General features: G+C 44.0%; 1 protein-coding gene across 1 annotated transcript; it reads left to right on the top strand.

Moving 5' to 3' along the window:
• Positions 1-32,634: 32,634 nt before the first annotated feature.
• CHRNA5 (cholinergic receptor nicotinic alpha 5 subunit) lies at positions 32,635-56,008 on the top strand. Its single transcript, XM_044283321.1, has 5 exons — positions 32,635-32,787; positions 35,851-35,895; positions 40,707-40,816; positions 42,685-43,516; positions 55,835-56,008. Exons 2-5 carry the CDS (start codon positions 35,869-35,871, stop codon positions 56,006-56,008), a joined length of 1,143 nt encoding a protein of 380 aa, XP_044139256.1. The 5' UTR covers positions 32,635-32,787; positions 35,851-35,868.
• Positions 56,009-72,089: the final 16,081 nt, after the last annotated feature.

Here is a 72,089-nt window from a genome sequence, read left to right on the forward strand (position 1 = left end):
GAATCCTGCACAGTGGTAACAAGGCATGATGGATACATGTTCTCATTCTGTTTACGCCAAATTCGGAATCTACCATTTGAATGTCTCAACAGAAATTAAGACTCATCAGACCAGGCAACATTTTTCTAGTCTTCAACAGTCCAATTTTGGTGAGCTTGTGCAAATTGTTGCCTCTTTTTCCTATTTGTAGTGGAGATGAGTGGTACCCGGTGGGGTCTTCTGCTGTTGTAGCCCACCTTTTTTTTTCCCATTCTGACATTCAGTTTGGAGTTCAGGAGATTGTCTTGACCAGGACCACAACCCTACATGCATTGAAGCAACTGCCATGTGATTGGTTGACTAGATAATCGCATTAATGAGAAATAGAACAGGTGTTCCTAATAATTCTTTAGGTGAGTGTATATCCTACCTAATAAAAGCCCTGTGTTCCTGCGCTGTGTCCATGCGTGTGTGCCGATTCATTAAGTGCACATGCGCGGCACACCGGCCAATCAGCACACATGCATGGACACCGCCTTCACCGCCCATACCTGTGCGCCCGGCATGTAGAGCTGTCCACCATCAGTCTGTGCCACTAGCCACCAGTCACAGTGCCAGGCGTCTCAGCCACCAGTCACAGTGCCAGGCGTCCCAGCCACCAGTCATAGTGCCAGGCGTCCCAGCCACCAGTCACAGTGCCAGCCGTCTCAGCCACCAGTCGCAGTGGCAGCAGTCTCAGCCACCAGTCGCAGTGGCAGCAGTCTCAGCCACCAGTCACAGAGGCAGCAGTCTCAGCCACCAGTCACAGTGGCAGCAGTCTCAGCCACCAGTCACAGTGGCAGCAGTCTCAGCCACCAGTCACAGTGGCAGCAGTCTCAGCCACCAGTCACAGTGGCAGCAGTCTCAGCCACCAGTCACAGTGGCAGCAGTCTCAGCCACCAGTCGCTGCCAACAGTCTCAGCACCACTAGTCAGTGCCAGCCACTTCAGCCATCAGTCAGTGCTACTAGTCACAGTGCCAGCAGTCTTATCCACAGCCAACAGTCTCGACCACCAGCCACAGCCACCAGTCAGTGCTAGTGCCATTTAATATAGACTGTTCCTACTAATGTTTATGCACTACTGTTCTAGCGCCTGTTATTGTAACGGGCTTAATGCCTAGTGTCTAATAATTGGCGCCGCTTCTTGGTCTGTCTGTAATGATATCACCTCTTTGTACAGATAAGACAGGATCCTGATCTAAGACAGGTGATTGTCAGAGCTTATCTATTCTTTCCTTGAACAAAGATCTCTGCACAGGTCACAGGGCATGCCTAGAAAATTATCCCATAGAAGTCAATGAGGGCCTCTCCTGACCATTGTATCTATGGCTCATGGGGCTGCCATAAAGCAATTTTCTTAATGCTTTCTAAATGCTGTTAAGAAGAGCTCAGGGAAGATGGCCGCCCCCATAATACCGTTCAGGAAATAAAAAGAAAAAATCTACAATCAGTTAATAAAAATAGATTTGAAAAAAAGAAGATCTGTTACCATCTGGCAGGTAAAATTTTAGTGGAACATTTCTTTTAGGCTTTTGGGGGGACAGGGTGTTTGTGCATGTAATAGCTGTAACTGCTAGAGGGGGAGTAGCGTAGTTTGATGGGTATGGCTTAATTTGAGGTGTGGTCTAAGATGTCATCCTTTTCGGGGCCCAGTGCTCCCTGGAAAAGACCTCTCAGATGGTGTGGTCACAATTGATGTTAATGTCTATAGTGTATTATGAAATGCACTACAGATAAAGTGTTTCTTTAATTTGCATTTTTTGCATTGCCTTTTTTTTCCATAACACAGTATGCTATATCTATACTGTTTTCTCTGGTGTTTCCTTCTGTAGGTATATTTATAGGTTCTTATGAGTGCGCTGCAGTCTGCCATTGTCACCCATGGTTACTTAGGTTTATGTATGTTACACATTTATACGCTGCTATAGTGAGTTATCTGTGTGGATTTTGCCATGGATTCCATGCTGAAAACCACATGGAAACTCCTCCCATTGTATTCAAAGGGAATGTGGGATATTTGCACACGGTTTCACAGACAGTGTCAAAGAGTACATATAATTTTTGGTGGTTTCTGCATGTAAATCGTGGTATGTATCTGCTCACTTTTAAAGGGGTTGTCCAAGTTATATTTATTGATGAACTATCCTCAGGATAGGTCACCAATATCAGATCGGCAGGGGTCCGACACCCGGCTCCCCCGCCGATCAGCTGTTTGAAGAGGAGGCGCGCGCCGTGCCAGCGCTGCCTTCTCTTTACTGTTTACCTTCTAGCCGTTGCATCTGCAGTAGTGAGTAGGTGTAATGACACCCAAGCCGTACCATTGAAATGAATGGGACGGCTTGGGTGTTATCACACCTGCTCACTACTGCAGATGCAATGGCTACAAGGTAAACAGTAAAGAGGAGGCAGTGCTGGCATGGCGCGCGCCTCCTCTTCAAACAGCTGATTGGCGGGGGAGTCGGGTGTTGGACCCCAGCCGATCTGATATTGATGACTTATCCTGAGGATAGGTCATCAATAAATATAACGTGGAAAACCCCTTTTAAGCTTTTTTTTTTTTTTTTTTTTAAATTTCAACATATACTGTATATTAAGCACTGTTCAAGTAACTTGGGGGAAATAGGAATAAATATTTTTAAAAACATTTTTACAAATATATTAACAAAATAATTATTTAACAAAAAATAAACATTTGGTATCATTTCGTCCAAAAATACTCAAAGTATTGCAATATAATAGCATTTATCCCATACACTGAACATTGTACAGTAAAAATTTTAATGCCCAAATCAATATTTTTTGGGTTGATTCTACTGCCCAAAAAATTAAATAGAAAGTCTTCAAATAGTCACATATAAAACAAAATCACAAAAATATAGTGGCAAATATGGGGGAACTGCTCAAACCCCAAATACTGTAGCGTGTTTTCCATTGGGGGAGCAGTCCCACCGCATGTGGACCGCAGCAAACGACCATCCCCAGCAAAAAATGCGTACAATGGCAGATGCCGGCGCGGTCCACATGCACCCACAAAGGCATCCTACACAAAGCGGAGCATTGTGCGGATAAATATAATTATATAAATCACAGAGAAAGTGCACCAAACGGATAAGCCACTGACTATAGTAGCTAGTCATACAAGCAGATATTAAAAGCTGAGACTTTTGACAATATATTCCTGTCAGGAACATATCAGAGCCCATCATGCACCATCATGGGTGCGGCTTACAGTCTTGCTTTGTTCACATTGCATTAGTTGTCCTGCTATGCGGTTGTGTGGAAGCCTGGCTGTGAGCTGGATTACATCACCCTCAGACTGTGTTCACACCATAGTTAGTGTAGTGGTAGGACCCTTGCCATGCTGAGAGACCGTGACGTGGTGCATGATGGTCTCTGATATGTTCCTGACAGGAATATATTGGCAAAAGTCTTAGCTTTTAATATCTGCTTGTATGGGTAGCTAGTATAGTCAGTGGCATATCCGTTTGGTGCATTTTCTCTGTGATTTATATTATATTTTCATCCGCACAATGCTCCGTTTTGTGTAGGATGCCTTTGTGGTGCATGTGGACCGCGCCTGCATCCTCCATTGTACGCATTTTTTGCTGGGGATGGTCGTTTGGTGCGGTCCATATTCGGTGGAATTGCTCCCCCAATGAGAAACACGCTACAGTGTTTGGGGTTTGAGCAGTTCCCCCATATTTGCCTCTATATTTCTGTGATGTTGTTTTATATGTATTGAATGTGCCTTTACCTGGCATTTAAGCATTCTTTTGCACCTGGTAACCTCCATCACATGGTCTGATATGGGTGTGGCTTACAGTCTTGCTTTATTCACATTGCATTAGTTGTCCTGCTATGCGGTTGTGTGGAAGCTTGGCTGTGAGCTGGATTTCATCACTTTCAGACTGTGTTCACACCATAGTTAGCGTAGTGGTAGGACCCCTTGCCATGCTGAGAGACCGCGACGTGGTGCATGATGGGCTCCGATATTTTCCTGACAGGAATATATTGGCAAAAGTCTCAGCTTTTAATATCTGCTTGTATGACTAGCCAGTATAGTCAGTGGCATATCCGTTTGGTGCATTTTCTCTGTGATTCAAATAATCACATACCCTAAAATGGTATCAATAAAAACAAAAGCTTTCCTCGAAAAAAAAAACACGGCTCTGGGTGTCAGAATATTTGTATTATTTTTTTTTAAACATAACAAAAACTATAAAAATTTGCTGAACCACAGAATAAAGGTAACCTGGCATTTTTACCACCAAGAGAACACAGTTAATATATAACCCATAATACAAGAGCAGAAGTAAGGTGTTTTTTTTTTCCAATTCCGCCCCATTAATAATTTTTCCAGCTTCCCTATACACTGTACGTTGTATAGAATATTATATCTTGCTGTTAGAAAGTACAACCAACTAAAAAACAGCCCTAATAAAGCTTTCTAAACAGAAACTTTTGAGGCTTTTGAAGGCAGGGAGCAAAACATGCCAATGAAAAAAAGAAAATTGTTTACCCTGCCAAAAGGTTATCAGTTATGTTACCCTGCTGAGCTTCAGGCTCTTAGACTTGCTTGATTTCCAGTGAAAACAGTGATATGCAATTTCCAGATATTGAAATTACACTTCAGAATTGGTCTATTACAATAATCCATTTGCAGTGCAATGTTTCATATCTTACTTCGGATTCTCATGCTGTGTGCTAAGCCATGGTATAAATGTAGATTAAAGGGAATCTGTCACCTGCTTTTGCCATTTTAAGCTGTCATAATCGCTATGTTCACTAAAGTACCTTATTTCCAGCAGTCTTCTTTTTACTTTATTTCGTTTTGTCCTTTTGATTTCAGTACCGTCTGCGGCCTGCGCGATCATCAACCTCCTCAGGGCAACAGCGCTCAGGTTACATCACTACCCAGTGAGACTTTTGAGGCTGTTGCCCTCAGGAGGTTGATGATCGCGCACGCCGCAGGCGGTACTGCGCCTGCGCAAGTTTTCAGGCCGACGACAGGAAGAAGGACGGGGCATTTCTAGAAGGTAGACTATGATGTGGGGAGGGGGGCATCTGCAGGGGGGCGTCACTGGGCACCGGAGAAGGAAAGAAACGCCCCTCTGGGCACCTTGGAACCTCATTAGCATATCATAAAAAGCGCTTTTATATCAAAAGGACAAAACGAAATAAAGTAAAAAGAAGACTGCTGGAAATAAGGTACTTTAGTGAACATAGCGATGGTGACAGCTTAAAATGGTAAAAGCAGGTGACAGATTCCCTTTAAATGAAAATAAGGTTACTGCCGGTCTACTACTTAAAAGGATTGTCTCATCTCAGCTTGTCATGACAGAGAGGGTGGACAGTTTTATGGAAACATCTGAGCGGCTGGCGCTCCACTGTTTCCTCAACACCCATAGCAGTTAATGTGAGTAGAGATGAGCAAATCGATTCTACCGATTCAGAATTCATCAGAAATTTCTTGTGTTGAGAGAAGGAAATTGAGAGATGCAAATTATCTTCCCTTCCAAAAAAAAAAAAGAATACTAAACATATATGATGCCAGTAGATGGAAGATATGCTAATGTAAATATATATTTTACCCAGAAACCCAAAGCAATGTTGCCTCACATACAATGCTCATCATGCGTACTAAGCCATATCCATAATGAGAAAGAGTCCCTGAGACCTTGGTAAAGGCCTCTAAAAAAAATTGCTTCAGCTGGTGTGAGATTTTCTTGTCCTTTTGGAAGGAGAACTGGTTTGCACACCTCTCCCAGACCAACATTTTCTGGGGACATTCAGTTTTCTTGTCCTTTTGGAAAGAGAATGGACTTGTATGTCTCTTTTCCAGAGGATCATTATGCATTTTGCTGTCTCTCTCTGGTCTTATAGAACCAAAGTGAGACATATTTATTCTCAGATTTATTTCAGTAAAAATATGAGTCCTAGGAGTCCAGAGACTGTTATATACCAATTTTCTAAGCAATGGAAGCATATTTGATTCAGTCCCGAATCAAATTTATTTGAAAAATTTGCCCAATTGGACATAAAACGAATTTCAAGAAATTAGCTTGTGTCTAAATGGGAGCTACGCAAACAACATAGTACAGTGAAGTACACTGTCTCTTTACTTCGGGTCAAGTTGTTTAACGGTCTGCTCTGGTCAGTACTATTTGTAGAACACAGAAAATTGACTTTCAAGCATAATTTTGGTTTGAAGGTACCAGTGGTGTACAGAGAGAAGTAAGGGCCCCATAGCATAGATCAAACCAAACCCCCCACACAGGACAGAAGGGTTTCTGTCTAAACCCTTTTCAATTACACTTGGGCCATTTTCCCACTGCCTCATTTGCTAAAAGTTGTTCCTTTAGAGGGTAGAGTCCTGCCAAGATTTCACCTCCAGTAGAAGAGGAGATAATCTCAACTGTGCCCCCTTATTGCCCTGGGCCCCATAGCAATCGCATGGTCTGCCACTATTGTAGTTACTAGTGATGAGCGGCAGGGGCAACATTCAAATTCGTGATTATTCTCTTGATTGCAAAAATTGGCAATGTAATATGCGCGTATTGCGCACGCAATACAGGCGTGGGTCACTTTTGCTACATTTTTCAAGCTGCTGAGACTGGAGAAAATGGTTGGCATGGCAAAAAATTACAAAAGCTTTATATGCAGATAGAGTGCTCCAATATATTTGCGATTGCGCATATTTTTTGCGCAATATGTGTAACTTTACATTTTAGTAGGTCTGACTACATATTATTGATTGGTGCACTAAGTATTGTTGTGACATCACAACACTACAGTACAGACCAAAAGTTTGGACACACCTTCTCATTCAAAGAGTTTTCTTTATTTTCATGACTATGAAAATTGTAGATTCACACTGAAGGCATCAAAACTATGAATTAACACATTATATACATTTAAAAAAGTGTGAAACAACTGAAAATATGTCATTCTAGGTTCTTCAAAGTAGCCACCTTTTGCTTTGATTACTGCTTTGCACACTCTTGGCATTCTCTTGATGAGCTTCAAGAGGTAGTCACCTGAAATGGTTTTCACTTCACAGGTGTGCCCTGTCAGGTTTAATAAGTGGGATTTCTTGCCTTATAAATGGGGTTGGGACCATCAGTTGCGTTGTGGAGAAGTCAGGTGGATACACAGCTGATAGTCCTACTGAATAGACTGTTAGCTGTTTTTTTCTTGCCATAATACAAATTCTAAGTAAAGAAAAATGAGTGGCCATCATTACTTTAAGAAATGAAGGTCAGTCAGTCCGAAAAATTGGGAAAACTTTGAAAGTGTCCCCAAGTGCAGTCACAAAAACCATTAAGCGCTACAAAGAAACTGTCTGACATGCGGACCACCCCAGGAAAGGAAGACCAAGAGTCACCTCTGCTGCGGAGGATAAGTTCATCCGAGTCACCAGCCTCAAAAATCGCAGGTTAACAGCAGCTCAGATTAGAGACCAGGTCAATGCCACACAGAGTTCTAGCAGCAGACACATCTCTAGAACAACTGTTAAGAGGAGACTGTGTGAATCAGGTCTTCATGGTAGAATATCTGCTAGGAAACCACTGCTAAGGACAGGCAACAAGCAGAAGAGACTTGTTTGGGCTAAAGAACACAAGGAATGGACATTAGACCAGTGGAAATCTGTGCTTTGGTCTGATGAGTCCAAATTTGAGATCTTTGGTTCCAACCACCGTGTCTTTGTGCGACGCAGAAAAGGTGAACGGATGGACTCTACATGCCTGGTTCCCACCGTGAAGCATGGAGGAGGAGGAGTGATGGTGTTGGGGTGCTTTGCTGGTGACACTGTTGGGGATTTATTCAAAATTGAAGGCATACTGAACCAGCATGGCTACCACAGCATCTTGCAGTGGCATGCTATTCCATCCGGTTTGCGTTTAGTTGGACCATCATTTATTTTTCAACCGGACAATGACCCCAAACACACCTCCAGGCTGTGTAAGGGCTATTTGAACATGAAGGAGAGTGATGGGGTGCTGCGCCAGATGACCTGGCCTCCACAGTCACCGGACCTGAACCCAATAAAGATGGTTTGGGGTGAGCTGGACCGCAGAGTGAAGGCAAAAGGGCCAACAAGTGCTAAGCATCTCTGGGAACTCCTTCAAGACTGTTGGAAGACCATTTCAGGTGACTACCTCTTGAAGCTCATCAAGAGAATGCCAAGAGTGTGCAAAGCAGTAATCAAAGCAAACGGTGGCTACTTTGAAGAACCTAGAATATGACATATTTTCAGTTGTTTCACACTTTTTTGTTATGTATATAATGTGTTAATTTATAGTTTTGATGCCTTCAGTGTGAATCTACAATTTTCATAGTCATGAAAATAAAGAAAACTCTTTGAATGAGAAGGTCTGTCCAAACTTTTGGTCTGTACTGTATGTCTGTAGCATGCATGTATGGACAGCAGAACCTATCTCCCACTAACTATCTGTATTTTATATATGAACTAACTAACTAACTATCTAATGTAATGACACAGAAAAGCACAGAGCACAGCAATGACAGTGCTTTCTGTTTCAGAACTCCATAAAACTACAGAAAATGGCTGCTGGTCAGACAAAGACAGCCTCCTCATTGGACCACAATCAAGAAGGGAGGTTACTGATGAAAAAAAACTCTAGAATATTGACGAATACGAATATATAGCACTATATTCTAAATCTTCGCGAATTCTCGACATGGTGATATTTGCGATTAAAGGTCGCAGTTCGAATATTCGCGCCCAACACTAGTAGTTACGTCACTGGAAGTTACCTAGGCTATTGACCCCTTCCCGACTGGCCACTGCTTATATACGTCCTATCTGCACATACCCCGTGCAGATAGCACGTATATAAATGGTCAGGCAGCTCTTTAATCGCTGATCACCGCTGGGATTAAAGCTCCTGCAATCTAGCAGGAGGAGGTTATGTCCCAGCTGTAAGATACAGCAGGGATCCTGAGGAGAAGACAGAAGCGGTTTATTACTGCTCTTGCCTTCTCCGGTGCCGGCAGAAGATTGTGGAGAAATGCAGGGAGAGCCGCTTCCTCTGTTAGTCCCGGTGGTCACATGATCACCGGTTGCTGGGGGCAGGAGCAGAGTTGCAGGGTCTAAGGGAGACCCTGATCAGATTTGCCTGTGTGTAATGCCCTGACAGGGGGCTGTTCTCCCTTTTAACTGGGGCTCCTGTGAATGCCCCAGTTACAGTAAAAACTGTGGGGAAAAAAGTCAGTTTGCTGCAGAGGTCTTTTAATGACCTCCTGGGGGACATATTATGTGCCAAAAAAGTTTAAAAAAAAAATAAAATAAAAATGTGTCAAGTAAAAAACATTGCAGAAATTATTTTATTAGTCAAACTAAAAAAATTAGGGTCATTTAACCACCATGAGCACAAAATCACAAAAAATTGCCTGGACATCCAGGTGTTTTTTAGGCCCGGTCATGAAAGGGTAAATATGAATAGGTAAACCTGGTCTTGTAGCAATCTGGGGTACTGCAAAACTAGAGCAGGGAGGCAACAGATTAAGGCCTCTTGCACACGCCAATTGTGCGAACGTACCGTGCATTTGGGACTGCAATTTGCAAGGGCACCATCCATGCGGCTGCCGCAACGGGTCCAGGCCCATTCAACTTGAGTGGGTCTGTGATCTGTCCACACTGCACCGCAGCTCCGGATTGCAGACCCATTCAAGTGAATGGGTCCGCATCTGTGATGTGGGGCGCACACGGCCAGTGCCCGCATATTGCAGACCCGCTGTTTGCAGGCCGCAATACGGACCATGGCCGGCAACGGCCGTGTGCATGAGGCCTAATGGTCCTCTGTAGCCCATACTCTAAAGGTCTATACTTTATGAGTGGACTTCAGTGACAGCAGGGAATTTGATTTCTTCACCACTTTCCTTGACTAGCATTTAACAGGAATGTGTCATCACAAAATGACATATTGTTTAAATGAAAATTTGACAGTGTTTTAAACACATTTTTAAAAATTTGGGGCGATTTTTATTTATTTATATATATTTTTATTTATTTAAATAGAATCTTGCAGTTTTCACATTAGTCACTAAGCCTAAAATATGTTAAGACTTTTTTTTTTTTAGCAGCTACATAGGCTATAGACACAATGGACAGGAGCTGACGCCATTGACTTCTATGGGAGAGTTTTCTAGGCATGCTCTGTGACCTGTGCAGAGGTCAGGACGAAGCAGATCAGCTGGTGGATCCAGTGTTATCTATACAAAGTGTGTTACTTGTCATGGTGATAATTAGTGTTGAGCGTGAATATTCGAAAATCAAATTTTTATCTCGAATATCGCAACTTCGAGAATTCGCGAATATTTTGAATATACTGCTATATATTCGTTTTTTGAATATATAGCACTATTACTAAATATTCGTTTTTTAGAATATTCAGCATTTTTTTCCATCTGAAGTGAACACTGAACACTGTTCACTTCAGATGGAAAAAGCCGAATATTTTAAAAATGAATATATAGCACTATGGCTACTGAAAAGTAATCTGTACAGAAAATCATGACCTGTTATTAGACCTAGTTACCAATGTGAAAATTGCAGAGTGGAGGGAAAAGTCAGTGCGTCTTATAAACGAAATGTGAGCTGCCATTAAACTGTGGGTGGGCGGGCGGACGGACGGGACTTAGTGCGGGCAAGCGGGAGTTACAGTAACGCAGGCTGGCAGCGCTTAGCCGTCAGTGAAGCCTCCAGCCCGTGCATACTGCAGTATATGGGTGGATTCCTATGGATGTGGGGGATCATAGTCATATTTAAAATAAACATTGTTCTCTAATTGGCATGTGTCTATATTAAATATGACTATAATCCCCCTCATCCATAGGAATGCACCCATGTACTGCAGTATATGGGTGGATTCCTATGGATGAGGGGGGGTTATAGTCATATTTAATATATACACATGTCAATTACAAAACAGTCCCTGGACAGTGTTTATTTTAAATATGACTATAACCCTCTCATCCATAGGAATCCACCCATATACTGCAGTATATGGGTGGATTCCTATGGATGAAGGGGGTTATACGGTAGTCATATCAGTTACCGTAAACTATGATAATATAGGTACAGTCCCTGTACCTATAGATTTTATTGTTTTGACTGGAGATTTTATTGCTTTGACTGGATTAAAGACATGAACAACTGTTCACTAGGAAATTACGCTGGCATAAAATCTTTGTAACATCCGACACAAAGAGATGCCAGGAACTAGGTGTAGAAATGGGGGATTTAGAGGGCATCAACACTCTTGTACATCTTTTAGAGGAAGGTGAATGACCCAGTGGGCAGGGCCCCTTTACCACCTTGAGAAACAAAAGTGTCAAAATGCCACCGAAAACTCTGAATGATGCAAATATAGACATCTTCTTAAAGTCAGTTACACGGGATCTGGAAAAAATAGTTTACACCACCTCCGATAAAAACTATACCCGGGCAGAAATGACGGCACTGCGAAACCTCAGCACGAATAGGGACATCATAATTAAGTCATCGGACAAGGGGGGGAACATTGTTGTTCTCTCATTACAACAATATAGAGATATGTGCCTCTCCTTAGTTTCAGACAAAAACAGTTATGTAGTCCTTAGGGGGGGATCCAACTGACAAATTTCAGGTTGAACTATCTCAGATTTTACAAGAGGGCTTAGAAAATAGATGTATAGACCGGAAAGAATATGAATATCTGTTATCTGCCACGCCAAAAATAGCGACATTCTATGAGCCACCGTGTACAGGCGTGTGCAGGAAATGGGCTACAGGTGCCGCATTCCCCAGGTCAAGCCATTTTTGAACCAGAAACAGCGGCAGAAGCGCCTGACCTGGGCTACAGAGAAGCAGCACTGGACTGTTGCTCAGTGGTCCAAAGTACTTTTTTCGGATGAAAGCAAATTTTGCATGTCATTCGGTAATCAAGGTGCCAGAGTCTGGAGGAAGACTGGGGAGAGGGAAATGCCAAAATGCCTGAAGTCCAGTGTCAAGTCCCCACAGTCAGTGATGGTCTGGGGTGCCATGTCAGCTGCTGGTGTTGGTCCACTGTGTTTTATCAAGGGCAGGGTCAATGCAGCCGCTATCAGGAGATTTTGGAGCACTTCATGCTTCCATCTGCTGAAAAGCTTTATGGAGATGAAGATTTCATTTTTCAGCACGACCTGGCACCTGCTCACAGTGCCAAAACCACTGGTAAATGGTTTACTGACCATGGTATTACTGTGCTTAATTGGCCTGCCAACTCTCCTGACCTGAACCCCATAGAGAATCTGTGCGATATTGGGAAGAGAAAGTTGAGAGACACAAGACCCAACACTCTGGATGAGCTTAAGGCCGCTATCGAAGCATCCTGGGCCTCCATAACACCTCAGCAGTGCCACAGGCTGATTGCCTCCATGCCACGCCGCATTGAAGCAGCCATTTCTGCAAAAGGATTCCCGACCAAGTATTGAGTGCATAACTGAACATAATTATTTGAAGGTTGACTTTTTTTGTATTAAAAACACTTTTCTTTTATTGGTCGGATGAAATATGCTAATTTTATGAGATAGGAAAATTGGGTTTTCATGAGCTGTATGCCAAAATCATCAATATTAAAACAATAAAAGGCTTGAACTACTTCGTTGTGTGTAATAAATCTAAAATATATGAAAGTCTAATGTTTATCAGTACATTACAGAAGATAATGAACTTTATCACAATATGATAATTTTTTTAGAAGGACCTGTAGTACAACATATGTTGACTGGGAGGTAAACCCCTCCATATTTGATCCTTAAATATATATTAGTCAGTCACCCTTAAAATAATCAATTCATCCACTGGTTACATTTATATCAACTTATCAGCCTGGAACACTAAATTAGCTACAGATGCACACATCTGCATCTGGCTTTTATAATCATACTATATTTATATGTATTTGTCTCCTATTAAATGATTATTCATTAAGGGAGATACACTCTTCTAAATGGTTATAATGACTGCGCTCCCGACCCCCCCCCAAAGGACTGGGATCAGCAGTCATGTGACCGGCATATTGGTCATGTGGGAGCGTCGGCTGTTAGACGTTACCTGGCCTGTCACGTGCCCAGCGTTTGACCTCACCCGGTCACGTGCCCGGCGACTGACCTCACCCAGTCACGTGTGACGTGTGACGTAAGACGTCATACGTCACCAACATCACATGGGTTCCCCACGTCATCCGACACCCGGAAGGAACCTTTAAAAGGTAAAAACGCCGGCAATACCATGCTGCTTTATCTGCCGGATGCCATTGCGCCTCAGTGTCATCATGATGCCCCAACCGGCATTGGCCTCTCAACCCTTGGACATCACTAATGGCCCATCAGTGTAACCTTAAAGGGAACGCAAGTACCGTTTATTATACCAGCATCATCTGCCTGATATTATTCCGCACTATATATTGACAACCTATTGTGTATCATATATGTGGATCGGTATCCATTTCAGAACTGGCCAATAATTACTATTATTTGTCATGCCACAGGCATCAGCTGTATGTATATTGTACCACTCCTGAGGCACTCTAGGCACAGTCATTCATGGACCGCTGTTAATGAACAGACATTGTCTTATTTAATCAAATTGTGGGGTATACATGTATATATAAATTGTTATACCGCAGTGTGGCCCAAGTTTGGAGCACGAGACATTGGGGTCATTTTAGGTCAGTTCTATTATCAAAGCTTAGACTTTATCGGTTTGACCAATGTCTCCTACTCAATAAACCGGCTTGATAATAATTTCTCTAAATTGACTATCCAGTTAATCAGCTGATAGTAAAAAAAAATTCATCTATGCCAGTGGTTTTCTTTTTATCATAAAAAGAGAGAAAAATAGAAAAATAAATGAATTAAATTGTATAGAATATTATTTGAAGTGCTCAGGTGATTACTTATGGTGATGGTTATTCCATGGTCAATTATGTCCCCCGATGAGCCTGACACCAACCAGGTGAAACGCGTAGGGTCGGCATTGAACATCTTTATTAACTAATTTTTCTATTAACTTGATACTACTTCTTCATCAATTGAGATATTCTTTGTCACTACTTCTGAGCACCTATATTGATTTGTTTATTATTATTATTATTTTTTTGTACTTTAAATAGCCTAGGTCTTTTGTCAGGGCAACCTACATTATAGGTTATCCTTCCCTTGTCAGGGTCCATCGAGGGACACTAGGAGGTACGAGAAACGGGATCGCCCGCTATCGGGGCAGCTATTCCGTATTTAAGCAGGGTCACTGTACCAGGGCCAGAAATAGGGATACTACCCCCAATAGGCCCCATTAACACATCCTAACCCTTATGCAAAAGCCTCAGAAGGATATAGCTATCTGACCTTAGATTTTGATTTTCTTTTCTTATTTATCAATTATTTATATTTATAAGGGTGTATTGACTTTTAATATATTAGCATTAAAGGTTATCTTTTAGAATGGTGGTATTTCTGTGAATTCTTTGTTATACAACCACATTCTACTATAGAATCCCCTGAACAGGACTATGTTCAATCTGTGAATAGACTATAATTCCTTTCATCCTTAAGAATACACCAATGTACAGTACCTACAGTACATCAGTGTATTATTTAGGATGATGAGGGTTATAATCATGACGCTCATCCACAGATTCCCCCATAACAGTGCGTCATCCAAACATACCCCCCATAACAGTGCGTCAGCCACAGATTCCCCCATAACAATGCGTCATCCACACATACCCCCCATAACAGTGCGTCAGCCACAGATCCCCCATAACAGTGTGTCATCCACAGGTCCCCCATAACGGTGTTTTATTTTCCTCCTCAAAAACCTAGGTGCATCTTATAACGCAAAAAATACAGTATATCCATTTTTTAAACATAGATAGTGACATGGAAAATTAATAAAAAAAACTCTAAATGAATAGAAAACATGTTTAATAGAAAAAAAAAGTGATTTAAAAAATAGGTCATTTTCTGATGACAAAGTGCTTTGAAGCTGAAAGCTGCAGGCATCGGTTAAAGACAGGGCCAAATGGGGAGGGCAAATGAGAAGCCTCAAAAACTTAAGTTCCTCAGACCCTTCTCAGATAATCCCATCTGCAAGAATACATACAACATATACATTTTCATATAAGGTGATTATTCAGCTTTTACTGATTTATATTCCAGATCAGACCCTATCTACTTGCATTGCTGTAACGGATCACCTGGCACCCCGACTGAGTACCTCCGTTTACGGATGCGCCTAGCGTTTTCCTGAGGCTTCCAAGCACTTTGGCAGACACCACAATCACCGAACTAGCATATAAATCCTCTCCCAGCAATGAATGCTGTAGGCAGTTGAATAGGAACCATACGAATAGGTTTTCACTCCTAGCAGTCAAACTGGGACAGCATGCAATAAATCCTCCCCCAAGAATGAGACGACACTTCACCTTGAGGGTACAAACAGGAACTCCCTTTATTTTAACACAAGCATTGATTTATACACATCTTCCAGCAAGGTACCACCCACAGCCAATCATATGTATCTACAGTGTTTAAACCTTCCCAGCAATTGTACACAAAATCCCCTTCCCTCTGTCTGTAACGCAATAAACAAAACACAATGAGCATTGTCTGAGACGTAATTACCAACACAATAGCATTGTCTCAGACGCAATCCACAAAATACAATTATCAAACGTAATGGACTAACTTGAACCCTGGAATACACATATACAATTCAACCGAACACATAATAACATGCATAGTATTTAAGACAGCCTGAATGCAATCTGCTACACAGTCTTAAAGGGGCATTGTTCCTAAAAGTCAGACATGTCCCCGGATGGCCATTAAAGGGCCAGTAGCAGCAATATAAAATAGCACATGCCCAAATATTGCATTCAAACGTACCAAATCACCAGGGGCCATAGTCAGCAGGTAGGAGGCGGCCAGCCAGGCCTCTCCAATGCCCAGTGGCGAGGCGGGTTCCGCCACATTTCTCCCCTTTCCCATTGAGACTATCCAGACTCCAGACCTCCAGGCGGTCTGGGGCTCTGATAGTCAGCCGGCCTTTCTCCAAGGGTGTAGTTGTCCCTGTGGCCCCCTGCCACTTGTGCCCAGTTGTAGATCCATGACTTGGGGGGAAGGTAACCAGGGTGCCCTCTCCCCTGGTTGAACAAAGCTGTTGCTGGGGGGAAGGGGTAACAGGCTCCTCTCTCTGCGACACCCTCCCTTGTTGTAGGGGAAAACAGACTGCCTCTCCTTCCAATACATTGTCCTGTTGTTGTGGACCAGGACAGACTGTCCATATCTCCAGTGGTGCAGGTACAGAGACTACGGTCCCATCTGCACTGTTGTGGGGCTTACTGTCTCCCCTTGGTGTGCTAGGCAAACTGCTGGGGCTACTTGGGGAACAGCGGCCAGCGGTGTTCTGCACTGATGCCAGCACTTCTGCTGGGGCGAGGGGGGTACAAGCCAGCCCTGTAACAAGGGGGTCGGTGGAGCAGAGGCTAGCGGCTCTCTGCCCTGATGCCAGCTCTTCTGCTGGAGGGACTGGAGTACAGTCCTGCTGGGTAGTAAGGGGACAAGTAGGGCAGAGGCCAGCGGCGCTCTGCCCAGATGCCAGCTCTTCTGCTGGGAGGGGGCCAGAGGGGGCTAACGACTCCTCTACTGACCCCAGTACCTGGTTTGGAGTTGGCTGTGGAGGGGAGGGGTTGCTTACCTCCTCCTCCTGGTACTGCTGCTGGAGTTGGAGATCTGGGCCGGCTGCCCAGTATCTCTGTAGGGCCGGTAGAGAGATCTCGGTCCCATCTCCACCTGCCATCTGTGGGTCTTCCCAGGACCAGTCGATAAGGTCCCTCATTTCTGGGGCTGGTTGGGGAGTAGGAGGTACCGAATGCAGGTCTCCTGATGACGGACTTAGTTGTTGGGGAGGGGGAATGAAACTCACCGCTCCCAATGGTGTACAGTCCATAAGCCCCATCAGGTTAGAGACAGGCGGTGTCACTTGATTATATAAGTCCGCATAATTCCGTTCGATCTTCCATTGCTCTGGTGGTACTTGCTGGGTATTGGGTGACTGACTGGAGCTGAACAGGTGCTGGTAATCCTGCTCCAGTTCCCATTCCTGGACAGCCAGTTCAATCAGGTCTGGCCTTAGGTCTTCGGCCATAGGGAGATCCAGCACGGCCTCTCTGTAGTCACAAATGTCCCAAAGCCGTGACTCTGCCGCACTCCCAAATTCCGGTTCTGCAAAGGCCCCCCATAATAAGCCAGGGCCATTATAATCCATGCCCTCGGGTTTGTCAAATTTGGCCATTCCGGGAACCCGCTGAACCGCGTACCAACGTAGCGCTTGGTATGCATCATCGAGACCCAGTTCCCTCCATGCCAGTGAATTAAGTTGCCTCACCAATTCCTCCTGGGCCTGTTCTCCCAGCATAGGTATCCGTAGGGCCACTCTGGCTTGTAACCGCTGCTCCTTGCTGGGAAGACGCTCACCTCGCCAATGCTGGACACCTTCTAGGGTTTCTTCCCACATCTCTTGTCGGGCGCTCTCTCTGCAGTCCAACCTGGTTGCCTCTCCTATTGGCTTGACCAGTGGTGCCAAGAGGTTCTGTAACCTCCGGTTACATTCCTTTTCTACCTCGAGCGTCGTCCAGGGACTCGCTGGTTCTATGCCGCTCCATAATAATTCCTGTGTCTCCAGGGTGTTGTTCCTCTCACACCAGGACGCCATCCCACTGCTTGCCACCAATGTAACGGATCACATGGCACCCCGACTGAGTACCTCCGTTTACGGATGCGCCTAGCGTTTTCCTGAGGCTTCCAAGCACTTTGGCAGACACCACAATCACCGAACCAGCATATAAATCCTCTCCCAGCAATGAATGCTGTAGGCAGTTGAATAGGAACCATACGAATAGGTTTTCACTCCTAGCAGTCAAACTGGGACAGCATGCAATAAATCCTCCCCCAAGAATGAGACGACACTTCACCTTGAGGGTACAAACAGGAACTCCCTTTATTTTAACACAAGCATTGATTTATACACATCTTCCAGCAAGGTACCACCCACAGCCAATCATATGTATCTACAGTGTTTAAACCTTCCCAGCAATTGTACACAAAATCCCCTCCCCTCTGTCTGTAACGCAATAAACAAAACACAATGAGCATTGTCTGAGACGTAATTACCAACACAATAGCATTGTCTCAGACGCAATCCACAAAATACAATTATCAAACGTAATGGACTAACTTGAACCCTGGAATACACATATACAATTCAACCGAACACATAATAACATGCATAGTATTTAAGACAGCCTGAATGCAATCTGCTACACAGTCTTAAAGGGGCATTGTTCCTAAAAGTCAGACATGTCCCCGGATGGCCATTAAAGGGCCAGTAGCAGCAATATAAAATAGCACATGCCCAAATATTGCATTCAAACGTACCAAATCACCAGGGGCCATAGTCAGCAGGTAGGAGGCGGCCAGCCAGGCCTCTCCAATGCCCAGTGGCGAGGCGGGTTCCGCCACAATTGCTAACTAGAAGAATTCTGGGGATCAAGAATGCATTTTTATTGGCACAAATGCTGACCTCTGACCTCACAAATGCTGTTCTGAATGAATGAGAAAGAATTCCAACAGAAACACTATACAATTTTTTTGTAGAAGAGTAATAGTGCAAATGGGGGAGGGGGTGGGGACAAATCCTTATTAGTAACTATGGATTTAGAATAGGTCAATTCTCTTGTCCTTGTAGTATTTGTTGGTTGCTGCCTACATATGAATACTGTATTACATCTAGAGAACTCATATGGATGCAATTTAAAGGAGTTATGACATATCACTAGGATTAAGACATACGCATCAGAAGGTTCTACTGCTAGGATCCCTTTTTTGTAGCAGTGTTTTTTGGTACTTTTTATGGTAAAAATGCCAGCTACAGATATTAGCTGAATCTATGGGAAATCTGAAGCATAGAACATAGATGTTTGTTTATTTTTATACTGCCATTTTTGTTGATAAGATGGCTTTTTTGGTAGTCTGGAGGTTTTTTATTTTTTAACCCCTTCACGACCTCAGCCGTACATGTGTCTTTAAACATGGCGTACATGTGTCTTTAAACAGGCTGGTGGAGCGGCGTGATGACGTGAACACGCCACGTCTCGTTCTCCCCTCTCGCTGGCCTCCTCCGTCCGAGCTCCCGGCTCCATCCGAACAGCTGCGCTGCGCTGACGCCGAACAGCTGATGCCTTGAGCCGCGGCGCTGCGCTGGCCTGCCTGCTGGGTCTCCTGCTCTGTCCCATGCTGCTGGATGCTGGACGGCTTTCGGCTGTTCTTGCGGCCGCGGTTGTTGGGTGCCGCGTCTCTGCCTCTGATCCTGCTTGGGGGTCCTCCTAACCTCTCTCTCCGCTGCCTGCTTTGCTCTCCTTCCCTCCCCTGGACTCGGTCGCCGCGTGGATCTCCCTGCAGCCCTCCCTTCATCGGTGTGCGACGGCCTGACGTCTGGACTGTTTGCTGCCCTGGGGATTAGGGAGGACGCTGTCTTCTTGTACAACTTTAATTTCTGACACGGCTGTAGTGCGCACCAGGATTGAGTTTCTTCTGGACACGTGAGATTAGCTTATTGACTGCCTCTTTCTTCTCCATATGTTTTGTTCTCTTTTTTTTTGTGCTGATTGCCGGCTTCCCTGCTGCTTTGTACTGCTGCACTGCTCACTGAGGAGATACACTTCTGTTTTCTTATGTAATTTTTTATTTTTTTTTTATTTTTTTTTGGCGTCTGGCGAAGGGGAAAGAGGAAGAAGGAAGGGAAGAGGGGGGAAAGAAAGAGAGAAGGAGAAAGAAAAAAAAAGAGAAAGGGAAAAAGAAAAAGGAAAAGGGGAAGGAAAGGAGAGAAAAAAAAAGGGAGAAGAAAACAAGAGAGGGTGGGGCTAAAAGGAGGAAGAACAGAAAGGGGGAAAAAAAAAAAGCAAACGGTGATATAAAGGGCAAAATAGAGGAACAGGAAGAAGGGAAAAGAATGTCCCCTAAGCGACGGTCTGTTGACTCCACTGTAACTAAACTGGGGGTTAAGACTCCAGAGAACAAAATCGATAAGTTCTTGAAATCACCTTTCTTAAACGAAAAGAATCCAGCTAAAATTAAACCCTCTGCTAATTTGAGGAAATTTGCTAAAACTCCCCAAATTGCTGACCCCTCTGAGGATGGATCAGGGGTGGTGGATCCGGAGGCAGGAGAGGAAGGTCTCTCTGCACAAATGCAAACTGAATGCGATCCATCTGTTCTGGATAGAATCCTTGGCGCTGTGGAAAATAACGGCATTCTAGTGCAAGGGATGTCCACTCAATTGGGGTCGGTACAGAGTGATATTTCTCTAATAAGAGAAGATTTGTTAAAAATCCGTGACCGAGTCCTCAATGTGGAAAAAAACAGTCGACCTTCTGCAAACCGACATGGACATGATAAAATCTAAACTTCTCCTTCTTACTACAGAAAATCTAGCTCTACAAAATAAGTTAGAGGACCTGGAAAATAGGTCTAGGCGAAACAATGTACGCATAATTGGTTTCCCAGAAGGAGTTGAAGGCCGACTCTTGGAGGCACAACTCAAAGAGGTGGTCATGCACAACCTTGGCAGCGATAATTTTTCCTCCATGTTTCAAATAGAAAGAGCCCATCGAATCCCAGGAGGGAAACCCACCCCAGGGCGGCCGCCGCGTGCAATTTTAATGAAGCTATTACTGTCCGCAGACAGAGATATGATACTGAGAAGAGCAAGAGAATGTACACCCATTGAACATCAGGGTACTAAATTGCTCTTCTTTCCTGATTTTGCGCGGCAGACTCAGGAAAAAAGAAGAAAGTTTATGGAGATAAAGAAACGCTTGGCGGCTAAGGAGATTAAATATTCTTTACAGTATCCAGCGAAACTAAGAGTGATCCATAGTGGGACTTCTTTTTTTTTTTGAGACACCACAACAAGCTTTAGATTGGATGGAGCAAAGGGATATTTAAATCTGTCTATTACTATAATTGAAGGGATGGATGGGAGACGGGGCCAGGATGGGGAGAACGGCTGGAAGTTAGAGGTTCGCCGACGAGATCGGGCGGACCAATAGAGAGGGGGGGTGGGAGGATAGGGGCGGGAGGGAACCCACCTTGCAGGAACGTTTTTTTTTTTTCTTTTTTATGATTGATGTCCACTAGAATTGTATCCTGGAATGTCAGAGGGCTCGGGGAAAGGGTAAAAAGGCAAGCTATTATGGATGCATTAAAAAGATATCTCCCAGCAATTATCTGCATAGTAGAAACTCACCTTACTAAGGAAACCTTGTCCCGCTTGACAACGGGATGGAACGCTCAATCCTATCATTCCACTTTTAGCGGCTCTTCTAGGGGTGTCTCAGTTCTGATTCATAACTCTGTAGATTTCATCCTTATAAAATCCCATATAGATGATCAGGGCAGATTTATTTTTTTGCATGGTAAGCTGTATGGCTACAGTTACATTCTCGCTTTTTTTTATATACCCCCGCCATTTTCAATGTACCCACTGATCCAGTTAACGCTTTTTTTTGAACAGAGACCAGAATGTCGGTTAATCCTGATGGGGGATTTTAATGCGGTTATGGACCCCAAAAAAGACAGATTTAGATCAGATGTAGCACGGGGAAGGAACCTTTGTAATTCGCCGCTGCCCCAGTTCTGCTTGGAGGTAGGAGTGGTGGATATATGGGAACATCTGGGCGGAGGAAAGAGAGTATACTCCTGTGTTAGTAGGAGTGGCAGAGCAATGTCCAGGATTGATCTAGCATTCACTAATGAGAGCAATCTGAGCAACATTCGGAAGATAAGATATGGAGTAAGAACAGTCTCGGACCATTCACCCGTACTAATTGAGGTTCGCACTGGGGAGAATAAGGATGGTGGGGGGTTGGGATTCAAGTTGAATCCATACTGGCTCACTATTCTGGACAATCCACAGTCCATCAGGATACTGATATCCTCCTTTTTGGAGGTGAATCTACCCTCTGCTAACATTAATATAGTGTGGGACTCCTTGAAAGCATACCTGAGGGGGTTTTTTATAAGTGAGATCTCGGCAGTAAAGAGAACATTTAGGAAAAAAGAGGAGGAACTGGTCAAGACTGTCGCACTTACAACTGAGCGATTTATCAGTCAACCCACTGAGTACAACAGGGAAGAGTTTCAGAAGGCCAGCGGTTCTCTGGAGAAATATGTAACTGAGAAAGCAAACCATAGAGTATTTTTTAAGGGGATTAAATATTTTTCAGAGTCTGGACGCCCTGGTAAGCTTTTAGCCAGAATCATTACACAACAAGATAAGAAAAAACAATCCATTACTTTGATTCGTAACACAGAGGGGGTAATTATAACAGATTTAGAAGGAGTGAGAGATACTTTTTTACAATACTTTACTCAGATATATAGATCCTCTCCTGGTTTGTCATCCGAACTGGCGATGCGGTTCTTGGAGAAAATTCCTCTCTCTACTTTAAATAAAGCTCAAATAGAATGTCTGGAAGAGGAGTTGTCTCTCTCGGAGCTGCAGGAGGCCCTGGGGTCTATCTCGGGGAACTCATCGCCAGGACTGGATGGCCTTCCATATGAGGTTTATCGTAAGTACAGTGAAGTGACTCTCCCTCAGATGCTAGAGGTTTTTACTCAAGCATTAAAGGGAGGGGGACTACCATGCTCTATGATGGAGGCTCTCATTGTTTTAATTCCAAAAAAGGATAAAGACCCGGCAGAATTGAGCTCCTACAGGCCAATCTCCTTATTAAATACTGATGTTAAGTTACTATCAAAAGTTTTGGCAAGGAGGCTTTCGCGGGTAATATCTACTATCATTCATCCAGATCAAAATGGCTTTATGCCAAAAAGAGGCACCCAGCATAATCTCCATAGGCTATTTATGAATATTCAGTCCCCGGAGTGTGGTACTCGCTCCATCCTGTCGTTGGACGCTACTAAAGCCTTCGACAGGGTGGAGTGGACTTTCCTCTGGGAGGTGATGAAAAAAATGGGCTTTGGCCCAAGATTTATGGCGATGGTTCAGCTATTATATAACTCTCCAGTGGCTAGGATTAGGATCAATGATATGACGACAGAGAGCTTCGCTCTAGAAAGAGGTACCCGTCAAGGCTGTCCCCTCTCCCCCCTTTTATTTAACATTTACATTGAACCCCTAGCGGCTAGTATAAGGCAGGATCCGAAGGTGGTCGGCTTTGGTATAATGGGGAAGCACGATCGTGTATCCCTTTATACAGACGATATCCTGGTCTTTATTCACCAAACAGATACCACTCTCCCTCGTATAATGGACCTGGTTGGTCTCTTTTCCGATCCATCTGGTCTGGAGATCAACTGGGACAAGACCGTTCTTCTCCCTATAGACGAGTTGCGGGGCGAATGGGATAACCAGTTAACGATCTCGGACTCAATAAAGTACCTGGGGATAACAGTTTCTGCTAAACCACAGGAATATTTACAACTCAATCTGATCCCCTTGCTGATAAAACCGAGGGCTAAAATTAAGATATGGCAAAAAATTCTGCTTGCAAGAGCGGACAGAATTTCCTTAATAAAAATGGTAGTGCTTCCCCAGGTTCTTTACGTCCTGCGTAACTCGCCTGTTTGGATTGCAGATAAATACTTTAGATTGATAGAGCGGATGCTTAATGACTTATTATGGGGGAGGAAGCGCGTGAGACTGAAGGCACTTTATTTTTCTATGCCCTATAATCGGGGAGGTCTTAACCTCCCCTATTTTAAGGGCTACTTTGTGGCCTCCCAACTCTGCCTTTTTAATGATTGGGAAAATAGCCATTTCTGCAGCAGAGTGGTGAAGGATTCAGGTTTTTCGGATTTTTTTACCGTATTGGAATCTGACTACTTATTAAATACACTGGGTGGTTATACACTTTTCTGCAGAATGGCTATAAAGACTTGGGCGGCCATAAGGAGTTGGTGCGGAGTCAAGGCATCACTCGTTTGCACCCCATTGTGGCATAATTCAAAGCTTATGAACCTGAGAGATTTGAGCTGTAGCCAGTACTGGAGGACCAAAAATGTCCAGTATTTACATCAAGTGGTTAGTGGTGGACAAATCCTGCCCCTTAAGGAACTAAAGCAAAGGGCAAATTTAGGTGAGATGGCTTGGTATGCATACTTTCAATTGAGGTTAGCACTTTCTAGCACTACGAATAGCCACGTTTTTATTATAGATACTCCTGAATTTTTACACGATTTAATTTGCAAGAAAACTGTCACGAGAATTAAAATATCACATTGTTATAGTCACTTAATGAAGAAATTTTTTTTAGATGTTCTCTCTCCAGGACAGAAATCCTGGTCTTCTTTACTTTCAGAGGTGGGCCCTCCAAATTGGGAGAATATAGGGGAAAGTTTAAAGTTGGTTTCGCATAATTTTAATCACACGGTTGTACAATTTAATATTATGCATACAATTTATGTGACACCTGTATGGTTATATAGGAGGGGACTCAGAGCCTCCTCTGACTGCCCACGCTGTGGTGACTCCGAGGCAGATCACTTACATCTGTTTTGGGACTGCCCAATGGTGAGCAGCTATTGGAGACTGGTCCAATCCAATCTGGCTCGTAAACTCGGTATTGTGGTTCCTTTGTCTCCCAGGATATGGGTCCTGGGAGACCTATCGGAGGTTGATTACCAGCCTATAAAACGCTGTTTGTTGATCAAGGTGATGTTTTTGGCTAGGCTTCTCATTTCCAGATCATGGTTTTGCTCTTCTACTCCAGACTGCAGTAATTGGCTGGGTTTGGTTGAGAAAGTGAGAAACTATGAGAGGATTCTGTACAAACAAAGAGGATCCTGCGCAAAGTGGAGTCAGCTGTGGGAAGATTGGGACACGGATAATTAATTAGGAATTATTATTTTTTTCCCCTTTTTTTTTTTTTCCCTGCAAGGTGGGGGGTTTGGGGGGTGGGATGGGGAAGATCTCATTAGTCCGGTCTTTTCTACTTGTCTGTATCGGCAAAGAATGTGCAGTTGTTCTGGAGTATTGTAGAATCTGCAGAGATGCTGGGGGATGGCAGGTCCCTCAGGCATTAAATGACGGATGCTGGGGGATTCTGGCCTTCTCCCCCAGAGGGCGGGATCTCCATTCGATTTTCAATACTCATATGGTTATGGGCATTTGTGTTTATGTAATTATTGCCGAGTATGCTCAGGGTTGGAATCGACGGACTTGTGGATTTTATAGTATTATAAATGTTGTATTGACCTGTATTTTTTGTATTATAATTAATAAAATATTTAAATATAAAAAAAAAAACATGGCGTCCGCTCGTGCTGGGAGCCGCCGGGTGGCTGCTAGAAAACTGGCTGCTAGATCAAAAATATTGAATTTAAAATGGCCTATTTTCCCAGGTTGAGGGCAGAATTTCAGGGCATAGACTGGGATAAGATACTGTCACATAATAATACTGAGGATAAATGTAACAAGTATAAACAGCTAATATTAAACCTCATGGCTTACACCTACTGTAAAAAACACAATAAATGATATAAAAGTGCAATTAAAAATACAAATCTGAGGAGTCAGCTGTAGCCTTTGAAGTTTACAAAGGGTTTAATAATATCTGTAAAAAGAAGGTAAAATCTACAAAAATACAAAACAAACAGCAGGTGGCAAAACAAATTCCAAATAACCAAGGTCAAAGCAGGTAGGTCCCCTAAACAATGGTAAAGGAGGGATAATCATTGAAAATAAAGAAAAGGCAGAGTTACTTAATTGATTTTTTTTTTAGCTCTGTATATACAAAAGAAGAGAAAGGAGCTGATATCAGTGGTGCCAAGGCTTTTAATACATCCATTAATATACTCAACTGGCTAACTGTAGACCTGGTCCAAGCTATGTTAAATAAGGTAAATGTGAACATGGCTCTTGGTCCAGATGGATTACACTCAAGAGTTCTTAAAGAGCTCAGTTCAGTCATTGCTGTGCCCTTTTTTGAAATTTTTTATCATTCTTTAGGTAGTGGTACAGTGCCAAGTAACTGGCGCAAGGTAAATGTGGTGCCCATATTAAAAAGGGGATCTAGGTCTTCTACATGTAATTATAGACCAGTTAGTTTAACTTCTGTTGTGGGAAAAATGTTTGAAGGACACTTAAAGGACTATATACAGGAGTATGTGACTGTAAATAATAATATAAGTGATAATCAACATGGGTTTACCAAGGACAGAAGTTGTCAGACTAACTTGATTTGTTTTTATGAGTAGGAGAAGCCCTCACAGAGGGGCGGTTGTGGATGTAGTGTTTCTGGATTTTGCAAAGGCTTTTGATACTGTCCCTCATAGATGTTTAATAGGTAAAATAAGGTCTATAGGCTTGGAAAGTATAGTTTGTAATTGGATTGAAAACTGGCTGAAGGACCATGTCCAGAGAATTGTGGTCAATAAGTTCTATTTAGAATCGTCCCGGGTTATAAGTGGTGCACCCCAAGGTTCAGTGCTGGGTCCTCCATTATTTATTAATGATATAGTGGATGGGATTAATAGCAAAGTGCTGCAACTCCTTCAATAATTTCCCCAGCACAGTGATACTTCTGCCCAGCGAAACTATATTAGAGCTCCACACACTTACTCTACCTATGAATAAGCTACATCCAAGGCATCCCACTCGGCCAGTCATAATCGTACTCCATACTGATGAGGGGCAAGCATTCTGAAACAGCTTGTTAAAAAGTCGGATTTTGACTCATAGGGAGCTATTTCCACAAGTTGGCGCTAGCAAGATTGTTTTCTTTCCTTGAGAGATTCATCACAAAGACACATGTAAAGATGTAAGGGAGATTAGAAGGTCCAACCCCTATGTATCAAAATGTTATGACATAATTTGGCGATACACCATAACAATATAGGATGGGAGTACTTGCTTAAATAAACTAACACTAGAAGAGCAATATCAATACCACACTTTTTTGGCTGCACAGCCCACTAATACTACATATACGGGTACCCTAACATGCTTTGTTAACTAAACCTCACTTCAACTTTCCTTTTAAAAGGGAACCTGTCACTGCAAAAATGCAAGCAGCATATTATAAAGCAGGAGGAGCTGAGTAGATTCATATATACTTTTTATGGGAAAAGATTCAGTAAAACTTTTTATTTCATTTCAAATTCCTGTTCATTATGGGCTTTGAAGTCAAGGAGATGGTCCTATCAGTGATTGACAGCTTTGACAGATCCGTTTTCTTTAGCCTTTTCAGCCCCCGAGGGTTTTTTATTTTGGAGTTTTTGTTTTTCACTCCCTGCCCTTCCGGGGCCATAGCTTTTTTTAATTTTTTCATTCAAAGGTGTATGAGGGCTTATTTTTTGCAGGACAAGTTGCACTTTGTAATTCCACTATTTAATATTGCATATGATGTAGTGGGAGATGGAAAATGTTTTTGAAATGGGGTGAAATTGGAAAAAAAACTTTAAACAAAATTTATTTGTGGGAGGTGAAGCTACCAAAAAACGATGAATCGGCCATTTTGATTTTTTTTTTCTGTTTTATCATTTACTATATGGGAACAATAGTTTTATAGTTTAATAGTATGGGTGTTTTCCACGAGGGGGTGCCTATGATGTGCACTTTTTTATTGTTTGCATATTTGTATTTGCATAAATTAATTTTTATATATATTTTTATTTTTAAAGACTTTTTTTTATCGTTCCCATAGGGAATTATAACACCCAATCATTAGATTGCTTCTATCATACACTCCAATGCATTATCATTGGATTGTATGAATAATATACACTGTAATGTGTGGCAGCTTTACTTCATTCTGAAGGAGCTGGAGCACATAGGAGCCGATTCATTTATCATGGGGAGCCAGAGTGCTTCCAGGTTTTTGCACATCCAGATGCCATAGCCACGTTTGACCATGGCATCTGAAGGGTTAAAAAACATTAGCCACGGGCAGGGTTGCTAACTAGAATTTTTCTTTTTTCTACCCAACCTATCCCAAAATCATAGACAACATTTTTTATGGACAAATTGGAAAATCACAATGAATGATAAAGATTATAAGTAATAAATGTCTATAGCTCCATATATTGATAAGACCTCATTACTAGCATTTACTGTGAGCTGTAAAATGATGAGAATTACAGCCAAAATAATGTAAAGTACCACTAGCCTTTAAAAAAACTTTTTTTTTTCACGGACACAGGAAAAAAGTCACCAATTTTACGGACTGTCCAGAAACTTCTGGGCGTCATCTTTAAAGTCCTGGCCAATGCCAATATGGCACTGGTTAGGAAAGGGTTAAATAAACTGGATGCCCACTTATACCTAATAGTCAACCCATTTGTTGAAAGCTCCAGACAATAAAGAGTCTAATATTTTTGACTCATTTGTATGATTTGGTTATCTTTATCTACTTTTAGGATCTTTTAACTAAATAGATACCTTTTATGTGCAAGATAAAATGTTCCAATGATTCTCATTTGCTCATCTTCAGTGTCTCTCTTCTTGGGGTACAGTAAACTCTCCCTATTGCAACCAGCTACATGCTGGTATGCCCTCTTGAGGGGGTACAGAGGATAGCCTCTTTGCGTAAACCTTCTTTGGAGATCACTTACCGCCATCCTAAAGTCTGTTCATTCAGGGCAACTTCGTTGGGCCCTTAAATATTGGCCCTTGGAAATGCCGCATTTGATTCGGATTGGATGTCCACTATCCCATTGTAGAAGGGAGTTGGTAGCTGTGGATTTTCAGAAAATCTTGGTGACTAATTTTCTGGATCGCTTAATACTTATGGAGAGGTCCAGAAATGTAAGATGGGTTTCACTGATTTCATATGTGAAATATAACCCCAAGTCATTAACGTTTAGTGAGAAAACAAATCCCCTAGCACACCCCTGAGCTGGTGGTAGATGTCACGGTCGAAGGAGAATAATTGTAGTAGCTCAGCCACAAAATCATTGTGAATCGATAGATAATCATTTTGCAGGGCATCCAGAGCCTTATATTCCATCTGGGTGAGATTTGATGTCTTTGAACAACCCAAAAACAAACGTTCTGAGTTTCTCTGTAATAACTGTGAAGAGGGGATTTTTGCTTCTTGGAAATTGGAGATTTATGTATATCTCTGTTTTCCATCCCTTCTATTCTATTCCTAGCATGTTCCCTTGTTTCCCATACAACCCGATTATTCTGTGTATAATTACACCTCTTCTGTGCGCTACGATTGGCCAGCGCTGCAGCAAGGGACAACCCTAATACAAAAACTCCCGGCCAGTACAACAGAGGGAGCTGCAGACACCGGAGCCTATACCGGGCGAACGGAGCGGCGCCCAGACATACTAGTAAGTGCAGGGGGACCCCTGGGCGCCGCTCTGCCCACAGATATAGTTAGTTTTTAGTTTTTAAACTAGTGAAAGGTTCTCTTTAAGTGAGCATATAGCAAGCTCAGGTGATCAGAAGTGGGCAAGCATGCATGTGGCTACATATTGGTCAGGTGTGCCGAATATCCCTTGGCCTTCATATAACTGGGAACTATATAAATCTAAACCACCAACCTACACCGAAAGGAATAAGGTATTTCAAAGTGTGTGGTGAATGTGTGGTTCTCCTACTGTTTGATATGAAAGAGGCAGATAGCCATTTGAAACTGACATTTTAATCAGTGATTTCAATAAAGTTTTTTTGTTTATTTTTTATTACTTTTGAGCTCTATCCCTAATATAGTTAAGTACCTTTAGGACCTATATGAAAATCTCACATAACTTTAGGTTACATTTATGCAGAAATGTAGCAAATTCTGAAGGGGTCACAGACTTTCAAGTACCACTGTAGATAACACAGGATCCACATTTCACAATATGTGATATCACAGATTATTTGCTTCTTCCTGACCTCTCTACAGAGCATGCCTAGAAAATTCTCCCATTGAAGTCAATAAGGTAACATATTGTATATAATGGCCAATGTGAAAACTGTAGTATTTTCATTTTTTTTGTTTTTCAATATAGATAGTATCAGGGCAAAGACCCCTACTCTGATTTCTGCTGAGTTCCCAATTAGTAGGGCAAATAGGTAACGAGTACTCGGGAGAATTGAATGACACAGGCATCATGGTTGTATCTAAGCAAGTATTAGTTTATTACTTATGGAAAGCAAATACTTATGCCACATTAGGGCCAGTTCCGGTTATACACCCACGTACTTTACATGAAAGTCATGAAGCATCTGGACATATGGAAATGCTTATGAAGCAGAAGGTGTAAATGTCAGTTAACCGCAGACTTAATATACAAAAATGAGGCATACATTTATCAGAATAGAGGAAGCACACCAAGCAGTTTCCATTTCTCAAGAATAGAAAAGGTGGGGGCTAAGTTACCTCTTCCCTTATCTGCAGATACTGACATACACACACAAAAGTCACTGATCTCTAGTGATGAGCGGCAGGGGCAATATTCGAATTCGCGATATTTCGCGAATATTTGGGCGAATATTCGCCATATATTCGAGAATTCGCGAATTCATGATCTCCAGGCATTATTTTCTTGATTGCGAAAATTCGCATAAAATTCGCATACAAAATTTCGCATAAAAATTCGCATGCACTGGTATTTCACAAAAATCGAATATTCGCATTTACGAATATATTTTGCGAAATTCGAAATATTCGCGAATTCTCGAAGTGCCGATATTCGCGATTAAAATTCGCAATTCGAATATTCGTGATCAACACTACTGATCTCTCGACTTCAAGAAAAAGGTCATACAATGTAAAATGGCCGCTGTAGACACAAAGATGGAGTCTCATCCCTCACAATAGTGACATGCAAATAAAAAAAATACCAAAAATTCTTTAAAAATGTGTTAAATATAAAAACATGATTTATAAAATAGGTAATTTTGTGTTGACACATTCCCTTTAAATTAAGTTTATACAGGATTTACTAAATCTTTCATCACAAAGCTTTACATTTATTTTTCTTCTGTTCTACATCATGCTGCTCGAAGATTACACTGCATTTTCAAAGGTCCCTTTAAATGCTTCTTCTAACCTTTTGCCACAGAGTCTTATGTCAGACATTTTAATAAGTGTGTCTATATTCAATTAATGTTGATATTAATATTTAAATTGAATGGAGACCTATAAAGAACAACAACCATCAACTTGAAGACAGAATCACTTGTGACAGCTTAGCAGCTAAGTCTCCTTGTTGCCAAGTAGCGGGCAGATAAATGAGAAAACAGTAACTGTAAATGTAGCTTGCTGTACTTCCCCATGCCTTCCTTCTTAATTAAAATCTTTGAGCCTATAAATGCACTTCAGAGAGCTAATGATTATGATTAAAATACTTTCAGACTTTAGTACTTAGAATTATATATCCATATGAGTCAGCCATATCCTGCTCAACAACAGTGATTTGCAGTCAAACTCTGTGGACGTTGTACCAACAGAAATAATGGGTAAATGTCTTCAGAGTCTTGCCCAGTCACCAATTTGCCAACATTTTCAGACTTTCAGCTACTTTTTCAATAAGAGAACTGGCATAAAACCATACCAGATTCACCAGCAGAGCATACGCTCTGCCTATGAATCTGGTACATGCTGCACTGGGAGGGAGATTTGGACACCATGGTGCACCCTTATTACTAAATATCTCCTTGTACTTTCCGTTAAGCTAAATACAATTGCTCTCAATTCGTTTTTATCCATGTGATAATGACCTTGATGAATAATGCAACATATGAATTACAAGAGTCAAAAATGAAAAAATAACACCTGGAAAACTTAATGTGATTGTGCTTAGATTTGCAGAGTATAAACTGCTAGTGGCGCTCAGTCAATTATCACACAACCAGGGTGGTGCATCCATTATTTTGGGTTCTGCAGTAGGAAATATGTTGAGTCACATTAATACTGGGTGGCATCTCCCTTTGCTGCAATATGCACTGCCACTCTGTGGTATGTCATTCAAAGCTCTTTCAACTTGGAGCCTTAATTCAGCCATGGTGGTTGTTGGCTGCTGTGAATGGGAGATCCATCAACCCATCCAGTCCCAGCGATTCTTGATCGGGCTGGCCAGGTTAGATGCTGGATACCCTGAAGAGCACAAAGTGTAGCATGGGCAGTGTGTGGGCATACATTATCTTGTTGGAACAACATATCTCTTGAGTCAAAAAGGCAGTAGGACTAGTTCCTGTACATACCAAAAGCTGGTCAATATTTCCTCCATGAACACCAGATGGGAAAGGCCATGGTAGCTAATAGTGTTGCATTACCTGGTGTTGGTCAATTTCCAAACTCCCTTAGTACCACCAATACAGACATAGTATCTTGAAGATAACCCACGGACTGTAGCTTCTGGCAGTTTTTAGGGTTACTTTGGGCCCCCTTATCTCCAGGGCCCTTGTGCAGCTGCACAGGTTATACGAATGGTATGTCCATCGTTGCCTACAAAAATATTATGCCAGCCAACAAATAACCAATGCAAATGTGCTAGCCAGAATAAATATGACATCCACAGTATGACTTTTTTTTTTCCATATAGGAATATCCGAACCATCGTTTATAGCAAAAAGTGAAGACAGATTATTCAAATACTTATTTCAGCAACAAGATTACCAGAAGTGGGTTCGTCCAGTTGAACACTTAAATGACACTGTGAAAGTGAAGTTTGGCCTTGCTATTACACAGCTTGTGGATGTGGTATGTATAGGACTTTTATTTGTACTATTTTCAGGATTTCATATTAGATATCTGCATGCTTCAACACATATTTACCTGTAATATATGATGTTCTGGATTTTGACAGATAAGGTATCTGTTTTTCTAAATAGGAACACTGACTTGTTATAGATTTTGTAGCTCATACATATATGTCAGTTGAAATATTGAAATGTTTTATCATGCAATTATTTTACACTTCAAAGCCATATTAATGTCCATAATATAATATTTATATTGTTCGCATACTGAGAAAATTTAAAAAAGCACTTTTTTTTTCTTTTCTATGCCTATATAGTGTAGGATAGACCATTATTAAAGAATAAGCCAGAATCTCATGTGCGCCTTGTGTATGCTTGTTTTATTTGATTTGCAATTTGTGGGTTGTCTGCCATTTTGATTCTTTCTTCTCCTTGGATATGGTTTTCCTAATAAATCCTACATTTTCCATCATGGCGGGCTTTGCAGAAATAGAGGGGGCATAGTCTTACCACACTGCCCTGTGTAAGGGCAGCCAAACTGCTGTCCCCCAATCCTCACACTGCAGGGTCTCCATGTATTCCTGTGTTTTAACCTGTCTGTTCTTTCTGCCCTTTCATCTCTCTGTCCCCTGTCTGCTCTTACATGCAAGAGGCAGAAAGACATCTCATAGAAATATACTGGAGAGTCAGCACACACAGATGGCATAGACCGGCAGTGTGAGTCAGGAGGTTTATACAGTATATCGGCAGCTTATCACTGTATACACTTAACTACCATATATCTGCACTTATGGTCCTCTAGATAGGGTAGATATTATACTGTATCTTTAACAGAATATAGGGATATACAGAGGAACATAGAGGGAGGGGCCCTGGTACTTGCCAGAAGGTATTTGGTGATTATGTCATCCTGTAATTCACAGGGAGTCACAGGTAGAGAATGAGTTCATGTTTACACACTAGATCAGGCTCTGGACAGCTGGTCGTTAGAGAGAGCAAATGTAATATTTTGAAATTCGTTCACACTTCGTTTGGTGGTAAAAGGTAAATTGCATTATGGATTCTGTTACCACGGACCATAACGCAATTCTATGGGCTGTAAAACGGATCCGTCCCGTTTCCGTTATGCAGGGGAGTCCTACCTCTAAAGGCATTCTGTTATGCATTTCGTCATAGAATTGCGTTATGGTCCGTGGTAACGGAATCCATAATGGATTTCACTTTTTACCACCAAACAAAGTGTGAAAGAAGTGGAAATGTGCTCATCTCTACTGATCATATTTGATATCACATAACCAGGACCATAAAGAAAAAATTCCAACTGTATGGAGGCAACTGAGTTAGGCTGGGTTCACACGGGCGTCATGTTTTGGCTCAGGATTCATTCCGGGTGCATTGCGGCAAACCCGCGCGAGTAGGTACGCAATTTCAGTCAGTTTTGACTGCGATTGCGTTCCGTTGTTCAGTTTTTATTGCGCGGATGCAATGCGTTTTGCATGCGCGTGATAAAAAACTGAATGTGGTACCCAGACCCTAACTTCACTGAAGTTCAGGTTTGGGTTCAAGGTTGTGTAGATGTAATTATTTTCCCTTATAACATGGTTATAAGAGAAAATAATAGCATTCTTAATACAGAATGCTTAGTAAAATGGGGCTGGAGGGGTTAAACATTTTTTAACCCTCCTTAATCCACTTGTTCGCACAGCCCGGCTTCTCTTCTTTCTTCTTTCTTCAGGACCTGGGTAAAGGACCTTTGATGACATAACTGCGCTCATTACATGGTCCATCACATGATCCATCACCATGGTAATGGATCATGTGACGGACCATGTGATGAGCGCAGTGACTTCACCACAGGTCCTTTTTTTCCTGCACAGCAAATAAGAAGAAAGAAGAGAAGCCGGGCTGCGCGAACAAGTGGATTAAGGTGAGTTAAATTATTATTGTTTTTTTTTAACCCCTCCAGCCCTATCTTACTAAGCATTCTGTATTAAGAATGATATTATTTTCCCTTATAAGGCTACTTTCACATTAACGTTCGGGGCTCCGCTTGTGAGTTCCGTTTGAAGGCTCTTACAAGCGGCCCCGAACGGATCCGTACTGCATTAGTCTGGCAGCGTTTGGCCTCCGCTCCACTCAGCAGGCGGACACCTGAACGCTGCTTGCAGTGTTCGCGTGTCCGCCTGGCCGTGCGGAGGCAAACGGATCCATCCAGACTTACAATATAAGTCAATAGGGACGGATCCGTTTGAAGTTGACACAATATGGCTCAATTTTCAAACAGATCTGTCCCCCATTGACTTTCAATGTAAAGTCTGGACGGATCCGTCTGAGCTACTTTCACACTTAGATTTTTTTCTAAAATATAATGTAGACGGATCCGTTCTGAACGGATCCCATCATCTGCATTATATGAGCGGATCCGTCTGTGCAGACCCCAGACGGATCCGCTCTGAACGCAAGTGTGAAAGTAACCTAACCGTGTTATAAGGGAAGATAATAATGATCGGGTCCCCATCCCGATCATCTCCTAGCAACCATGCGTGAAAATCGTACCGCATCCGCACTTGCTTGCGGATGCTTGCGATTTTCACGCAGCCCCTTTCACTTCTATGGGGCCTGCGTTGCCCCATAGAAATTCAGCGATTTTCATGCAACGCACAAGTGATGCGTGAAAATCACTGCTCATGTGCACAGCCCCATAGAAGTGAATGGGTCTGGATTGAGTGCGGGTGCAATGCGTTCACCTCACGCATTGCACCCGCGCGGAAATCTCGCCCGTGTGAACCCAGCCTTAGGGTATAACAAATTGCACTGTTAGCATACTGGCGGTGAGTCAGTAATATATGTAAAATAAAAAAATGAAATGGGAGTACTTCTTTAAATCTAAATTTGTTAGAGTCTACAAAGAGGTTACAACCTATACTGTATACTGTACCTAAAATATCTTAAAAGTAATTCTTACAGTTCAAATACATTTCCTATAATAATATGACAGTATTCACACAAAAATTCAAAGTTGTTAATTCCAGATAATGACTAAAAGTTTTTTATTCTCTTACAGGATGAGAAAAATCAACTGATGACCACAAACGTTTGGCTTAAACAAGTATGTATTAGTCTTTGCACTGGAATGATGTTATTGGTGACATTTTATTCTGATAATAAAGGGCCAGGAATTGGCTTATTCTCACAGGTCCATCAGACACATCTGCAGGATAAATGTGTCACTACATGGTGCCCCTTCAAATGAATATGTAATGCATAGTCTTGCTGAGTCCTTCAGAAGGGGACCTGATGTTTGCAGTACCTCTCTGCTCTCTATAACCAACAGCAACAACTATGCAGTGAACAGAGCTTTGTACTTTCAGTGCCTCTTCCCAGATTCGCATCTATCCTGAACAGATAATCGGATATCGGTAACCTACTCTAAGGATCGGTCATCAGCACTGCTGTCCCAGAGAACCCCTGTATCTCCAACGGGGTTTGATTTGTGTGTCATGCCTTTAGCAGCTTATGGGATATGTCAAAACATATAAAAATATCTCTGTTCTTAAAATTCATTTACAATTACTTTTACCATTTGAATGAAACCAACACTAGACAGAGTAAATAGACTATATACAACCAAACTAAATATGGCGGCAAGTTTCCATTTCACAATGATTAATGGAGTTGAACAACGCCCTCTAAAAATTACTGACCACCAGGAATGTGTTTAAAAAAACTAAACACCATCATTTGTAAGACACCTCTATTTCAGCACCTGCGGCTTCTGGTCCTCAACAGACTGGAAGTGATGATGACCGTACAAATTACATGTCCCCTCATAGCGAATGACCTCTGAGGCTCATTGGTCATGTGTCGTGGTCATGTGTCGCTAAGGGTTACTTCACCACTGTGGCTAGTGAATCGCTGCAGCTGTTAATATGACAATGGATGGGGCATCATCTCTTGCAGTCTGCAGGGACCAGAAATAGGAGGGTCAAGAGCTTCAGCGTTGAAAAGTGAGTGTTTTATTTTTATTTTTATTTTTTTAACAGGTTCCTTGTGGTTAGTAATTCTTTTTGTGATGTTGGATTACAGTTTTAGAATGTTATTCCACAGAATTCATTTTCTCCATGTTTTCCTCATTATAATAAATGATTTATGTTATGATTTGAAATGGTCTGCTAAATGCGTGGTAAGATATGTATATGCAGTGTATATTGCATCAATTTGCCATTGACTTCCATACTGCATGACATGTCTTCCTTTTGTATAGAGTTGTACTAAAAAGCATAGTTGACTATGTTTTCAGTACAGTTTGGGGCAACTGGATGCCATTGTATTTCTAAAAAACATATATAACTATGTAATTTTAATATTGTGTAGAGATGGAGGTGATAATAAATTTTGTAATGTACATCATTAGGGAAAGGTGTTTCTTTGTACTAGAAAACAGGGTATAAAGAGACAAACTTTTCTTAGAAAAGTTCTAACTGAATATTACTAGGGAGAGTCAGTCTTCAGTCTTCAGTGTTCTAAAAAGCACTGAAGACACCTATGTGTAGTATACAGAGACTTCCAGTCTGCCTCTTGTCACTACCCTAGTCCCTGACTATGTACACGTGCCCTATCACAGCCCATCACCCTGCCTATCTGATTTATTCCACACAGGTTTCAGCAGACTCTCTTTAGCAATGCTCAGTTAGAAAGTTTGATAAAAAAAAAACTCTTTACGCTCTGTTTAGTCTGTCTTTTTCTCTTCTAATGTACAGTACATTACAAAATGTTTAACATTCCTGTCTCTACACTATATTAAAAGTAATGCAAAGAAAAAAGGGGTTAGTTAACACATTCCAATGTGCAGGTGCATGTCACCATAGCTGAAAGAACAAAAGTAAAAACAAACACAAAGTAACAGCACTCTTCGAACACAAACAACAAAGTAAATACTGTACAATAGTGCCACACTGACTATAGAAAATCTACCAGTGCCACTGCTATGTTCATTACATAAATGTTAGATTCTTGATAAATACCTTTTGTACAAAATTATTTGTGTCTGTCCACCGCGGAAAGGCGATCTCTTCAAGATAGGAACCTCCTTTGGTGCCATACTAGCCTCCATTAAATTCAGGGGATGCAAGTTCCACATGCATGCTGAACCCACTTTGTACTTCACCTCTTCCGGTGCCAAATAGCCTCCAATGAATACAGGGAGAGCAGGCCTCATTGCCTGTGGGACAGACAGGTCAGTCAGGAGTGCACGACCAATGGAGACACCTACACCTCCAATGCAGACTGCAAAGAAAAAAAGGGGTTAGGCCTCTTGCACAAGACCGTATGCCGTCCGAGACATATGGTCCGTGAGCGGGCCATATGTCCCGGAGTGGCATTGATCATGTGCACGGGAATACACAGCATCATAGATGACAATGATGATGTGCATGTCGGGCCACCCATGGGGCTATTGTCCCACACTCATATGATCTTATGAGTGCAGGACAATAGCACCGTGGGTGGCCCGACGTGCACAGTATTATTGTTATCTTTGATGCTGTGTACTCCTGTGCGCATGATCAATGCCACTCCGGAACATATGGCCCGTTCACGGACCGTATGTCTCAGACGGAACACGGTCGTGGGCAAGAGGCCTTAGTTAGCACATCCCAATCCTGCATTCCTTGAATTTAATGGAGGCTAATGTGGCACCAAAGTACATGGTATTTGGTGTAGGTTCCTGTCTTGAAGAGATCACTTGCCGGTAGCAAAGGTTTAAAAAATTTGATTCGCCAAACTTTGACAAGAAATTTGATTTGTTGTGAATTAATTCATCAGGAATCCCTATAAATAAGGTATACTCAGGCCTCTCAGTGTGAAGACTTGGAAGTTAACCCTTTCCCAACTACCAGCAGTATAATTACCTAGGATGCTGGGCATTTAAAAATGGTGCCCATTTGGCGCGGGCACCATGGCCACCGGGTGTCTGCTGTTTTCATCCATATCTATAGATCAATATAGTGATGACACATCATTACTATATCATTGACTGTGAGCAGTAAAAAGATATTTAAAACCAAAATAATCTAGTCAAGTACCCCCATCCTCCCAAAAAAAAAAGAACAGACGCGTCTATTTTGTTTTCACAGACACAGGAAAAAAATTGTCTGTTTTTATGGACTGTCCAGGAATTTCGGGACAGTTGGCAACCCTGCCGTGCACATAACTGTGCATTGCACCAAGATTCATAGCTAATGCCTTCTGTTAGCTATAGATTCACAGCCCCTATCTCTCGGCTCCTCCTCAATGCTCTTGACTGGTGATCCCAGATGCCCGAAGTGTTTACTTTGAAATAATTGTAGTGTTTAAAGCAGGCTGGGTCGCCTGAATACTTAAGTTAGAAATAATGGAATAGGACTCTGGTTCTATTTTGTTGGTTTTCGGAACTGGGGCAATGATTAAGAGGGACTGCTGGCGGCATCTGTTTTGCGCCGCTAGAGGTGAAATTCTTGGACCGGCACAAGACAAACCATAGAGAAAGCATTTGCCAAGAATGTTTTCAATAATCAAGAAGGAAATTCACAAAATATTTTTTTTCACTAACAGAACGTGTTAGCTAGGAATGATGAATTTGGGTCTAGTTGGAGTGATTTGTCTGGTAATGCTATCGTAATTCTGAGCATAAACGATTGCAATAGTGACACTAGTAATTTGTGACTCTCCACTACTTGCCTCCTGTGCCCCTTCACATTTTATATAAATTATAACAGAAACTAGTTCAAATCTACTCTAGCTGTTAGCTGGCTAATAATTGCCTAACCGGCTCATAGACTTCTGCCTAATGCACCAAATATATGTGCGTGTGCCTCTTAATAAGTTTGGCGTATTTTGGACTGACAAACTTTATACTGCTGTTTGTAATGCCAGTCTTAATATATATACCCCAAAGTGTCTAAAACACTATATAAATAAATATAAATGCAGTGTGAAGAATGTATACTAGTTTTGTAAAAAACTGGCACATATTCGCTGCCCCTATATGTGAAGGAAATAATAAAAGCTTTCCACTGATTTCCACAATGGTCTTTTATTTAATACTTGTATTTCCCAAATGGTAGTTTTTAGATGAGTTAGTTGTTATTGTGCAGATGTTCAACATGCCAGCCATAAATTCACTTTATTCAGATTGTAATATTAGGTTAAAAGAAGTAGAGGAATGTGTGACATTGGAAAACATGGTGTATGTTAGAGGAGAGCTTTTGACAGGTTTTTCAATAATTAGCATAAAGATCAATAGGGTCTCATGGGGCACTAGTGGTCTATAATAAAAGCTATTGAACATGTGGCAAAAGCAGAACCTAATCTTCTCCTTTGTCATTTAATGTCATCCATTCATTATGTAAAATGAAACAGTCTTAAAGGGGTTGTCTCATCATGGTCAATGGGGACATATCGCTAGGATATGCCCCCATTGTCTTATAGGTGCAGATATATCGAGAACGGAGCCCCGCAAGTGAAGGAGGGCGCACTGCACATGCGCAGACACCCTCCATTTATTTTATTTTTGTCCGGGGAAAATAGCCAAGCGCTGGCTTGGCTATTTCTGTCGGCCCGATAGAAAGGAATGAGAGTGGGGCAGCGCATGCGCAGTACGCTCCTATTCACTTCTATGGGGAGCCGGCTTGTTGGTGGCCAGACTGGAGTCCTCCAGCCACCACCTTTCAGGGCGCCGTTTTTGATATAGGTGCGGGTCCCAGAGGTGAGACCCACACCTATAAGACAATGGGGGCATATCCTAGCAATATGCCCCCATTGTCTATGATGAGACAACCCCTTTAAACATGTGAAGCAGGAGTAGTAGACATGAAACTATAAAGTATAAAATATCTCAACTCATAAGAACTTCATAGAAATATTACTTATTTTTTCTGTCAGGAATGGGTAGATGTCAAACTAAGATGGGCTCCAAGTGAGTTTGCTGGGATAACTTCAATACGGGTTCCATCCGATTCTATCTGGATTCCTGATATTGTTCTTTATGACAAGTAAGTACATTAAATGTATTAGACAAAGAAAATGACAGACAGTTCTTAAGTTACGTTGATGACATTATAATATCACATGCAGGCTATAAGCTGCTGTAAATAATAAAGCAAATAAATACTTATAAATGGTGTACCCCAAGGTTCAGTGCTGGGTCCTCTATTATTTATCGAGAACGGGATTGATAGCACTGTTTCTATTTTTGCAGATGACACTAAGCTATGTAGTACTGTGCAGTTTATGGAAGATGCCCATAAATTACAAGCTGACTTGGACACTCTGAGTGATTGGGCATCAACTTGGCAAATGAGGTTCAATGTGGATAAATGTAAAGTTATGCATCTAGGTAGTAATAATCTCTGTGCATCATATCTCCTAGGGCCGTGATGGCTAAACTCCGGAAATCCAGCTGTGGTAAAACTACGACTTTCAAGATGCCCCCTTGCTTGGCTGTTCTCAGAACTCCATAGAAATGAATAGAGCATGCTGGGAGTCATAGTTTCACCAAAGCTGAAGTGCTAGGGGTTAGCCATCACTGTCCTAGGGTAAGTAATATTGGGAGAGTAACTTCTAGAAAAGGATTTGGTTGTCCTTGTACTGTAGATCAGAGATTAAATAACAGCCTACAATGTCAGTCAGCTGCTTCTAAGGCTAAGGATATTGTCATGCATTAAACGAGGCACGGACTCGAGGGACAGGGATGTAATATTACCACTTTATAAGGCATTGGTTCAGCCTCATCTGGAGTATGCAGTTCAGTTCTGGCCACCAGTCCGTAGAAATGATGCTCTGGAACTGGAAAAAGTACAGAGGAGCGTGACTAAACTGATAAGGGGCATGGAGGGTCTTAGTTATGAAGAAAGATTAAAAGAATTACATGTATTTTGTCTTGAGAAGAGATGTCTAAGGGGGGACATGATTAACCTATACAAACATATAAATGGGCCATACAAAAAATACTGTGAAAAACTGTTCCATGTAAAATGCCCTCAAAAGACAAGGGGGCACCGCCTCCGAATGGAGAAGAAAAGTTCAGTCTCCAGAAGCATCAAGGCTTCTTTACTGTAAGAACTGTGAATCTGTGGAATAGACTACCTCCGGACGTGGTCACAGCAGGAACAGTAGACAGTTTTAAAAAGGGTTTAGATGAATTCTTAAAAGTAAATTAAAAATGAGTCCCACTTCCTTCTGGGATTTAAGTCCCCACCTATCCTTTGGTTGAACTTAATGGACTTACGTCTTTTTTCAACCGTATTAACTATGTAACTATATATTTAACTTTAAAGGGGTTTTCTGGCTTAGGAGCCAACAACCCTTATGGTCCTAACATGCGCCCCATAAAAATAAACCTCACTTGTCCATGGTCCTACCATGCTAGCTCCACTGTCCCAATTCCTGTTGCTTTTTGTCCCCATAGGACCAGGAGGTGGCTTGGCCCCTTAAATAGATGTGAGCATTAAGGCCTGTGATTGGCCACAGCAGTCGCAGGACCAAGCCAATTCCTAGTTATACTGGGACCAGAAGGGGCTTGGGACAGTGAGAGGTGAGATTGTGGACAGTTGAGTGTGTTGCTCTAGGTTGCTGGTAGCTCCAGTGATCAGCAGTAGTGTTCCATTTCCCTGTAGTGACACCACATTACATAGTTCTTGTTGAAATGAATGGACTTTTCCATGTAATGCACAGATGTGAGAGAAAGACATTCTTTGTAGCTACTCACTGCTCCAGCCTATTGAAGGAGATCCCATTAGAGGACACTCCATTACCACAGAATGCAGAAATAGAAATGAAAAAATAAATAAAACCAAAAAAGCAAATAGGAAGCTGAAAAAGTGCATAAAAATAACATTTTAATCATTGTCCTATCTTCTAGTGCTGATGGTCGTTTTGAAGGCTCTGTGACAAAAGCTGTAGTGAGATATGATGGCACGATAAACTGGACCCCACCTGCAAATTATAAAAGTTCTTGTACAATTGATGTAACATTTTTCCCCTTTGATCTGCAAAACTGTTCCATGAAATTTGGTTCTTGGACTTATGATGGATCACACGTTGATATCATCCTTGAAGACTATGATGTAGACAAGAGAGACTTCTTTGATAACGGAGAATGGGAAATAGTAACTGCTACAGGAAACAGGGGGAACCGGACAGATGGCTGCTGTTGGTACCCCTTCATCACCTATTCTTTTATCATCAAACGTTTGCCCCTGTTTTATACTCTTTTCCTCATTATTCCTTGTATCGGACTATCCTTTTTAACAATTCTTGTTTTTTATCTTCCTTCCAATGGGGGGGAGAAGATTTCTCTTTGCACCTCTGTGCTAGTATCTCTGACTGTTTTCCTCCTGGTGATTGAAGAAATCATTCCATCATCTTCCAAAGTCATCCCTCTTATTGGAGAATACCTAGTGTTTACCATGATATTTGTGACTTTATCAATTGTTATAACAGTTTTTGCCATAAATATTCACAATCGATCTTCTTCAACACATAATGCAATGGCACCATGGGTTCGAAAAATCTTTCTGCACAAACTTCCTAAACTGTTATGTATGAGGAGCCATGTAGACAGGTACTTTACAAGAAATGAAGACACTGGTATAGTGAATGAACCTGAGAAATCTAGAAACACATTAGAAGCAGCTTTGGATTCTATTCGATATATAACGAGGCATGTGGTAAAGGAACATGAAGTTCGTGAGGTATGTATGGCTTTCTATAAATTTGTATAGCTTACCATACATCAAACTTTATTTATTTTTTACTGTTTATAAGTCCGTTTAAGATTATAGGATAAGATCTGCCATTCAAGTGTATGCTGGGTCTGTCAGAGAGAGTGCGGCTGTCAAAGAACAGCTTTGAGTTCCATAGCAGGGAACATATGGATATGGGTTGTTGTGTTGAGACAACTACTATAAAATAATATGTTCAGGCAACTTTGCTATGGGGTACCTACTACAAGGAGAAGCATATGTGCATTTTACCAGGACTCCCATACTGAACACACCAAGCATTCAATAAGAGCAAGAGGTGGTGTATAGGGATGAGCGAACTCGAACTGTATAGTTCGGGTTCGTACCGAATTTTGGGGTGTCCGTAACACGGACCCGAACCCGGACATTTTCGTAAAAGTCCGGGTTCGGGTTCGGTGTTCGTCGCTTTCTTGGCGCTTTTGTGACGCTTTCTTGGCGCTTTTTGAAAGGCTGAAAAGCAGCCAATCAACAAGCGTCATACTACTTGCCCCAAGAGGCCGTCACAGCCATGCCTACTATTGGCATGGCTGTGATTGGCCAGAGCACCATGTGACTCAGCCTCTATTTAAGCTGAAGTCACATAGCGCCGCCCGTCACTCTGCTCTGATTAGCGTAGGGAGAGGTTGCGGCTGCGACAGTAGGGCGAGATTAGGCTGATTAACTCCTCCAAAGCACTTGATTAATTGATCGATCTGCAGCTGCGGATCATTGAGCTGCTGATATTCAATTGCTCACTGTTTTTAGGCTGCCCAGACCGTTTGTCAGTCACTTTTTTCTGGGGTGATCGGCGGCCATTTTGTGTCTTGTGCGGTGCTGCGACCAAGTGCATCCAAGCTGCGACCAAGTGCATTTAACCCTCAATGGTGTGGTTGTTTTTTGGCTAAAGCCTACATCAGGGTGAAGCTGTCACACCAAGTGCATTTAACCAGCAATAGTCTGTTTATTTTTTGGCCATATACTACATCAGGGGCAAGCTGCGCCTGTCACCAAGTGCATTTAACCCTCAATGGTGTGGTTGTTTTTTGGCTAAAGCCTACACCAGGGTGAAGCTGTCACACCAAGTGCATTTAACCAGCAATAGTCTGTTTATTTTTTGGCCATATACTACATCAGGGGCAAGCTGCGCCCGTCACCAAGTGCATTTAACCCTCAGTAGTGTGGTTGGTCAAGCTATCACACCAAGTGCATTTAACCAGCAATAGTCTGTTCATTTTTTGGCCATATACTAAATCAGGGGCAAGCTGCGCCCGTCACCAAGTGCATTTAACCAGCAATAGTCTGTTCATTTTTTGGCCATATACTACATCAGGGGCAAGCTGCGCCCGTCACCAAGTGCATTTAACCCTCAGTAGTGTGGTTGGTCAAGCTGTCACACCAAGTGCATTTAACCAGCAATAGTCTGTTCATTTTTTGGCCATATACTAAATCAGGGGCAAGCTGCGCCCGTCACCAAGTGCATTTAACCAGCAATAGTCTGTTCATTTTTTGGCCATATACTACATCAGGGGCAAGCTGCGCCCGTCACCAAGTGCATTTAACCCTCAGTAGTGTGGTTGGTCAAGCTGTCACACCAAGTGCATTTAACCAGCAATAGTCTGTTCATTTTTTGGCCATATACTACATCAGGGGCAAGCTGCGCCTGTCACCAAGTGCATTTAACCCTCAATGGTGTGGTTGTTTTTTGGCTAAAGCCTACATCAGGGTGAAGCTGTCACACCAAGTGCATTTAACCAGCAATAGTCTGTTCATTTTTTGGCCATATACTAAATCAGGGGCAAGCTGCGCCCGTCACCAAGTGCATTTAACCAGCAATAGTCTGTTCATTTTTTGGCCATATACTACATCAGGGGCAAGCTGCGCCTGTCACCAAGTGCATTTAACCCTCAATGGTGTGGTTGTTTTTGGGCTAAAGCCTACATCAGGGTGAAGCTGTCACACCAAGTGCATTTAACCAGCAATTGTCTGTTCATTTTTTGGCCATATATATACTACATCAGAGGCAAGCTGCGCCCGTCACCAAGTGCATTTAACCCTCAGTAGTGTGGTTGGTCAAGCTGTCACACCAAGTGCATTTAACCAGCAATAGTGTGGTTATTTTTTGGCCATATCCCAGTCTAATTCTGTCACTAAATCCATACCGGTCACCCAGCGCCTAAATACTAGGCCTCAAATTTATATCCCGCTAAATCTGTCGTTACCGCTGTACTGTTGTGGCTGGGCAAGTTATTTAGTGTCCGTCAAAGCACATTTTTTGTTCAGGGTTGAAATACAATTCCCAATTTAGCAATTTCATAATTTAGTGGTTTCTGCTATATCAGAGCTATTTGAAATCTATCCCTAAAAGGGTATATAATATTCAAGGTGCACATAGGGTCATTCAGAATAACTTCACACACACGCTACTGTGCATTTCCAAGTCTAATTCTGTTAGTAAATCCATACCGGTCACCCAGCGCCTAAATACTAGGCCTCAAATTTATATCCCGCTAAATCTCTCGTTACCGCTGTCCTGTTGTGGCTGGGAAAGTTATTTAGTGTCCGTCAAAGCACATTTTTTGTTCTGGGTTGAAATACAATTCCCAATTTAGCAATTTCATAATTTAGTGGTTTCTGCTATATCAGAGCTATTTGAAATCTATCCCTAAAAGGGTATATACTATTCAAGGTGCACATAGGGTCATTCAGAATAACTTCACACACACGCTACTGTGCATTTCCAAGTCTAATTCTGTTAGTAAATCCATACCGGTCACCCAGCGCCTAAATACTAGGCCTCAAATTTATATCCCGCTAAATCTCTCGTTACCGCTGTCCTGTTGTGGATGGGAAAGTTATTTAGTGTCCGTCGAAGCACATTTTTTGTTCTGGGTTGAAATACAATTCCCAATTTAGCAATTTCATAATTTAGTGGTTTCTGCTATATCAGAGCTATTTGAAATCTATCCCTAAAAGGGTATATAATATTCAAGGTGCACATAGGGTCATTCAGAATAACTTCACACACACGCTACTGTGCATTTCCAAGTCTAATTCTGTCACTAAATCCATACCGGTCACCCAGCGCCTAAATACTAGGCCTCAAATTTATATCCCGCTGAATTTGAATACAATACATTGGGCCAAATAATATTTTTGTTGTTGTGGTGAACCATAACAATGAGGAAAACATCTAGTAAGGGACGCGGACGTGGACATGGTCGTGGTGGTGTTAGTGGACCCTCTGGTGCTGGGAGAGGACGTGGCCGTTCTGCCACATCCACACGTCCTAGTGTACCAACTACCTCAGGTCCCAGTAGCCGCCAGAATTTACAGCGATATATGGTGGGGCCCAATGCCGTTCTAAGGATGGTAAGGCCTGAGCAGGTACAGGCATTAGTCAATTGGGTGGCCGACAGTGGATCCAGCACGTTCACATTATCTCCCACCCAGTCTTCTGCAGAAAGTGCACAGATGGCGCCTGAAAACCAACCCCATCAGTCTGTCACATCACCCCCATGCATACCAGGGAAACTGTCTCAGCCTCAAGTTATGCAGCAGTCTCTTATGCTGTTTGAAGACTCCGCTGGCAGGGTTTCCCAAGGGCATCCACCTAGCCCTTCCCCAGCGGTGAAAGACATAGAATGCACTGACGCACAACCACTTATGTTTCCTGATGATGAGGACATGGGAATACCACCTCAGCATGTCTCTGATGATGACGAAACACAGGTGCCAACTGCTGCGTCTTTCTGCAGTGTGCAGACTGAACAGGAGGTCAGGGATCAAGACTGGGTGGAAGACGATCCAGGGGACGATGAGGTCCTAGACCCCACATGGAATGAAGGTCGTGCCACTGACTTTCACAGTTCGGAGGAAGAGGCAGTGGTGAGACCGAGCCAACAGCGTAGCAAAAGAGGGAGCAGTGGGCAAAAGCAGAACACCCGCCGCCAAGAGACTCCGCCAGCTACTGACCGCCGCCATCTGGGACCAAGCACCCCAAAGGCAGCTTCAAGGAGTTCCCTGGCATGGCACTTCTTCAAACAATGTGCTGACGACAAGACCCGAGTGGTTTGCACGCTGTGCCATCAGAGCCTGAAGCGAGGCATTAACGTTCTGAACCTGAGCACAACCTGCATGACCAGGCACCTGCATGCAAAGCATAAACTGCAGTGGAGTAAACACCTTAAAACCAAGGAAGTCACTCAGGCTCCCCCTGCTACCTCTTCTGCTGGTGCCGCCTCGGCCTCTTCTGCTGCTGCCGCCTCGGCCTCTTCCTCCGCCTCTGGAGGAACGTTGGCACCTGCCGCCCAGCAAACAGGGGATGTACCACCAACACCACCACCACCTCCGTCACCAAGCGTCTCAACCATGTCACATGGCAGCGTTCAGCTCTCCATCTCACAAACATTTGAGAGAAAGCGTAAATTCCCACCTAGCCACCCTCGATCCCTGGCCCTGAATGCCAGCATTTCTAAACTACTGGCCTATGAAATGCTGTCATTTAGGCTGGTGGACACAGACAGCTTCAAACAGCTCATGTCGCTTGCTGTCCCACATTATGTTGTTCCCAGCCGCCACTACTTCTCCAAGAGAGCCGTGCCTTCCCTGCACAACCAAGTATCCGATAAAATCAAGTGTGCACTGCGCAACGCCATCTGTAGCAAGGTCCACCTAACCACAGATACGTGGACCAGTAAGCACGGCCAGGGACGCTATATCTCCCTAACTGCACACTGGGTAAATGTAGTGGCAGCTGGGCCCCAGGCGGAGAGCTGTTTGGCGCACGTCCTTCCGCCGCCAAGGATCACAGGGCAACATTCTTTGCCTCCTGTTGCCACCTCCTCCTTCTCGGCTTCCTCCTCCTCTTCTTCCACCTGCTCATCCAGTCAGCCACACACCTTCACCACCAACTTCAGCACAGCCCGGGGTAAACGTCAGCAGGCCATTCTGAAACTCATATGTTTGGGGGACAGGCCCCACACCGCACAGGAGTTGTGGCGGGGTATAGAACAACAGACCGACGAGTGGTTGCTGCCGGTGAGCCTCAAGCCCGGCCTGGTGGTGTGTGATAATGGGCGAAATCTCGTTGCAGCTCTGGGACTAGCCAATTTGACGCACATCCCTTGCTTGGCGCATGTGCTGAATTTGGTGGTGCAGAAGTTCATTCACAACTACCCCGACATGTCAGAGCTGCTGCATAAAGTGCGGGCCGTCTGTTCGCGCTTCCGGCGTTCACATCCTGCTGCTGCTCGCCTGTCTGCGCTACAGCGTAACTTCGGCCTTCCCGCTCACCGCCTCATATGCGACGTGCCCACCAGGTGGAACTCCACCTTGCACATGCTGGACAGACTGTGCGAGCAGCAGCAGGCCATAGTGGAGTTTCAGCTGCAGCACGCACGGGTCAGTCGCACTACAGAACAGCACCACTTCACCACCAATGACTGGGCCTCCATGCGAGACCTGTGTGCCCTGTTGCGCTGTTTCGAGTACTCCACCAACATGGCTAGTGGCGATGACGCCGTTATCAGCGTTACAATACCACTTCTATGTCTCCTTGAGAAAACACTTAGGGCGATGATGGAAGAGGAGGTGGCCCAGGAGGAGGAGGAGGAGGAAGAGGGGTAATTTTTAGCACTTTCAGGCCAGTCTCTTCGAAGTGACTCAGAGGGAGGTTTTTGGCAACAGCAGAGGCCAGGTACAAATGTGGCCAGCCAGGGCCCACTACTGGAGGACGAGGAGGACGAGGAGGAGGTGGAGGAGGATGAGGATGAAGCATGGTCACAGCAGGGTGGCACCCAACGCAGCTCGGGTCCATCACTGGTGCGTGGCTGGGGGGAAAGGCAGGACGATGACGATACGCCTCCCACAGAGGACAGCTTGTCCTTACCCCTGGGCAGCCTGGCACACATGAGCGACTACATGCTGCAGTGCCTGCGCATTGACAGCAGAGTTGCCCACATTTTAACCTGTGCGGACTACTGGGTTGCCACCCTGCTGGATCCACGCTACAAAGACAATGTGCCCACCTTACTTCCTGCACTGGAGCGTGATAGGAAGATGCGCGAGTACAAGCGCACGTTGGTAGACGCGCTACTGAGAGCATTCCCAAATGTCACAGGGGAACAAGTGGAAGCCCAAGGCCAAGGCAGAGGAGGAGCAAGAGGTCGCCAAGGCAGCTGTGCCACGGCCAGCTCCTCTGAGGGCAGGGTTAGCATGGCAGAGATGTGGAAAGCTTTTGTCAACACGCCACAGCTAACTGCACCACCACCTGATACGCAACGTGTTAGCAGGAGGCAACATTTCACTAACATGGTGGAACAGTACGTGTGCACACCCCTCCACGTACTGACTGATGGTTCGGCCCCATTCAACTTCTGGGTCTCTAAATTGCCCACGTGGCCAGAGCTAGCCTTTTATGCCTTGGAGGTGCTGGCCTGCCCGGCGGCCAGCGTTTTGTCTGAACGTGTATTCAGCACGGCAGGGGGCGTCATTACAGACAAATGCAGCCGCCTGTCTACAGCCAATGTGGACAAGCTGACGTTCATAAAAATGAACCAGGCATGGATCCCACAGGATCTGTCCGTCCCTTGTCCAGATTAGACATTAACTACCTCCCCTTAACCATATATTATTGGACTCCAGGGCACTTCCTCATTCAATCCTATTTTTATTTTCATTTTACCATTATATTGCGAGGCTACCCAAAGTTGAATGAACCTCTCCTCTGTCTGGGTGTCGGGGCCTAAATATATGCCAATGGACTGTTCCAATGTTGGGTGACGTGAAGCCTGATTCTCTGCTATGACATGCAGACTGATTCTCTGCTGACATGAAGCCAGATCCTCTGTTACGGGACCTCTCTCCTCTGCCTGGGTGCTGGGCCTAAATATATGCCAATGGACTGTTGCAGTGGTGGCTGACGTGAAGCCTCATTCTCTGCTATGACATGCAGACTAATTCTCTGCTGACATGAAGCCAGATTGTCTGTTACGGGACCTCTCTCCTCTGCCTGGGTGCTGGGCCTAAATATATGCCAATGGACTGTTGCAGTGGTGGCTGACGTGAAGCCTCATTCTCTGCTATGACATGCAGACTAATTCTCTGCTGACATGAAGACAGATTCTCTGTTACGGGACCTCTCTCCTCTGCCTGGGTGCCGGGGCCTAAATATCTGAGAATGGACTGTTCCAGTGGTGGGTGACGGGAAGCCAGATTCTCTGCTATGGAACCTCTCTCCAATTGATTTTGGTTAATTTTTATTTATTTAATTTTTATTTTAATTCATTTCCCTCTCCACATTTGTTTGCAGGGGATTTACCTACATGTTGCTGCCTTTTGCAGCCCTCTAGCCCTTTCCTGGGCTGTTTTACAGCCGTTTTAGTGCCGAAAAGTTCGGGTCCCCATTGACTTCAATGGGGTTCGGGTTCGGGACGAAGTTCGGATCGGGTTCGGATCCCGAACCCGAACATTTCCGGGAAGTTTGGCCGAACTTCTCGAACCCGAACATCCAGGTGTTCGCTCATCTCTAGTGGTGTACTTTATGCATAGTGCGTAGAATGGCCCTTGTGTGGGCTGGCTGTATTAGTTTTCAACAGGAGAGAACTCAACTGAATAAAGGGGTTGTTCCATCCCAACATTTTTGGTATACTGAGTATACAAAGTAAATGAGAGCACACCACATATGCTCAGCATTCTCTCCATTCACTGCTATGGGACTACAGAAGGCTGTTCACTCCACATAAGACTATCTTATAGTATTCTCAAGTGCATCATAATTTAGGAGGGATAACCAATTTACATTTCAGGAGCTTGCAGACACAGAATGTCATGTCAACCCTATTGAACCAGGGTTATTCCCTGCTACGGTTTATCAAGCTGAGCTAAATGATCCCTTAGTGGTGGCCACATTTTAGAGAGACATGGCTTTACTCAATATGCTAATTTGGTGTTCAAAGTACCTCTTTACCACCATCTTTCCTGATTAGCCACTTCCCCTACCCTTGAGTGACAGGGCCAGGCATCCTCATTATTTTCCTGCCTGGAATTCACCAGCGCATGGACAGATCAGATCTCAGCATCGGGAAAAGTGCACTTTCTCTGCTAAAATTTGAACTATGCATAAACCGATTCAGCACCACTAGTGCATGCACAGTTTGGATCTCCACATCAGGGAAAGTACACTTTGCCTGATGCTGTAAACCAAATTGCACAAGCACTGATTCAACATCCACAGGCGCATGCGTCACAACAAGCAGCACCCTCTGCAGACTTTGCCTTATCTCAACCTGGACGCCCTCTTCTTAATACCACAACAATGTGATTACTAAGTAACACATACAGTGAATACATACAGTACACACATAAAATCAATACACACTGTTCAGTGTATTCACATGTTCCCTTTTACCAGGTGTTCTTTCCCCAGGATCACCTACTGATACAACATACCTTGTGAGGTAGGCAGTAAATATATAACATTAGGAAGAATTGTAGACTGAAAAAAATCTGCTATGAGAAAAGGTTGGTCCCGCACTATTTGCACTTGCACTTTATAATACGCTCATCCTGCAAATATTGTACATAGCCACTCTGCTTGTCAGGTTTTACAGAGTGATCCCTTTCATCAGTCAACTGAGGTTAGTCATTGCTAGGAATCAAAAATGGCACTTTTGAGGAAATAGGGCCGAGTTCACATCCAGCACTGTAATACGGTCACTGTATCCAGTGTACATGCCGAAATTTTTTGTCCGGCCCGGCCGAAAGTCGGCACATATGCCGGAATGTGGCTGAATTACTGATGATCCCTTTACAGTGAATGGGGATCTGGCGGTGTACGGTGGTATAAGGCTATACTGGATACTGTGAACTCTGGCAGTCTGTTCTTCTGCCGGAACAAACTGCTAGAGTTTACAGTGCAGAGGTGAACCCAGCCTAATAGGATTTATCCAACTGTATCCTGAGAATAGGCCATCACTTGTAAATGACTGGACAACTTCCTTTATGCTTTTGTCACTTATACTAGATCGCCCTTCCCTTATTTTTTAACATAAAAGGAATGTGTCACCTTCCTTTTTGCTTATCAAGATAGTGACACAAATCCTTTTTCTAATCTGTTATTTTCTGATTGTAGATTTTTTTTATTCTGTTTTGTGAACATGATCATGGGGCTGCCATCTTGCCTGATCATGCTCGTTTAGAGATATGTTTTACAGCAGCCACGTGGACCAAAGACTGAAATGGAGAGTTTTCTATACATAATCTGTGACCTGTGCAGGGAGGAGAGTATATACAGTGCCATGCAAACGTTTGGCCACCCCCTGGTCAAAATTACTGTTACTGTTAACAATTAAGCAAGTTGAAGATTAAATGATCTCCAAAGGGGATAAAGTTAAAGATGACACAATCCATTTGTATTCTAAGAATCTCACATAACTGGAAGACTTTTGCTAGGGAGAATGGATGAAAATCCCTCAAACAAGAACTGAAAGACTCTTGGCTGGCTACAAAAAGCAATTACAAGCTGTGATACTTGCCTAAGAGAGTTCTATTAGGTACTAACCATGCAGGGTGCCCAAAGTTTTACTTTGGGCCATTTTTCCTTTTTTGCTATTTTGAAAATGATGAAGATGTAAATAACTGTTTCTGCTTAAAATACTAAGGGAATGTGTCATCTTTATGCCTTCTGGAGATCATTTAATTTTCAACTTGTTTAAGTTTGCACAGTAAGGGTCCATTCACACGTCCGCAAATGGGTCCGTATCCGTTCCGCAATTTTGCAATCTTCGGGTCTGCAGCTCCGCAAAAGATAGAACATGTCCTATTCTTGTCGGCATCTGCGGACGAGAATAGGCATTTCTATAGGGATGCCGAGTGGGTGTGTTGCAGATCCGCAATTTGCGGGTCCGCAACACACCAAGGACGTGTTAATGGAGCCTAACAGTAATTGTGACTGGGGGTGCTCCAAAGCCACTGCAAGCTGTGTTTAAACTTGATTTTAATTTTATTTATTTTTTTTATGTTGAAAAATTTACAACCCCAAAACAACTGGAACGAGCAGAGATAGGAGTCTCACCACTGGAACACTGCACTGTTCCATAAGTGAGTGCATTATTTTCTTTTCATTTAAGCACTCTCCCGGCACTCATTAAAATGTGTGTGTGGACCAGAGATTTACCTTGGCTACATGGAAGATAATTAGGGCCTACTAGAGCTGGGTCTCTCCATAAACCCCACCGTTGCTATTTAAGCTGCCTTGGTAATAATTTTTTACTTACTTTTTTTTGCCTTGCCCTTTTAGTCATATATAATCTTTCTGTAGGGGGTAAGACCTTTGCAATACAGCATGCAGTGCTACATGCCATGTTTTGTAGGCTGCTATAGGTCAATAAAGGTACTTTAAAATATGTCAGATTTTGTTAAATAAATTCTGTGACTGAAAAAAATCTCCTCTGCGTAGTACAGACATTTCTGCATGTAAATTGACCTGCGTTGCAGATTTTGAAATTCAGTTTGTTCACTGCAGAGTAAAACTAAATGGTAAAATGTGGGATAATTTCACACCAAAATCCACATATAACACATGCAAATTTTGGTGCGGATTTAGCTTGGAACAGGGGCGCACCACCAATGAGGCCAGGTGAGGCGATCACCTCAGGCAGCACCAATTAGGGGCAAGAAAGGGGCAGCAGAAGGGCCATGGACAATGAGCGCTTTCATTGTGGCAACGAGGTTAGGTTAAGAAATTAGCATGGGGGGGGCGCCATTTCGGTTTTCGCCTCAGGCAGCAGAAAGGCTAAGTACACCCCTGCTTGGAGATGCAACATAAACGCCATGAAAATCTGCATAAACTACACTGCCATGTGACTGCACCCTCAGTGTACTTTTGTAGGCCTCCAATTTCATGCTGTGTTCACACTGCATTTTAGCCCATCACTAGGGGGGTAAATGTTTGGATACCCAGAAATAGTATTCAGATATATGCATTAAGTATATACAGTGATGGATCCATTTACTTTAACAAGGCAAACAGAGTCTAAAAGATTCATCATATCACTCTATTTAACCCTTCGAGGACCAGGCGATTTTATGTTCTTGCGTTTTTATTTTCCCCTTTTCCCCCTTTCCAGAGTCATAACATTTTTATTTTTCCATTCCCATAGCCTTATGAGGGCTTATTTCTAATGGCGCCAGTTTAAGGTTGCGTACAATGGGGAAGTGGGAAAAAAATTTGCCACATTTTTTGTTTGTTTGTTTTTTAACAGCGTTCACTACGCGGTTAAATTGACCTGTTACCTTCATTCTTCAGGTCAGTATGATTACAACAATACCAGTTGTATAGTTTTTCTTGTGTTTTCATACTGGAAAACAATTAAAAACCTTAAAAAAATAAAATACATTTCAGCACCATATTCTGAGCCCCTGTGTGACAGCTCATTTTTTTCTCGGGGATCTGTACTTTTCAGTGATACCATTGTGTGTGATGCTATGATCACTTTTTATGAAAAAAATTGGGGGAGTTGAAGTGATAAAATGGCAAATTGGCCATTTTTTTTTTTCTGTTACGCCATTTGCAATATGGGATTAATATTGTTTAGTATATTTTAATAGTACAGGAGTTCTCGTACACCCTCTAGATTGCCAATTGTGTTCATTAATGGCTATAAAGCCATCATTGAACACTTTATTTTCACTATAACGATAGTGCAGCCACCTGGTGGCCAATATTGGTATAGTTCACTAATAGCCGCTGAAGCCTGCTTGAGGTTTTAGTCTATTAGTACAGCGTAACAGGTTCCCTGTTATTAGCCACTCCTGCTTCCGGACCGCTCAGATACCATGGTCATCTGAGGATTGAAATGTATGCGATCAGCCGTATGGAACAGTAGAAACCAAGCATCGAGGGCACCCTCTGCACGCACGAGCAGGCAGCATATTTAAAAACGTGACTTCTGCCCTACATGTACGGCAAAGGTTGCAAAGGGTTAATGATAGAACCAAAATTAAATTGGGTGAAAAGAAGTCCAAAGATTAATCCATTGGCTTCTATTTTCCTCATTTGAAGTGAATTGAATCAGCAGGGAGCTAAAGGGCAGAATGAACCGTATGGGCACATCACAACTATGCATAACGTATTACAGATCTGTACTGTATCAGTTTGGATCTGTAATACTATCATGTGCATAAGGCCTAGCACTTCACTTTTTTCATGAAATGCTCTTTAATTCTGCATTATTACATATTAATATACTAGAACTGCTTACCAAACAAGTGATTTTATATATTTTGCAGGTTGTGGAAGACTGGAAGTATGTTGCTCGAGTTCTGGACCGTATGTTTTTATGGACTTTTCTTCTGGTTTCAGTTATTGGGTCTATATTTCTATTTATCCCTGTTATACACAAGTGGGCAAATATTATTGTGCCTGTACATATTGGGAATATGCATGGAGACAGGACTACATAGCCCATTTCATTGTAACAGTCCTAAGATATTGAATGCATATATCCTATATTTGCTGATGCATTGTATATTTTGAAAATGAATGCTTTGAAAGAAGATATTTTTATTTCAATAGCTTGAATATTTAAATAAAAAAATAAAAAAACAAAAATATGAGCATTTTGTTGCAACTTTATTCAATATATTTTTTATTACACAATAGTTGCAAGACTGTGAACCGGGGGGGGACCCCCAGGATACAGCAAATTCACAGACGAGGAAATTGACAACACACAGCTTTGTGCAAAACAGAAACTTTACTAAAACAGTAATATAGACATAACATTGTGAAGGTGCGCCAAAGATCTTATACCCCGGGTCCACAGTCATTGTCCCTGTCTGGTTGGACAGATCTATCGCGATGGCGTGCACAGCAGAGCATGCAAATCGACGCTGTGCCGCAAAAGAGAACAAACCTAGCCAATGGCGCACATAGCGGAGCATGCAAGTCAATACTGTGCCGCAAAACAATTCTGTAAAGCCTGCCAAAAATGCAAGTCCTAACTGACTATTTGCAGGCCTAAACTTAGTCTCTGATGCTTCAGGCGCCTCTAGTATAAGGTGATGAGTAAACAGATTTAATGACCTGCGTCTGTTCTGTGTCAGAGGATGTCTTTTAACATCCTCGGGACTCGGGAGAGTGCATAAGCATTGCTGTTCTCCCTACCTGACTGAAACTTGATGCGGTATTGGTAATTAGAAAGGCGAGCCAACCACCTCTGTTCAAGCACACCGAGTTTGGCATTCTCCAGATGTGCTAACGGGTTGTTGTCTGTCATCAAGGTCACCTCTGTACCCCTGTCAGGTACTCTGCAAATCTTTCGATCATGGCCCACACCAGCGCCAGTAGTTCCAATTTAAGGGAGCTGTAGTTCTCAGGGTTGCATTTTGATTCCATCAGAAACCGGCTGCCATAGGCAATGACTCTGTCACGTCCATAGTAGACTTGGGATAATACGGCCCCCAGACCATGTAGACTTCTGTCAGTGTACAACAGGAATGGGGTGTTGAACCGTGCATAAGCTAGAATCGGGGCACTGATCAGCGCCTCCTTCACTACTTCAAATGACTCCTGTTGTTTGGATCCCCACTTGATGGGGCGATCCTTTGGGCCCACCGCAGTGCCCCATAATAATTTGTTTAACGGACCCACCAAATGAGCAAATTTGGCTATGAACCTCCGGTAGTAGCCGGCCAGTCCCAAGAATGCCCGCACCTCTCTCTGTGTATGCAGTTGGGGCCACTTTTGGATGGCCTCCACCTTGCTGGGGGCCGGCTTTACCCCCTCCTAGGTGACAACGTCTCAAATACACGATCTGTTGCCGAAACAATTGGCACTTCTTGGGCTTGCTCTTGACCCCATGGTCTCGTAGCCATCCTAGGACCTGTCGCAGCTTCTGGAGGTGATCTTCAAAGGAGGCCCCAAACACCTACTATGTTGTCCAGGTATATCAATACTGACTCGAAGTTGAGATCCCCCAGGCAGTGTTGCATCAGCCGCTGGAATGTTCCCGGGGCATTGGACAGGCCAAATGGCATCCGGTTGAACTCGTAGAGTCCCATAGGTAGAATGAAAGCAGTCTTTGCTTTGTCCTTCTTGGCCACCGGTACCTGCCAATATCCACTGGCCAGGTCAAGAGTCGAGAAAAACTTTGCGTGGCTCGGGAATTAAAATGACTACTCAATCCGTGGAAGTGGGTAAGCATCCCGGACGGTTCATCTCCAGGTACATTTTAGGTGGGATTTGCCGGTAGCGTTCCCTGATTGGTGCTGCATCGCCGGTAGGGATTTCATGTTCAATGGCAAAAGCACACCTGAAGTCCAGTCCTCATCATGTCGTGTTTTTAGACAACAAAAAGAGAAGGCGCTCATAGGGTAAGTATGTAGATTACTGTTTTCCCTTGCTTAGGGGAAGTAATATGCTCACCTGTCAGAGTTGGGTGCAACTACAATGAAGGATGAATACTCGTTGGGATTGGTTGGTGCCGCCGGTCTTGTCCAAACACCCTTCGGTTGGAGCCAAACCGCCGATCGGGTGAGTGTGAGAGCTGTAGGTTTGCTGGACCAAGGAAGTCCATAAAGAACGGACAAAGTGAAGGGCGCAAGTCCACAACCAATGATCAGAAAGAATTCGATTTAATCAGAGACAACGTGTTTCGGGGTGCATGACCCCTTTATCAAGTCAGGTCCTGAAGATAGAACAGAGACCGGCAGCTATGGAGCAGCTTTTCAGGTGAACACACAGCGTACCAGACGCCCCACGTGCTGGGGAACGACCGGCTTCCTCTGTGATCCACCAGACTTGATAAAGGGGTCATGCACCCCGAAACGCATTGTCTCTGATTAAATCAAATTCTTTCTGATCAATGGTTGTGGACTTGCGCCCTTCACTTTGTCCGTTTTTCTTGGACTTCCTTGGTCCAGCAAACCTACAGCTCTCATTATGTCATGAGAATGCCTCTTGAAATTCCCAGAGGGTGTCTTCCAGCAACTTCTATTGTATTGTCTTGCAGTCCACCTCCATCACTCGACCATTCTATCCTGCTGTCGGGGTCTCCCTTTGATGAACCTCTACAGCATAGGTCCAGGCTGATCTCCTATCAGGCTGTAGCGTGAAACTTTGTCGTCAAGAGACATCCCCTTCGGACACATAGACTTTGGCCAGCAAGGTGTTTCCAGGAATGGTCAGGTCACAGTCTTCAACATTGAGGCAACTGTCCTTTACAATGGCGAGGGCCTGGGCTACCAGTAGGTGAGTCTGTGTTTCCTCTTGATAAGAGGGCTCGATCAGGACCTCCAGTCCATTCAGTCGTTGCCCATCCCCCACCGGCAACATCAATATTCGTTCTTGTTGAGCTGGTATCTTCACCGGGGTCCACCGCTGCACCTTCATGTCTCCAATGGACCGACCGGACATGTTACTCTTTTGCAGATTACAGCTTTACCATCTGTTGTAAAACAATCTTGGTCGGCCGGTGTGTGGTAGCCCGTTCCCAATACTTCGGCCCTTCTTTGGCATAGAGTTGATGGTCTAGGTCCCACAGTACATTCATACCTAGGTTCACGGCCATTACTTTCTGGGACGGATGGTCCACCAGCATGACCCCCTTCTTCCCGACGTCTTGCCCATACAGTCGGACCCACATCCAGACTATCTCTCAGGAGTCCATCTCTCGGTTATCATCAGCCATCAGCCTGATGACACTCCCATCATATGCCGGAAGTTCCTTTAGAAGAACTCCAGGGACATAAAGGTGCACTCTGAGCCTGTATCAACTAGGCAGCGTACCTTCTGGCCTTCCAACATAGCTTCTGGCATACAGGTCATGTTCCTCACAAATAGGGCCTAGCTTCTGTTGTACCGCCGCAGTACGCCCAGCTACTGTGACGGTCAGAAGTTTAACATCGGCTCGGACTTCATCTATTCCGGGCACTCCGGCTATATGGCCGTACTGTTGACAAGCCCAACAGAGGGGTCCTCTTTTGACGTGCCCCCACACCTGAGTTATCCTGGGTGGAGTGGTGTGTGGCACTGGGGTCATTTCCGGAGGCCGGGGCGATCCTGCCTTCATCTGGGACACTTCCAGCCTGAGTTCTTTCAATTCTGTCCGCAGGGCATGGACCACATCCTTTTAAAGAATCAGAGTCTTCAGATGCAGACTGACGTCCCGTTGCATGGGTGCTACTCACTACTCTCGCCGTCACAGGCATGTGTTCTTGCTCTTTCTCTACGGCGGCTAAGTATACGCTGTAGAATGTAATGTCTGCTGCCGTCCGGGTCATCTCTTGCAGCTTGTCCTGTAAGAACTTGTTGGAGAACCCCACTATGAACTGATCTCTTAGTAGCCGGTCCACCTCCCGGAAGGCTCCCATGGCCCCTGGGTCCCACCGCTGTATTTCATTGAGCGTCTCCTGTAGGGCATTGGAGTACTGTATCAGGGTGTCACCCTCTCACTGTGGTCAGTTGAAGAAGTGGCTCCGCAGCTGCACTACTTTAGCACGCCCCCCCAGTGCTCCCTCCAGCAGGGAGAAAATTTTCTCTAGGGTGTCCCTCTCGGATTTGGGCCTTACCATCACTGTCCATCTAACATCACCCTCTAGAGCTCCCAACGCAACCTCTGCCTGTAGCTCGGGGGGCAGGTTATACATTCTAACTGCGTTCCGCACCCTTTCAGTCCAGTCCTGCAATGTCCTGTTTCGGCCGTCATACGTTGGCAGATGACGCAGCAGCACCCCTACGGGGATGTATCCTATTGGGGCGGGCATGGCATTGGGGGCAAGCTGGCCTTGCGCTGGTACACCCTGAGCTGGGTTCTGATCTGGCACCACTGCCGCCAGGGGAAGGTCTCCCACTGTGTTCCCATCCATAACGGTCGCTGTATCCTGCCGACTACACCAAGTTGTAAAACTGCAAACTGGGGAGGCACCCACAGGATACAGCGAAGTCACAGACCAGGAAAGCGAAAACACACAGCTATGTGCAAAACAGAAACCTTACTAAAACAGCAATATACCACTATTCTAAAACAAAACCTTTAATTCATTAATCATAAAGCCAATTCACCCATAATATATATGCCGCAGAACAATTCTGTAAATTCTGCCAAGAATGCAAGTCCTAACTAACTATTTGCAGGCCTAATTTAGTCTCTGATGCTTCAGACGCCTCTAGTATAAGGTGATGAGTAAACTGATTTACTGACCTGTGTCTGTTCTGTGTCAGAGGATGTCTTTTAACCGAAATGATCACCAGGCCCCCAGTCCTCATGGCGCCTTGCTTGGTAATTAAACTTCTGTTTAAACGCTGTAAACAATCCTCCTGGAGCAATCCCTCTTCCAAAAAGCAGGATCTAGGTGAGGAACAATGACCAGTCCCCCTCCACTGCGTCCCCAAACACTCCACGACACTCTTACACCAGGATGGAACCGGATTCTATCTCACACATCCAGTGCTTTCACAATCTCAGCTCTCACTTCCTGGTTCTTCTTTCAGCAACCAGCAGCATAAGTCATCCTCTACTTTGCATATTTAAATCCAGCAGTAACTTAGCTGTAACAAATAACCAGCGGCCTCCTGTGGCCGAAATGCAAAATGACAATCCTAAAGTTCAGTTATGCATAGCATTGTACAGGAAGAGCTATTCCACAATCTCACACAGATCAAATATTTTGGCTATGCTTAACTAATGTTTAAATAGTATGATAATTAAAAAGATAAAGCTTACCACCCTATTCTAGAGATCATGTCTCACCACCTGTAAGCTTGACCCGATCCCATCCCACCTCATCCTCAACCTCACCACAGCGTTTATCTCTGCCTTAACCCATCTCTTTAGCCTATCTATAATCAATGATGTCTTCGCTACCTGATTTAAACATGCTACAGAACCATCACACCCATCCTTAAAATGCCTTCCCTCAACATACTGTATCTTTTTTGCTAGCTATCACCCTATATCCCTACTCTGATACGCCTCAATGCTCCTTCAATAACATGACCACCTTGAACTTTCCTCCCACCTCTCTTCCTGTTCCCTATTTGTCCATCTACACTCTGGCTTCCGACCCCAACATTGTATTGAAACTACACTTACCAAAGTCACAAACGAACTGCTAACTGCCAAATCCAAGCATCATCACTCTGTCCTCCTCTTCGACTCTGCCTTTGACATTGTTGATCACTCCCTTCTGGTACAAACTCTGTTATCTCTTGGCATCATGGACTTGAGCCTTTTAGTGTCTTCCACTTACACACTACCTCTTTTTTTTTTTCATCCTCTCTCTGTCAGATTCCCACTTCTATACAGAAAACATGCAAATTTACCTCTCTGGTCCAGATATCACCACCCTTCTATCCAGAATACCACAATGCTTATCTTCTATATCCTCCTTCTTCTCCTCTCGCTTTCTAAAACTTAACGTGGATAAAACAGAATTTATATTTTTTTCCCCCGTCTCTTGCAGCCTCCCGACCAGACCTATTGAACACACTCAATGGCTGCACATTTTCCCTCTCAACCAAACAGCTGCCTTGTGATATCCATCAATTCTGCTCTGTCCTTCAAACCGCACATCCAAGCCTTTTTCACCTCCTGCCAACTCCAACTGAAAAGTATCTCTCTGATCCGCACATTTCTCAACCCAGAGTGTGCAAGAATTCTTATACTTGCCCTAATCATCTCCCACCTAGACTACTGTAATATGTTCCTCTGTGTAATTTCGAGGGGAATTCAGTCCAAAGTTTGGTAAAACTTTGATTCTAAACGAATCCAAATTTCCTTGTGTTTCCTAATAACAAATTCGTTTTTCCTAAAATGGTGGCTGAACGTGTTACAAAACAAAACTAAGTGTAGAGGAAACAAGCCAGGGAACGCAAGATCATCCATAATGCCGTGCAGCCAGCCAATCCACAGATAGACATCCTCTGTAATGTCACAGCACTATAAAACCCTCATCCAGTGCAATCTCCGCCATTTTCCACTGAGCTAAGCAAAAGGAGATACGTGGCAAGTGCTCATGCTCTAGGGACAGTATTGCTGAAAGCAATTAATAAAAGAATATTGAAGAGGGGAGAGTGCAGGGAGACTTATTCTGTGTCAGTTTTATTTATTTATTTATAAATACCATTCAATCATTTAGGGGGACCAGGTCTTAATGATGACCATCCTCATCTTTTGCTGACTTTGCTTCTTCCAAATCATCCTTCAAAGTTTCCATGTCCTAGAAAAGTCAGCAAGATGCAAGGAGAGGAGGAGCTGGATGTTCCTGATGACACCTTCTCATCAATATTAGATGATGTGGAAAAAGAGGAAAAGCAGATGGTAGAAGAAGGGACTGCTGCTGATTGTGCCGCTTTGAAGACCACACAAGATATCTTTTGTTTTCTCCCACCTGTAGGGCAGGAGAGCTCTGGGGTTGGAGAAGTGGGTATGCCAGAGCTGATTCATATTCTGGGTTTACTGTCAAATAACCGGCAGGAGACTGCAGACCAGAACAGCAATAATTTGCATATTGTGCCACTACCTAACCAGCCAAACCCCATACCAGCAACAGCCCCGTTTAAAGGTACATTAAAGATGTTCCCCTGCCATTAAGAATGAAGGCCGACTATACAGTGCAGTCTTCATTATTAAATGAAGGGCAGCTGCGGGTTAATTGGCTGTGTGGTTCTTCAACGCAGTGTGGACACTCTCTAAGGCACAGTGGCCTGGGTATACCTAATTTAAAGCGATTTGTGATTAATTAATTCAGAGCAAATCAAATTTCTTGGTTAACTTTGGCGAAGTTGCCAAATTGAATTTTCTAAAACCATGCTCATTTATACCTCCCATCTAACACTCTCACACCCCTCCAATCTATCCTCAACTCTAATGTCCGACTAATCCACCTCCCCTCGCTTATCCCTTCACTGGCTCCCCATTGCCCAAAGAATCCAGTACAAAACACTATGACATACAAGGCGATTTACAACCTGTCCCCATCCACAACATTTGTGACCTGATCTCCTGATACTTTCCATATGCAATCTGTGATCCTTACAAGACCTCCTTCTCTACCTTCCTCTTCCCACAATCACCTCCAAGATTTCTCCTGTGCATCCCCTGTATTCTGGAACTCTCAACTGCATCATATCAGATCCTCACCTACAGTAGAAACCTGAAAACACACCTCTTCAGACAAGCCTACAACCTACAGCAACCCTGCTGTCAATATACCATTATGACCAGCTTTACCCTCACCTACTGTATTGTACGTCCTCTCTCCTTCTGTAACTCTTTTTGCTCATTCTTATTGTACCAGCTTTTTTTTTTAATCTATGTATATCCCTTTTCCATACAGGGAGTGCAGAATTATTTGTACTTTTGAGGATTAATTTTATTATTGAACAACAACCATGTTCTCAATGAACCCCAAAAACTCATTAATATCAAAGCTGAATATTTTTGGAAGTAGTTTTTAGTTTGTTTTTAGTTTTAGCTATTTTAGGGGGATATCTGTGTGTGCAGGTGACTATTACTGTGCATAATTATTAGGCAACTTAACAAAAAACAAATATATACCCATTTCAATTATTTATTTTTACCAGTGAAACCAATATAACATCTCAACATTCACAAATATACATTTCTGACCTTCAAAAACAAATCAGTGACCAATATAGCCACCTTTCTTTGCAAGGACACTCAAAAGCCTGCCATCCATGGATTCTGTCAGTGTTTTGATCTGTTCACCATCAACATTGCGTGCAGCAGCAACCACAGCCTCCCAGACACTGTTTAGAGAGGTGTACTGTTTTCCCTCCTTGTAAATCTCACATTTGATGATGGACCACAGGTTCTCAATGGGGTTCAGATCAGGTGAACAAGGAGGCCATGTCATTGGTTTTTCTTCTTTTATACCCTTTCTTGCCAGCCACGCTGTGGAGTACTTGGACCCGTGTGATGGAGCATTGTCCTGCATGAAAATCATGTTTTTTTCTTGAAGGATGCAGACTTCTTCCTGTACCACTGCTTGAAGAAGCTGTCTTCCAGAAACTGGCAGTAGGACTGGGAGTTGAGCTTGACTCCATCCTCAACCCGAAAAGGCCCCACAAGCTCATCTTTGATGATACCAGCCCAAACCAGTACTCCACCTCTGCCCTTTACCAATCCAGCCATGGGCCCATCCATCTGGCCCATCAAGACTTACTCTCATTTCATCAGTCCATAAAACCTTAGAAAAATCAGTCTTGAGATATTTCTTGGCCCAGTCTTGACGTTTCAGCTTGTGTGTCTTGTTCAGTGGTGGTCGTCTTTCAGCCTTTCTTACCTTGGCCATGTCTCTGAGTATTGCACACCTTGTGCTTTTGGGCACTCCAGTGATGTTGCAGCTCTGAAATACGGCCAAACTGGTGGCAAGTGGCATCTTGGCAGCTGCACGCTTGACTTTTCTCAGTTCATGGGCAGTTATTTTGCGCCTTGGTTTTTCCACACGCTTCTTGCGACCCTGTTGACTATTTTGAATGAAACGCTTGATTGTTCGATGATCACGCTTCAGAAGCTTTGCAATTTTAAGAGTGCTGCATCCCTCTGCAAGATATCTCACTATTTTTGACTTTTCTGAGCCTGTCAAGTCCTTCTTTTGACCCATTTTGCCAAAGGAAAGGAAGTTGCCTAATAATTATGCACACCTGATATAGGGTGTTGATGTCATTAGACCACACCCCTTCTCATTACAGAGATGCACATCACCTAATATGCTTAATTGGTAGTAGTCTTTTGAGCCTATACAGCTTGGAGTAAGACAACATGCATAAAGAGGATGATGTGGTCAAAATACTCATTTGCCTAATATTTCTGCACTCCCTGTATGTACAGCACCATGGAATTAATGGTCATACCACTGGTTCCATAACCAAATCCATGTAACGCTGAGCTGTTAGTGTACCTGAAATGGAGACTAGAGGAGTCTAACTACCATACTTTATGCCAACCCACACCATAATCCTGGGAGCAGGACCGCAGTGATGGTCCATTTTGCAGGCCTATTCATGGTATTGCCCACGTGGTCTCCACGACTATCTCTGGCTGTCATTGCGTTGATTGGCCCCCTATCAGAACTCAGATCAGACATACCAAAAAACAAAATTAAGTAAACTTAACTCACTTGCTCTGGATGGCACTGTAGATCTATGACAGTGGGACCTGGAAGAAGAACAGGGAACATGAGTACAGCCAGTGCAGCGCTGCCCACACCTTCTTGTGCTTCCTGAATGCTGAAGACTGCTTACATAACTTGAACTATGACACACTGACACTTCTCCCACTTATGGGGGGAAAATGTGTGTCTTATCTGAGGCTTATTGGGGTATGATCTAAGTATTATGGATCTGATTGGAGGTCTTATCTGTAGTAAGTGAATATTTCATACATAAGAAGATATACTGCTGCACCTGCAGCTGCTGCACTGAACCTTCTATACACTTGTGGCATGTTATTTGGATAATTAAAAATGTTATTTAGTTAATTTTGTTCCATTGTTAGAGATTAAATGTTAATTAGTCTCCGGAGATCTATTCCCTGTGATGTCAGTATTCTCATATAACTACAGGAAAGCTGCTTAGTCATTTGATAGATCAAAACATATTTTGAAAGTATGACTATTATATAGAGTTGAGCGAACACCTGGATGTTCGGGTTCGAGAAGTTCGGCCGAACATCCCGGAAATGTTCGGGTTCGGGATCCGAACCCGATCCGAACTTCGTCCCGAACCCGAACCCCATTGAAGTCAATGGGGACCCGAACTTTTCGGCACTAAAAAGGCTGTAAAACAGCCCAGGAAAGAGCTAGAGGGCTGCAAAAGGCAGCAACATGTAGGTAAATCCCCTGCAAACAAATGTGGATAGGGAAATGAATTAAATTAAAAATTAAATAAATAAAAATTAACCAAAATCAATTGGAGAGAGGTTCCATAGCAGAGAATCTGGCTTCCCGTCACCCACCACTGGAACAGTCCATTCTCAGATATTTAGGCCCCGGCACCCAGGCAGAGGAGAGAGGTCCCGTAACAGAGAATCTGTCTTCATGTCAGCAGAGAATTAGTCTGCATGTCATAGCAGAGAATGAGGCTTCACGTCAGCCACCACTGCAACAGTCCATTGGCATATATTTAGGCCCAGCACACACACAGGCAGAGGAGAGAGGTCCCGTAACAGAGAATCTGTCTTCATGTCAGCAGAGAATTAGTCTGCATGTCATAGCAGAGAATGAGGCTTCACGTCAGCCACCACTGCAACAGTCCATTGGCATATATTTAGGCCCAGCACACACACAGGCAGAGGAGAGAGGTCCCGTAACAGAGAATCTGGCTTCATGTCAGCAGAGAATCAGTCTGCATGTCATAGCAGAGAATGAGGCTTCACGTCAGCCACCACTGCAACAGTCCATTGGCATATATTTAGGCCCAGCACACACACAGGCAGAGGAGAGAGGTCCCGTAACAGAGGATCTGGCTTCATGTCAGCAGAGAATCAGTCTGCATGTCATAGCAGAGAATCAGGCTTCACGTCAGCCACCACTGCAACAGTCCATTGTCATAAATTTAGGCCCAGCACCCAGGCAGAGGAGAGAGGTCCCGTAACAGACAATCTGGCTTCATGTCAGCAGAGAATTAGTCTGCATGTCATAGCAGAGAATGAGGCTTCACGTCAGCCACCACTGCAACAGTCCATTGGCATATATTTAGGCCTAGCACACAGGCAGAGGAGAGAGGTCCCGTAACAGACAATCTGGCTTCATGTCAGCAGAGAATCAGTCTGCATGTCATAGCAGAGAATGAGGCTTCACGTCACCCACCACTGCAACAGTCCATTGGCATATATTTAGGCCTAGCACACAGGCAGAGCAGAGAGGTCCCGTAACAGACAATCTGGCTTCATGACAGCAGAGAATCAGTCTGCATGTCATAGCAGAGAATGAGGCTTCACGTCACCCACCACTGCAACAGTCCATTGGCATATATTTAGGCCTAGCACACAGGCAGAGCAGAGAGGTCCCGTAACAGACAATCTGGCTTCATGACAGCAGAGAATCAGTCTGCATGTCATAGCAGAGAATGAGGCTTCACGTCACCCACCACTGCAACAGTCCATTGGCATATATTTAGGCCCAGCACACACACAGGCAGAGGAGAGAGGTCCCGTAACAGAGGATCTGGCTTCATGTCAGCAGAGAATCAGTCTGCATGTCATAGCAGAGAATGAGGCTTCACGTCAGCCACCACTGCAACAGTCCATTGTCATAAATTTAGGCCCAGCACCCAGGCAGAGGAGAGAGGTCCCGTAACAGACAATCTGGCTTCATGTCAGCAGAGAATTAGTCTGCATGTCATAGCAGAGAATCAGGCTTCATGTCAGCCACCACTGCAACAGTCCATTGGCATATATTTAGGCCTAGCACACAGGCAGAGGAGAGGTTCATTCAACTTTGGGTAGCATCGCAATATAATGGTAAAATGAAAATAAAAATAGGATTGAATGAGGAAGTGCCCTGGAGTCCAATAATATATGGTTATGGGGAGGTAGTTAATGTCTAATCTGGACAAGGGACGGACAGGTCCTGTGGGATCCATGCCTGGTTCATTTTTATGAACGTCAGCTTGTCCACATTGGCTGTAGACAGGCGGCTGCGTTTGTCTGTAATGACGCCCCCTGCCGTGCTGAATACACGTTCAGACAAAACGCTGGCTGCCGGGCAGGCCAGCACCTCCAAGGCATAAAAGGCTAGCTCTGGCCACGTGGACAATTTAGAGACCCAGAAGTTGAATGGGGCCGAACCATCAGTCAGTACGTGGAGGGGTGTGCACACGTACTGTTCCACCATGTTAGTGAAATGTTGCCTCCTGCTAACACGTTGCGTATCAGGTGGTGGTGCAGTTAGCTGTGGCGTGTTGACAAAAGTTTTCCACATCTCTGCCATGCTAACCCTGCCCTCAGAGGAGCTGGCCGTGACACAGCTGCCTTGGCGACCTCTTGCTCCTCCTCTGCCTTGGCCTTGGGCTTCCACTTGTTCCCCTGTGACATTTGGGAATGCTCTCAGTAGCGCGTCTACCAACGTGCGCTTGTACTCGCGCATCTTCCTATCACGCTCCAGTGCAGGAAGTAAGGTGGGCACATTGTCTTTGTAGCGTGGATCCAGCAGGGTGGCAACCCAGTAGTCCGCACAGGTTAAAATGTGGGCAACTCTGCTGTCGTTGCGCAGGCACTGCAGCATGTAGTCGCTCATGTGTGCCAGGCTGCCCAGGGATAAGGACAAGCTGTCCTCTATGGGAGGCGTATCGTCATCGTCCTGCCTTTCCCCCCAGCCACGCACCAGTGATGGACCCGAGCTGCGTTGGGTGCCACCCCGCTGTGACCATGCTTCATCCTCATCCTCCTCCACCTCCTCCTCATCCTCGTCCTCCTCGTCCTCCAGTAGTGGGCCCTGGCTGGCCACATTTGTACCTGGCCTCTGCTGTTGCCAAAAACCTCCCTCTGAGTCACTTCGAAGAGACTGGCCTGAAAGTGCTAAAAATGACCCCTCTTCCTCCTCCTCCTCCTCCTCCTCCTGGGCCACCTCCTCTTCCATCATCGCCCTAAGTGTTTTCTCAAGGAGACATAGAAGTGGTATTGTAACGCTGATAACGGTGTCATCGCCACTGGCCATGTTGGTGGAGTACTCGAAACAGCGCAACAGGGCACACAGGTCTCGCATGGAGGCCCAGTCATTGGTGGTGAAGTGGTGCTGTTCTGTAGTGCGACTGACCCGTGCGTGCTGCAGCTGAAACTCCACTATGGCCTGCTGCTGCTCGCACAGTCTGTCCAGCATGTGCAAGGTGGAGTTCCACCTGGTGGGCACGTCGCATATGAGGCGGTGAGCGGGAAGGCCGAAGTTACGCTGTAGCGCAGACAGGCGAGCAGCAGCAGGATGTGAACGCCGGAAGCGCGAACAGACGGCCCGCACTTTATGCAGCAGCTCTGACATGTCGGGGTAGTTGTGAATGAACTTCTGCACCACCAAATTCAGCACATGCGCCAAGCAAGGGATGTGCGTCAAATTGGCTAGTCCCAGAGCTGCAACGAGATTTCGCCCATTATCACACACCACCAGGCCGGGCTTGAGGCTCACCGGCAGCAACCACTCGTCGGTCTGTTGTTCTATACCCCGCCACAACTCCTGTGCGGTGTGGGGCCTGTCCCCCAAACATATGAGTTTCAGAATGGCCTGCTGACGTTTACCCCGGGCTGTGCTGAAGTTGGTGGTGAAGGTGTGTGGCTGACTGGATGAGCAGGTGGAAGAAGAGGAGGAGGAAGCCGAGAAGGAGGAGGTGGCAACAGGAGGCAAAGAATGTTGCCCTGCGATCCTTGGCGGCGGAAGGACGTGCGCCAAACAGCTCTCCGCCTGGGGCCCAGCTGCCACTACATTTACCCAGTGTGCAGTTAGGGAGATATAGCGTCCCTGGCCGTGCTTACTGGTCCACGTATCTGTGGTTAGGTGGACCTTGCCACAGATGGCGTTGCGCAGTGCACACTTGATTTTATCGGATACTTGGTTGTGCAGGGAAGGCACGGCTCTCTTGGAGAAGTAGTGCCGGCTGGGAACAACATACTGTGGGACAGCAAGCGACATGAGCTGTTTGAAGCTGTCTGTGTCCACCAGCCTAAATGACAGCATTTCATAGGCCAGTAGTTTAGAAATGCTGGCATTCAGGGCCAGGGATCGAGGGTGGCTAGGTGGGAATTTACGCTTTCTATCAAATGTTTGTGAGATGGAGAGCTGAACGCTGGCGTGTGACATGGTTGAGACGCTTGGTGACGGAGGTGGTGGTGGTGGTGTTGGTGGTACATCCCCTGTTTGCTGGGCGGCAGGTGCCAACGTTCCTCCAGAGGCGGAGGAAGAGGCCGAGGCGGCAGCAGCAGAATAGGCCGAGGCGGCAGCAGCAGAAGAGGTAGCAGGGGGAGCCTGAGTGACTTCCTTGGTTTTAAGGTGTTTACTCCACTGCAGTTCATGCTTTGCATGCAGGTGCCTGGTCATGCAGGTTGTGCTCAGGTTCAGAACGTTAATGCCTCGCTTCAGGCTCTGATGGCACAGCGTGCAAACCACTCGGGTCTTGTCGTCAGCACATTGTTTGAAGAAGTGCCATGCCAGGGAACTCCTTGAAGCTGCCTTTGGGGTGCTCGGTCCCAGATGGCGGCGGTCAGTAGCAGGCGGAGTCTCTTGGCGGCGGGTGTTCTGCTTTTGCCCACTGCTCCCTCTTTTGCTACGCTGTTGGCTCGGTCTCACCACTGCCTCTTCCTCCGAACTGTGAAAGTCAGTGGCACGACCTTCATTCCATGTGGGGTCTAGGACCTCATCGTCCCCTGCATCGTCTTCCACCCAGTCTTGATCCCTGACCTCCTGTTCAGTCTGCACACTGCAGAAAGACGCAGCAGTTGGCACCTGTGTTTCGTCATCATCAGAGACATGCTGAGGTGGTATTCCCATGTCCTCATCATCAGGAAACATAAGTGGTTGTGCGTCAGTGCATTCTATGTCTTTCACCGCTGGGGAAGGGCTAGGTGGATGCCCTTGGGAAACCCTGCCAGCGGAGTCTTCAAACAGCATAAGAGACTGCTGCATAACTTGAGGCTGAGACAGTTTCCCTGGTATGCATGGGGGTGATGTGACAGACTGATGGGGTTGGTTTTCAGGCGCCATCTGTGCGCTTTCTGCAGAAGACTGGGTGGGAGATAATGTGAACGTGCTGGATCCACTGTCGGCCACCCAATTGACTAATGCCTGTACCTGCTCAGGCCTTACCATCCTTAGAACGGCATTGGGCCCCACCATATATCGCTGTAAATTCTGGCGGCTACTGGGACCTGAGGTAGTTGGTACACTAGGACGTGTGGATGTGGCAGAACGGCCACGTCCTCTCCCAGCACCAGAGGGTCCACTAACACCACCACGACCATGTCCACGTCCGCGTCCCTTACTAGATGTTTTTCTCATTGTTATGGTTCACCACAACAACAAATATATTATTTGGCCCAATGTATTGTATTCAAATTCAGCGGGATATAAATTTGAGGCCTAGTATTTAGGCGCTGGGTGACCGGTATGGATTTAGTGACAGAATTAGACTTGGAAATGCACAGAAGCGTGTGTGTGAAGTTATTCTGAATGACCCTATGTGCACCTTCAATATGATCTACCCTTTTAGGGATAGATTTCAAATAGCTCTGATATAGCAGAAACGACTAAATTATGAAATTGCTAAATTGGGAATTGTATTTCAACCCAGAACAAAAAATGTGCTTTGACGGACACTAAATAACTTTCCCAGCCACAACAGGACAGCGGTAACGAGAGATTTAGCGGGATATAAATTTGAGGCCTAGTATTTAGGCGCTGGGTGACAGGTATGGGTTTAGTGACAGAATTAGATTTGGAAATGCACAGTAGCGGGTGTGTGAAGTTATTCTGAATGACCCTATGTGCACCTTGAATATTATATACCCTTTTAGGGATAGATTTCAAATAGCTCTGA

This window comes from Bufo gargarizans, chromosome 2 (genome assembly GCF_014858855.1).
Source record: "Bufo gargarizans isolate SCDJY-AF-19 chromosome 2, ASM1485885v1, whole genome shotgun sequence".
Taxonomy (NCBI): domain Eukaryota; kingdom Metazoa; phylum Chordata; class Amphibia; order Anura; family Bufonidae; genus Bufo; species Bufo gargarizans.

Bases quoted from the DNA above. Each gene is read 5' to 3' on its own strand.
- CHRNA5 (XM_044283321.1), top strand. From the start codon at position 35,869: ATGACCACAAACGTTTGGCTTAAACAA. The intron at 35,896-40,706 runs GTATGTATTAGT...TTTTTCTGTCAG, and splicing joins CAAACGTTTGGCTTAAACAA to GAATGGGTAGATGTCAAACT. The intron at 43,517-55,834 runs GTATGTATGGCT...TATATTTTGCAG, and splicing joins AGGAACATGAAGTTCGTGAG to GTTGTGGAAGACTGGAAGTA.